The sequence below is a fragment of the Protopterus annectens genome, chromosome 14.part0, assembly GCF_019279795.1.
Source record: "Protopterus annectens isolate FY-2018-M chromosome 14.part0, PAN1.0, whole genome shotgun sequence".
In the NCBI taxonomy this organism is placed as follows: domain Eukaryota; kingdom Metazoa; phylum Chordata; order Ceratodontiformes; family Protopteridae; genus Protopterus; species Protopterus annectens.
This window is the reverse complement of record NC_056748.1, coordinates 769,178,568-769,245,088: the sequence shown is the minus strand read 5'-3', so window position 1 is coordinate 769,245,088 and position 66,521 is coordinate 769,178,568. Positions and strand designations below refer to the sequence as shown.

General features: G+C 38.2%; 1 long non-coding RNA gene across 1 annotated transcript; it reads right to left on the bottom strand.

Annotated features, from left to right (window-relative positions):
* Positions 1-6,209: 6,209 nt before the first annotated feature.
* On the bottom strand, positions 6,210-21,892 carry LOC122788811. The gene is made up of 2 exons (XR_006362741.1): positions 21,368-21,892; positions 6,210-6,265 (listed from the first exon to the last, which is right to left on the bottom strand). It is a non-coding gene; the product is annotated as an uncharacterized LOC122788811 (long non-coding RNA).
* Between the last annotated feature and the right edge of the window lie 44,629 nt (positions 21,893-66,521).

Here is a 66,521-nt window from a genome sequence, read left to right as displayed (position 1 = left end):
TATGCTTGTGATCACATGACTGTGAAGATATATCCCAAGCTTAAATGGCTAATCTGCAAAGGGGGTACGATCTGGTTACCCCTTGCTTGTTGATGTATCACATGACTGTGGTATTGTCTGTAACCACTTGAAGAGGTCCTGGTGTAAGATCACTTTTCACTTAAATGTAGTTTGTTAGACATAAATACAGTGTTGTCTTTGCATAGGCCTGAAAATGCAGCCATATTAAAGCAGATTTATACATTCAGTTTCAATAGAAAGGAATACAGTAACTTTTAGTCAAGAATACTGATAAAAATAAAATGTGCTAACAATGTGCAGTTCATTAAGTACAAACAGGCTTGGGAACCAAGTTTAAACAGGCATGTAAAACTTGTCGGAAATATACAGGGTTTTGGTATTATTTAGGAGAGACACTTCAGACACAGAAGTTTGTTAGTTCAGCCTGATATGCAGAAAGTGATTGCAGTGCAGTGCACAGAAGTTTGGAACAGACAGTAGAGAGTGACTGCAGAAATCAGCTCAAATATTCAGCATTCCAGATTATTAATTATATTATTCAGGAAGAAAGGAATAATTCTGAGTATAATGAGTCCAGAAGCTATGGACATTATAATTCAGTCCATTTCATTTTATTAGCACTGTTATTGGAGACAGGAGCATTTGACATTCTGAGTACAGATTTTTATTGACAGTATGATGAGTACAGGAGCTACAGACATTATAATTAGTCTATTTAATTTTATCAGCACTGTTATTGTAGACGGTAAGATTTGATTCTGATGTTGACGTCTACCTCAACTGTACATAATAAAACATTTGTAACCAAACTACAGCGTATGCAGACTTTTATTCTGAAAAGGTACAAGAAGATTTGGCACATAAAGGAGAGACTATCACTTGTTCAGCACAGTTCTGGGTAATTAACAGATAAAGACATTCATTCCAGCCTCATTCCAGTTTCTTCTGGTTATTTCCAGTTTATTCCAGTATTCTATAGTCCCTTCAGTTCTTACACCCAGGGCCCAAAGATAGTTTAGAGAGTTGAGTGCCAGGGCAAACATCTCCTTTATATTTATAAGCTTGCATCTGACCTTGGCATTCCACACCCCTTGCACTTTTTTTTCGCTCATGAAACTGCTCTCCAAGCCAAGTTCAAAGCATCTGTGATGACTGACTGCTTTGGAGCAGGGAGGGAGGAGGCGAGACCTGGATTTAATGATATCAGTTGTCTCCACAAAACGATTTCCGACAAACCTCATCACAGGGAATTTGAAAAGATAAACAATGTTGATTCTGAGACCATAAAGATTTCAGCTGGGAACAAAGAGATTTCAGATATTAGTGTATCTTTCTCATGTGGAGTATTAGCCAGGGGATATCATGAGAATCATAGATACTATGAAACCCAAATCCTGAGGTATTCCCTCACAGTGGCCAAAGTCTGAGTGGAAAACATTAGAAACAGATCTAAATAAGGATCTATTTTTCCTATGGAAGAAAAGTACTTTGAACTGAGGTGTCTGACATCCCAGGAACACAATCCTGTGTGAAAGTGTCAAGAAAGACTTTTGAATGTTCTCCTGGAATCCCAGCTTGTGTAAGACATCTCTCACCAAAGAAAGAGATTCCTGACACTTTGTAAAAGACTCTGCAAAGATAAGCAAGTCATCTAAATATGGATAAAAGTGGATGCCCTGTAGCCTGCAATGAGCTATAACTGGACTTAGACACTTTATCAGTACTGCTGGTGCAGTGGATAGTCCAAAGGTTAAGACAAAGAAGTGATAATGTGATCTAGACACATAAAACCTTAAGAAGTATCTGAAGTCTGGATCAATAGAGATGTGTTGATAAACATCTTTTAAGTCTACTTTTACCAGGAAACTTGAAAGAGGAAGAAGAGGTGACAGGTTGTGAAGTGACATCATTTTGAATTTGTGAATTATCACAGATGGAGGAATGAAAGATCCAGAACTGGTCTCCAAGCATTTTCATTCTTTGGCACTAGGAACCCTACCTGGGAATGAGGAACTGGTTATAACACTCCTTGGGAAAGCATGTGATGAAGAACAGGTGGAAGCAAAAGAGTTTGATCTAGAGGATGAGAAATGACCCCCTGGGAAGAAGGAATTTCCTCCCACTGCCATCTGTAACACTGATGAGTGATTTTCAGAACCCATTTGTCTGAAATAATCTGTCAAAGAGAAAAATGGAGATTCAGACTTTCAGGAAGGAAAAAGGGGCTAGGGTGTGAGGGGATCACAAGGTCTCTTGAACAGTCATTCAAGCTTGTTGGACAGTCCTTGGTTTTGGGAGCTTTGAGACGTCTTTTTGGAATACCCTTGTCATTTCTTCTTAAACGTCTGTTTACCTGACTGAATTTTGTTGAGACTGTTTATTCTGTTTTTTTTTTTCCCAAAACTGGACGAAGTGATAAAAAATAAATTTCTTGGACAATTTGTAAAAAGATTCCCTGGATCAGCTTGCCTCTTTCTTCACACATTTGTTTACTTCTGCAGCAGAGATGTCAAACACTACTAGACCAAATACTAAATCTCTATCCAGGGGAAAATTTAAAATGTAATTTTTAACATCATGTGGGAGGTTCTAAGAATGCAGCCATGCAGACCTCCTCAAAACAGTATCAGTGACCATAGCCCTAGAGGAAGAATCAGAAAACTGAGGAAAAAAAAACTGTCTCCATCCCTGCATCTTCCTGTTCAGTTTCAAAATCTTGAATCTGTTCTGGAAAAGAGGATTCCCTCATTCTTTTATTAGAAACAACTTTAGAAAAAGCCTGAATAAAACCCCGAGTCAGACCCAGTAAACGACTCCTATCCAAAGAAATTTGAGGAGGAGTAGATATATGCTTGATTTTTCTGTTTCTTGTTGTCAGGAAAAATGGGGCCAACCCATGTTACTAACTGCAGCAGGTGCTTTCCCAGGGATGGGCACAGCATTCTGACACAATAGACAAACCTTCCCTGCTCCCTCTCCCAGGACCAATAAGAGTGGTTCTCCCTTGCCCACTGACAGGACCCCAACAGCCACAGAGATTGTGGCTAACCCCCCAGTCCATAGTTTCTGTAGGTGCTACACTAGAGAGATCCAGGGTAAAAGATTAGAGGGCTGAGAAACAACAAATTCCCAGAGGAGAGTCACCCACTTGCAGTTGAGGCAAATTGCTAGTCTGCTGTGGTAGCAAAGACTGGTTGCTTCATTTTTTTCTTTTTGTGGCTGGAAGAAGGACCAACCATGGGACCGGTAGTCTGTCCCATGGACAAGCTAAAAATCATGCTCTTTCCTGGAGAAGAGAAGCAGTGATTGCTGGTAAACACTAGCAGTCCAAAAAAGTTATTTTGTTGACAAAAAAAAAAAAAAACACAGTAAAAAGAACTTCCAGATCCACAAGAGAAAAATCAACACAATTTCTCCACAGAAAAAATGTTTTTAATTAATTTACACTACTTTTAAAATGACTGGAAAAGAGTACTCCTTTTAAAAGTAAGTTAAAGTCTAGAGATAGTCTGTTAAAAGAAATCACTCCTAGCTTTAAAATAGCATTCTGAAGGGGAAAGTAATGAAACATCAACAAATTTAAGAAAATAGAAGTTTTTTCCCCAAAGGAAACTTATGTACCCAGCAAAGGAAAGCAAAAGTTGTTGATCCTTGAAAGACTCAAAGGAGTGTATTCATCGGCGGCAGTAATGCAGTAAAGATTTTCATGCACAAACTTGTATTTTTAGTCAGCTCAGCTCGAGCTGTTTGACAGTTTGGGCACATGGAAGCTGGCCAGCTGTTATATCATTGGCAGAATGTAAGCCATATAGTTAAGGATACTGCAGCAGTGATCAGTATGATAAACATATAGATGTACATGGAAGCCAGGAAAGAGGCATTAAAATCATTTAGAAATCAGGGATCATTAAAAAGGAAGTCTGCCCAAGGATTAGGGGATGAGCACAATGTTTGTAATATACTGAGGAATGCAGAAGGGCAAGCTATGAAACTGGGTTAGTAGATGTTCTGTGGGCAGGAGTGAGAAAGCATCAGAGAGCTTTCACCCCAATCTTGAAGACAGATGGACTGGTGCGATCTCTGGAGATTAGGAGGAGATGAAGAAACTTGGCATGGTAGGAAATAAGGCAAAGGAACTAGATGGCTTTCCACCCTACTTAATTGAAGAGTTGGCAGAAGTCTTAGAAAGGCTACTCTCAGTGCTGTAAAATTTCTTTTAAATTCTACAGTGGTTCCAGTCAACATCAACTAGGGTAAGGCAGTCATTGTGTTATTGTACAAAGGGGTGAATTTCAAGGCAGGGCCTGATTGGTCATTAAGCCTCAAGCCTAGTAAAATGAACAAAATAATATCAGTGGCTAGACTTGTGGACTTCATGTATACCAAATGACTGACTGCGAGTAGTTAGGTGGCTTTTCATAGTAGAAGTATTGCTAAGTATTGCTATAGTTTGATACATTGTATGAGTTTCTAATAAAAGAAGTGAGTATGGAGCTCAGAAGATATGTTGCATCTGAACAGAGTGCATGTAGTTCAGAAGGTACATTGCATCTGAACAGAGTACTTACTGCATGCTTGACTTACAGAGAAACTTTGGCTATTTAGTTGTTGATAGGTGTATTATTACTAATGACACTGTTTCAGCCATAATGCGGTGGTGGTGCTGCGGTAGCGTTGTCTCCTCACAGTTAGACATTGCCTGTTCGATTCTCAGAGCGTCTTCTGTGTGGCGACATGCGTGAATGGGCGTTCCTTCGCTGAAGGTTGTGCGTTAGGCCTAGCAAGCCAGCAAATAAAACTCTACTGCTAATCATTAGCGGACTGGAGTTCCGCTGTGGCGACCCCTAACTGGGAAAAGCCGAAAGACAAAAACTGTTTCAGCCATAATATGGGCCATAAACCACCACTGCATGTACAAGAAATTAAACAACTGTAGAACGGATGGAGCATAATACACACACATAAGGATATTAGAACATATTCATACAGTGACAGCATGACTAGAACTAATACAGATTTCAGGATACATTTGAAGTGTAACAGTGATTCATTCATTCATTCACTTATTCACTCAGTTAACAATTCACTTTCTAGTACCTGCTGTACTCTACTCATGGTTGTTGAACAGCCAGAGCCTAGTATGGCATACAGCAGACATAAGACAGAAAACCATTCATGGATGGGGTACTACGCCACTGTGGGAGAAATGCGCACACCTTCAGTCACACAGCTTACACAGCTCTAGGCAGATTCATAAATTCACCTTTTAGCATGTCTTTGGAATGTTGGAGGAAAGTGGACAGCCTAAGGAAGAAAATATGTGGATCCAGGAGAAAACATGCAGACTCAATTGAGAAGGCAATCCAGCTGGAAATCTGGAGAACTGGGAAAACAAGTCTGCTACCCTTAATTAAGAACTGTTCATCTTAAAAAGAAGACATACACTATAGTTCTTGCACATTAAGCATCTTGAAAAGGCTGCGATTAAAACACACAGGTAGTTGATTTATACGGCAATGGGAGTTTAATGTAAGAATTCAGAAGATATTCTACTATACTAAGCGCTGGTGAAGCCTTACCTAGAACACTGTGTGTGCTTAGAGTGGACATCAGCTGGATTGACATTATGAAGAGGAGGTCCATAAACATGGTGAGAAGCATGACATTTGGAGTGTGAGGAATGCTGAAGCCACTCGGAATGTATTCCCCTTGGGAAAACAGTTATAAAGAGACATGGTATGGATAAACTGCCTAGTCACAGAGCAAATAGTAGGAGCAAAACTGAAGATAAAAGATGAGGGAGGAGAAAAGGGCAAGTTGAAGAGGTGGACGTTCAAAACAGATTAAGTCAGATTTATGCTCATAGCATTTCTAAAGAGAACTGTGGAAAACCCCAACTAGCTTACTGAAGGAGGAGGAGAAGGTGGAGTGCAAGTCAGCTTATGGATTCTGAGGACACTGGATTAGGTGTAGTTAACTTTGATGAAAGAGGATCAAGACAAGTTACTATACAGAAACTACCTGCAGCACTCAGGAGCCCTTCATGGACTTTTGGCCTTCATTTGTAAGCTTATCCATATGCCTGTGTGTCTTTGCAGCAGTTAGGAATTTATACAGCAAATTAGTAGTAGACTTCAGTAATTAGCAGTCTGACACTTAATTCAGCCAAACTTTACAATACCTTTGTCTGCAACTTCTTTGACTTTTTCCACTCCTTGTTGCACAACTTTCTCAACTTCTGTACCTGAAATGAAATAAATACAATTAAAAGTTGCAGTTTATTCAGATTATACATGGATAAACAGATAACTGTTATGGCCAATAATGGTATCAGTTATAAAGTGATTAGTTGCCTTTATTGTCAAGTTATTCTCAGTGTAAGCACTAAACATTATTTTTCTCAAAATATATCTCAGACTGGAAATTTGCAACCAGCATGTTCATACCTCCCAACCTCTTAGTGCAACAATCTGGAGAAAGTCTAAAATAATGGTAGAACATAGGCCCAAAACTAGGGACATATTTTGAATATTTGTCATAAACTTTAGAAGGTTGCCAAAATGTATTTTCTGAAGGATATGAAGTCTGAAACTCAACTGCATATCATTGTTTAGAAACTTCATTCCTCAGTAGTTATGAAGAACAGACCAAATATATAAGGGGAAAAATCTAGACATCCTGTGAAAATCTGGACAGTTGAGAGTAACTGCCTAATGTTTTATCTGCTTGTGGCTAACTACAGCCTTGTGAAGTATCTTTAAATCTGTTAAAATAAACTTTTATAATTTTGTGGAAAGGATATCAGAGGACTAATTCATTTGTTAAAATCTCAGTCAGAGTAGTAATATGAAAATCATTATAATTTGCTGATGTGTAAAATAAATTATCTGACTGCAAATGAACTAGTTTCCACAGTGCAGTCTTAAAACCATACTAAACTACCATCTTATTTGCTAGCATCTTCATAAATCATTGAATAGTGACTGAAGAAGGTAAGACTAAACAACATTTCTGGCACCAACAAGATTTAGGTATACATAAAAGAACTTTAATATGATTATGCATGTACTGTAACTGTCAGTATTGTACAAGCATAGCTAATAAATGGAGAGTGTAGCTATTTACTTAGAAAAAAACAACAAAGAGATGAAGTCCAATTTTTATTTTGTTTTGGGCCCCAGTGATATTGTGACTATGAGCTGTCCCTGTGACTGCCTCCTCTTCCTTAACCTACAGGTCTAGTTTGCCAATGAATCAGGCTTATTCGTAGGAAGGGGAAACTCAGGAACAAAACATTAAATTCCATGGGTCAGATAGAGAGTTTGGGTTCTATTGGTGTGAAATTATGCTTGGCAACCTCTACAGTTTTTGGATGCTAGTTCTACAACTATCTCACTGACTATTGTGGCAATATGAAGTCAAAGCCAGACAATCTGATACATAAACTTAACCTCACACAGTCAGCTTAGTACAGTAATAGACAACACTACAACACCCCTACTAACTGTGTGTGTGTGTGTGTGTGTGTGTGTGTGTGTGTGTGTGTGTGTGTGTGTGTGTGTATGTGTGTGTGTGTGTGTGTGTGTGTGTGTGTGTGTGTGTGTGTGTATGTAGCTATATATATATAAATAGATAGGCGGATAGGTAGGTAGATTGGTAGATGGACAGATAGACAGACAGATAAAATACATCCTAGCCTCCTTCTTACAAAATATCTTGACCTATACATTTCTCAATGAACACTATTGCCGACCACTTAAAGCAATTACTATACTTTAAAAGCACAAGGTAAGAACTCAGGAATACAGAAGACTAACTTCAAATAAGACCACCCTATACACTAGCTATAACTGGTAGAACATTTGTAATGATAGCACCATAATACTACAGAATAACCGAACTGCACAGTATTTATGGGTGAAGTTGATCTATATAACAATCATTTTTGATAATGTAATTGTGTCATCTTTGCCTGGGTCATGCCTGAGAAGTGTTCTCAGAACAGTATATTTACCCAGTTAACAAATGTATAAATAAATAAATGTCAGTATTAGTGAGCTTAATATCTTGTACTTATTTTACCAACCAAGTATATCCATAAAGGCTTCTGATGGTAAGGAAGGATCAACACTTTTAAGCTAGGAAAATTATTACTCAACTCTACTTTGATATCCATTGTTTTAAATATCATTTTGACTAAGCTTGTGTCACCAGTAACCACCATTTTCAGGCAGTTGGATATTTAGCTACATTATTAAACACTATAGTATGTATAGATGCAGCTTATGGACCATACATTTTGTTTATAGTCTGGTCGGGGTGATATTTAGTGCTGAAACAACAATCTGTGACCTGACTGACATTAGCAGTAAACTTATTTGTAATGATATGTCAGATTAATCTGACAGCTGCAGTAGCCCCGACTCTGTGGCCAAGAGAGGATAAATTCCTAACAGTTAGCCAGCTGATCCAAGTTTGAATAGCAGCTCGAAAGCTAGAAAAGCTGGAGTAAGAGATGCATGACTTTTTATTTGCATGCCCATCTATAGGGGATGGATTTGGTTGGTGGACTAAAGCTCTGTGTTGTAGGTGAAGAGCCATAACCTGAAGCAGGTCACCAGTTTAGGAGGGACATTGATGTGGCCACCAAACCAGTTGTTCCGAATAAATGTATGGCAGTGTGTACACCACCATGGAGGGGCATAGGTGACTCCTGTGGTGATGCAGGTGCTCATGATATCACCAGCAGGTGGGTTTATGGAACTATAAAGACTTCATGGCAGCCCAGATGACAGCCGTTTCTCAACTAGCTCATACCCAGTGTGGAGCAAATAGGTTCTGGTGCTTCTTACCCCAGATGAGAATAAGTGAATGACCAGTGGAGCTCCCAACCCAGTGGGGAATAAACGAGGCAGTGGCTTGATGGTGAACAGGCATGATGGTACAAATAAGATATAAAGACAAAAATATGACAGTTGAAGTAATACAAGGATGCCTGAATTTGACCAGCATTTTCTGACAGTTGCTACAATTACTTTATATGAGCTATGCTGGCCACAAGAGATTTGTTTCATCAAGGTTATAACATTCCAGGTGTAATAGAAATTGTTTTATGTTTCGATTGCATAAATCGACATGCACCTGCAGTGCACTCCTGTATGTGTGCAAAAGAGTCTACTAGGGTAACGTATAATTTTAGCTTGACAGTTGTCATTTTTCAGTCATTTTGTTTTTATTAGGACAGTAGATGATTCAGGCAAGCTGCCAGGATAAATTTCTGAGACTGTCAACTAGGTGATTAAGTGCAGTATACATACTTTATATGCAACAAGCTGCAGTCCACAAAGACTTCCATGAAGCCTACTTTTGTCAAACTTCTTGTCAGAAATCACAAAGGACTGAAGATCTTCCTGTCAGCTGGGGCAGTTGTTAGGAAGGGGGGATTTAATTACTGCATCTGTAATTTACTTGTCTTACATCAGCCTTAGTTTATATACTGGTCTCACATATAGGCAAGATAGTCACTTTTTAGGCATTGAAATAACTACAGCTCTAAAGTAGAACAGACAGTCACTGATGTATAGTGCATAATATCTTTTTGTCTGAAATTTCAACATACAAGAAAATAAAAAAATTAAGTAAATTATATTAAATAGCCATTTCTGGTTTATGACTACACCTGATGGTATAACAATGAGTGGTTTATCAATAGATGTATATTTTAGGCTACTGAGGGTACTTGAAATTTGAGCAGCATCCATAGAGGTGAGCAGAGGTTAACTAAAGAATTAACAGAAATGCTTTCCCTTGACAAAGAGCACACAATTGTAAAAATAACCTTTCCTGAGTAGCAAGCTGTGCTGTGGCAGTATGAATAGGAAGGGATAAAGATAAGAGAGGGCTCAGAAACTGTTTTAGTGGGAATAGTTTGCCATTACTTTGGAAAATCATTGATGTACTCCTTTGCTGTGCTGTGCTTGGTCTTTTTAAACTAAATACTTGTCTAGCTCCTGCATCATGCCCCCCCCCCAATGAATTCTTCTAAGTAGTTATTAGAACCACGTGGGTATGTTTCAAGATTTAAATTCAGAAGATTCCCAAACCTTTCAATACTTTCCCCAGAATGTTATCAGAGCCTGGAGCTATCCTAAGGTTCACTTTTCTCAGTTGGTTCCTTGCATCCACAGCACTGAAGTTAAGTACTGTCTCCTTTTGGTCACTGAGAAGCTTTATAGCCTTCAGTTTGTTTTTCTCTTCAAACCTGGCATAAAATGTGTTTAGACTGTCCATAAATTCAGTGCTGTCATCGCACTGAGCTGACTTGGTCTTGTAGTCGGTTAGCTGTTGAATACCAGGCCACGGGCTTCTTGAGTTTTTCGCATCCTCGAAGCATCCCTTGTATCCTCTTTCCATATTTTGTCTTTGCCTCCTTGATACCCTTTTTTAGATTAGGCCTTGCCACAATTAGACCCTTCTTATCCTTTCCCCTGAAAGCAGTGTTTCTTATCCTCAGCAATTTGTACACCTTGTTGTTTAGCCATGGTTTTTGGTTGGCTCTTACTTTAATATTTTTGAAGTTTGTTACATGTTTCACACATTTGGATATGTAAGCCATAGTTGTCTTAGTATATTCATCTATGTTCACCAGATTGTTCACTGTGGCTGTCTCCCTGAAGACATCCCAGTTTGTGGTTTCAAAGCAGAGACTTTCCATGGCTCCTTCATGTCAAATCTTAATTTGTTTCACAGTGGGCTTATCTCTGATCAAGAGAGGTTTGTAAGCTAGTATTAGTTTTATGGAGATGTGATCAGAGCCACCCAAGTTTGGTTGCTGTACAGCGCTGTATGCCCCTTTTATGTTAGTGTAAGCCTTGTCCAGAGTATTTGCTCCCCTTGTGGGAAAATCCACAATTTAGCAGTAACTGGGTAGCAAGTAGCATGTGTGGGGAGCAAGAGGCCTGTCCAGTGGTGATACATTTACTATGCGCTGCTACATGTGAAAGATGAGAGGCAGTATGTGACCTTCTGGGTTGTATGATCTGTATGGTACTCCTGTGATTCCTGATACACTGATAGTTCATCTTCTAGACATAGGAAGTGCGGCATACAACATTGTTGTCATATACTGATCTGTGAGTACAGGGTCTTTGTATAGTTTCCTGATGAGAGCATGTGTTGCATTATCTTTAAGTTACAGCCATATGGGATTGCAGTGATTATATAGAGTTCTGTGCTAATTCCCAGGTGAATGTAGGTGACCTTCTGTGTTGTATTATCTTTAAGTTACAGCCATCTGGGAATGCACTGATTATATGGTTTCTGTGCTAATTCCCAAGTGTGTATGTGACTGTCAGGCTTGTATGATCATTACGCCTCGACAAATTAAGTACATAATTTTATTTAGTTTTGCCATACCAACATTTCTTGGTGATTTGACTGCAGCAAAGCAATATATATATATATATATATATATATATATATATATATATATATATATATGGGTCTATGACATTTCGCCAAAAATTTCTGACATCGAGTCCAAATCGCCGAAAATCTATTTCACTGAAAATATTACTGATAGTGTATGTGCCCTTTTCCCCCAAATTAAATGACTTTGACATCTATGAGAGAAACAACAATTTGATATTTAACATTCATGCGTTCAGTTCTACATGCTTTTCATGCATTATGCATTGTTTTGACTGTGATTTCCATTTCTGATCCTTTACATTCAGTGCCAACATTCATAGCTATACCAGCATAGTTATCCATTCACTTATTGAATGTCTGTTTGTGGCTAAATAAAATACATAGTTACTTTGAACACATTATATATAATTATACCCCTTATTTACATAATGACTTTCTAGGTGCACTCACATAGTAGCACATCTGTTTGCTCCAGCACATAAGGTTTGAAAGTATTTTGTGTATTCATTTTTACTTACTGCCCTATTTGGAGCTTTTACATGTTTGCATATTTGTCTGTTCCTATATATAAGGCTTGAAAATATTTTTTGTATATACTTGTATATTTTAAATTTGCTATAGTGTGTTGTTTTAAAGTGCTTTTAGTATTTTTAGTTGCATTATAACATCAATGTAGGCACATTGATTTTATCTCTGTGTATAACTTTAAATTTTCTATGACAAGGAGTTTATTTAATCAGCTGACTGCTAGATCGATCACATGATTCTCAGAAGTTATATAAGCTGTTTTCAAACTCATTTGGTTTTAGTCTGATGAAATGGATGGTAGATCCGCGAAAGCGCTTACTAATTTAATAAACTCATTTGCTTTTCTACTGGTTTTGACCTCCTTTGGCTTCACATTTCATGAATCCTGTGTTTGTGAACTTTGGACCAACTTCATGACCACGCTGACTTTGTTTGTTGTTGGATTAGCTGTTGAATGATACTTTATGCTGCTGCTGTTTCCTTTGGATTACTTACAGGACCACGCCTATCATGCTTGTTGATGGACTAGATTTTTAACAACTTTGTCGCTGTGCCTCCTTCACCAGAAGTTTTTGAAATTTGGTAGTTCCACGCGGAAGGGCATTAGTTTTCTTATATATATATATATATATATATATATATATATATATATATATATATGTATATATATATATATATATATGTATGTATATATGTATATATATATATGGGTCTATGACATTACCGCCAAAAATTTCTGACATCGAGTCCAAATCGCCGAAAATCTTTTTCACTGAAAATATTACTGATAGTGTATGTGCCCTTTTCCTCCACTGTAGTGTGATCTCGGAGTGAGAATATTAATGTAGAAGGGGTGTGAGGGGCACAGCCCCCCCCCCACAACGGGGGGTGTGGGGGCATAGCCCCCCATCTACTCAGGTTATAAATTACTTACTTACTCTTTTAATAGGAACTGCTCAATATAAAACAATACTAGACAATATTAAACTGTACTGGGTGGGAGACTATGCCCCTCACACACCCCTACTTTATTATTCTCACTCCAAGATCGCACAACAGTGGGGAAAAGGGCAGAAACACTGTCAGTACTATTTTCGGTGAAATGGATTTTCAGCGATTTGGACCCTATGTCAGAAATTTTTGGCGAAATGACACTGATCCATATATATATATATATATATATATATATATATATATATATATATATATATATATATATATATATATACATATATATATATATATATATATATATATATATATATATATATATATATATATATATATATATATATATATATATATATACATATATGAATTCACTTCTTAATTTCAAAATACCAAAATCCGGAGGTTCAGAATATCGAATTTAGAACCTTGAGATCTTGAAATCTCGAAATTAAGGACCCCCCCCACCAAAAAAAGCAGTCAACACATCACAAAACATGTTTTTGCAGGGGAACAAGCTGCCCTGCACCCCCCACACCCTGCTACTTAAATATACCAACTCCGAGATCACACTACAGTGAGAAAAAGGGAAATCTCTCGTTCTGCACTGTATGCCGATCTCCGTCCAGGATTTCAAAGTTTTAAAACTTCAATCATATGATCTTCGATCATATGAATTTTGAAGTTTTAAGCTTCAAACTTCTGTAGGGGACCTATATATATATATATATATATATATATATATATATATATATATGTGTATATGTGTGTATATATATATATATATATATATATATATATATATATATATATATATATATATATATGTGTGTTTGTGTGTGTGTGTGTGTGTGTGTGTGTATATAGCTATCTATCTATAGATAGATAACTATAGATATATTTAGAAAGATTTGTCATTAACTCTCCTTATAACCTACACCATTGCCTTGCACTTGACTCTTTCCAATGGCTAGAACTTCCACAATAACTCCTACTATCACAATTTCAAATCATACACTCCACATTATACAAACCATCATCCTGCGCTGCTTTGTCCTCCCTAGTATCCACTTATACTTCCACTCATACCCTCCATACCTCAAACCAACAACTCCTAGAGATTTACCATCCTAAAAAAACTGTCGGTAAACTATTATATAAATCCTCAGTTGCCCAAGCTTGGAATAAACTTCCAACACTCATACGCTCCATTACCCACCATATACACTTTAAAAAAGAACTGAAAATCCACCTTCTAAACACCAAGACTTGCACCTGTCATGACCTTACCTAACTCCACTACACTTCCACACCTTCCTCTATCCTACATTCCTATCCATTAACCCTCCTCTCCTTAAGAATCATACACCTCCTCCTACACCTTCCCACCTCACACATGCAGTTCACCTCTCACACCTTACAGATGTAGATTTCCTAAAATACTACATCGCACATACTTCTCCACCACTTCATTAATTGTATAGATGGCTTTGAAAGCTGTATTGCTGTACATACCCTAACTATAAAAAAAAAATATTACTATTATGCATAAATCTCCGATCTGATGTACCTTAATTATTTCTGTATCATAAACTTTGAATTTTATGTATTGTTTAATTGTCTGTAACTGGAGCTTTTCTCCTCAGGTCTCCACTGAAAATGGGTTTCTTGCCCAGCTGGATTAACAAATGTCAATTAAATAAATAAAATAAATATATGTGTGTGTATATATATTTCCTCATAATTGCTTTCCAGTAGCAGAAAGATGAAAAACTATGCCAATACAGAAGATTATGAGTGGGTTCCCGATCATAGCCTGCTTGTTATGTGTTTGAGACATGGATTCCAAGAAATTCACTTTCAGAGTGACGCTTGAAAGGTGAATCTTGACATCCATGTTGAGAACACATAATTAATGGTTATGATCAGAGACCTGGTCATAACTCTTTGTAGTGCAAGGAACTTTATCTACTTCATGCACTATTAGTTACAAAAGTGATAAGCTTTTTGCCATCTTCCAAAGCTGTAAAGCACTTGGCTGATGTTTTCAGAAAGACAGTGTCACTCAGCCTGTGTTTACAGTCACTTTCCATGCCTCTCAACTGTCCAGATTTTTGCCTCAAAATGTCCAGATTTTTGCCTCATATGTTTAGTCTGTTCCTCATAAAAATCATTTTTTTTTTCTGACAAATCATTGAGGACTAAAGGAGCTAAATAATGACACGTTTGAGTCTCAGACTTCATATCCTTCAGAAATTGCAGGTGAAGTTTACGAGAGCAAGTCAGGGACCTGTTACTACCACAGCCAACAGGAGGAAACAAATCTTTTCACTTCTTTGCTGGGCAGTACTGACAGATTTGACTTTCCAGCTCGAGACCTGACCTTAAGTTAAGCAGGGGGTGGTTAGCCTTTGTTTATAGATTGAGTCTCATGCTATAGTAGTGCTTAACTGATTTGTCTTTTTTTAGATATCAGAATACCGTGTCTATGCACTACAGACTTATTCATTACACATACATTGAGGTTAGTGCACAGAATATTATATTCCTTCTTAGTGACTGTGTTCATGACCCAGTTTTTAATTGAGTCCAAGGAATGAAATATAAAAAGACTTCTGAATATGTTTATTATGTTTTCTGACCTTTTACTGTGCTGTATGAATAACTATTTTGTTTTTTAAGAATGTTTGCTTTAGGCCTACGGCTGTGCAATGTTATTTTGTGCTGTCACGAAATCAAGCTGTCTTCGTGATAATAGCATAAGCCACAATGCCCTGATGCAGAATGAGATGGTAACCACCAAGGTTCCTGGGCTACAGCTGTGCACGACATCACATAGCAAGAACGAGTTGATTAACTGAACAAAGGAGTACATTCTACCAGCAGTTTTTAGTAAATGAAAAAACAAAGAGAGCAGTTTACATGACGCATTTCATTTATATAATCTGCAACTGAAAATGCTGCTGTGTTTACCTTCTTTGCTGCATGCAATAGCCAGTGTTGTGTAATCTACCATTCATTCTCTTCCTCTTATTTAATATATATTTTCAAAACTATCCTTTTCCTTTGGATGGAGACAGTTAACGCCTTTCTTCTTATCTTTGGCATCATATTTCCTGACATTTTTGAATGCTTTTTGTTTAAGATTAACTGTTTATGAGTGAAGAGACACACCTGTACTGAAGAATGTGTTCAATGCTTACACAAAGCTACCAAGGTATATTAACAACAGATACGTGACAGTAGGTGTCAGTCATGACTTTGCCTGTGCTCTTCATCACTACAGCAAATAACTTCTAAAACCTTAGGTGGGAATAAAGCACTGGCATAAATGAGACTATGGTAATATACAGTACTGAAAACTATGGCTGCATAAAAGCATCTGAGCGTGAAGCAGACATACCATACAGTACAGCAAAGAATGGTTGTATAAAATTCCTGGTAGCTGTACTTAAGAAAACTGTCAACATACTCAAGGTTGCTGAATAGGGAGTTAAGATAAGGGATTATGAAGGGGAAGGGCTGTGGATTATAAGGGCATGCCCATCTAAGTAAGCTGCTGGTATATTGAATTTTGCAGTGGAAGTCTATGAAGAAAAGGAACAATAGAAGGAGTGCTCTACCAAGAGTGAGCTGCTATTCAGAACCAGGGTAAATTATTTATAAGGTTAGTATATGAAAGAGTTAATATAGGAACGGCTAATTTATTTGTGAGAGAAACAAGTATGGTTTTCATTCTGTGCAGTTTTACAGTTTACAAACTTTTTTTAGATATATTTTTTAGTTACTGTAGCCTTATGGTCATCAAGCCCCAGGCTCTGAGCAGGGAGGGGAATGATATACTAACCGATGTTCATAGTTTTCATCTGACAAGGTGAGAATTTTGCATGCTGTTGACACTCTCCACTGCTGATCAGCAAGCATTGGACAATGTCTGGTATATAGAGCCAGTCTGTGTACTTGAGCACAGTTTCTGGGTACCCCCCAGGAAGTCCTGTGGTGAGGCTTGGGCCATAGAGGCATCATGATGGGCAGGGTTGACTCCTATCTTTTCACAGCCAGCTCCTGAAATGCTTAAGATGCTAACCAAACCTGGTTTGTCTGAGGAGCCATTAGGGCCACAGAGTTGACTGCAGTTTGGATAAGTTTAATAAAAAGATTTAAAATGATAAGTTCACCATAGCTGGGGAAAGTAATGTGTGACTGTGCTGGTTCTTGGGTATTATATTGGGAATTAGCTATGTAGTGGTTATACAATACACACTGAAGCAACTAGTAAGTGAGATGTGGAGATCAAGTCACAGAATTAGTGGACAGTACAGCAGTATTGATGTAGACTGATGACATGTTGTAGAATACTGAAGAAGAGTGGAACATGCGTGTGTGTGTGTGTGTGTGTGTGTGTGTGTGTGTGTAAGTGAGTATCTGTGCATATTTATGTAAACAAACACAAATGAAAGTGTAAAAATGATGGCAGAGATTTTGGTGATCAGCATGGTGGAACTGTTATCTATGAGGGATATGGAGTAGGCTGGGCTTTGGAATAACACAGTGAATATAAGGAAATGTAACAAGTATTATAAAATGAATAAAAAATTCCTGACAAATGGGGGAAGAACTGATAAAACAGGTTTAAAAAGAAAAAAGTCAGAGATAGAGGGGGATAAAAAGATGCCATAGTAATGAACTCCATGATGGATAACTTGAAAATAATGGCATCTTTATCTTTGCCTTATCTTTACTGACCTGATTGAGGAAGGTCATTGCACTAATGTCTACTGAAATTTGTTTACCAAGAAATATTAATACTGCCTGGAGCTCCTTGTTTAAGTGCATAACTTGTGCCTCACCTGAAATGGGTAATGCATAATCTGCACACTCCATCTTCAAATAAAAATGGAAGGTAGCATTATCAGGTGAATGAGCTGGGTTCATGACTTTATGATGAAAATGTCAAGTAACAGAAGGCCACTTGTATACTCATAGTCCATATGAAAACCAGGGACCTCAGGAGATGAAATGCAGAATAGTTTTCATGCACCAAACATTTTTATCCAGTCAATAATTAAACCACTCTCTCTCTCTGTTTTTATCTCTGCAGAAATCATTTCCAGAAAGCAGGACTGATTATATTCAGAACAATTTTTATTTCTTATGCTTTAGTTTCTTTTCTTTCTTTTTTTTTTTTTTTACTACTGTCACAAAGAAACTGCCTTAAATAGTCATGAATGCTGTTTAGCCACTGTGTAAATCATGATAGTTGTGCATCTTTTGGTGGGGGTTGGGGGTTGGTATAATGGTTAAGGTATTTACCTCACAGATACAAGGTTAAAGTGCAGGGCTTGAATCGTGTCCTCTACAGATGATTGAACTTCCAAAAGTATGACTTTCATATGGCCAAGACCATATGATCGACTTAAAAAGCAGAAACACAAAACAAAACATTACCTACATGTTGCTTAGCCGGGGGGCAAGCCCCCTGCACCCCCCGGGGGCCTGCAGTCTCCACACCCCCTGCTATTTAAATATACCAACTCTGAGATCACATTACAGTGTGGAAAATGGAAATCTTCCTGTTCTGCGCTATGGGGAGCTGTCCGTTCAGAACATTTGAACTTGCAAAACTCTATCATATAGTCTCAGCCATATGAAAGTCATCCTTTTGGAAGTTTGATCATCTGTAGGGGACCCATTTATATTATGTAGTTATAATATTTATTTTATATTGATTTTTGCTTCAGAGATCTACACACTTTGTATTTCTGAGCCATTGTGATGAAATTTGTCTATTTTCCAGAATAACTTATATATCTTCCATAATGAAAATGCGAGGTTTACAAATCTTTGAATATGTTTAAATGCTGATATTATATGTTGCATCGGGTCCACTACAGATGATTAAACTTCTAAAAGGATTACTTTCCTGTGGCTGAGACCATATGATCGACTTTTGGAAGTTTGAACATTCTGAACGGACAGCTCCCAATAGCGCAGAATGAGAAGATTTCCATTTTCCGCACTGTAGTGTGATCTCGGAGATGGTATATTTAAATGGCAGGGGGTGTGGGGGGTGTAGGGGGGCTTGCCCCCCTGCTAGCAATGTGTAGTGATGTTTTGTTTTCTGTTTCTGTTTTTTAACAGGTGTTCGAACTTCCAAAAGTCAATCATATGGTCTCGGCCATATAAAAGTACTCCTTTTGGAAGTTCAATCATCTGTAGGGGACCCAGTATAAACTATTATAAGTAAAATGCAGTAAATAAGGCCAACACCCAGAGGCCACTAACAAGAACAAATATTTCAGTGTTATACCTTATATTTAGAAGTAAAATTAGCTTGTGGTCCATTTATTCCTATTTACTCCAATGGTGTGTGTGTCACTAGATAGTCTAGATGGAAAGAAGGCCCTGAACAGATATATAGAGGACCTAGCCAGAAAGAGAATTCCAAAATGCAGAACTGAGTGTGAGAAAGAATTAATAAATTTCTGTTTTTCACTGCATTACGGGAGATAAGTACATATTTACTGCTTTCTGAAAGCAAAAAGGTTTAACATACTAGTTCAAAAATGTGGATGAAATATAGGATTTTAATTATGTAGTCCATCAAAAAAGTTATTTTTGTTTTAAGAGACAATGTACGTGTTTTCATTTATAATTTCAAGGGATTTGCACATGATTTTTTTATATTAATTTCTGTGTTTTCCCAAGGTATTTTAGACTGGATCTATTTTATTATTTTTAAAACTTATTTGTTAACCAGATAACTGTGCTGGTCCATTCTGACCTTTTTTCAGCCACCGCATAGACTACTGGACAGTTTAGAATAACCAATTAACAAACATTCTTTTAAGACAAAACAGGAGAATACAGAGAAAGTCCACATAGACAGAGAAAACATACAAATTCTACACAGATAGTGACAACATGTCAGAAAAGAGACTCTGACTCTAGAGCTGTGAAATAAAAAATTGTAAACATTAAGCCACCACACCCACTATGCAACTGGGGACTTTTTTTTGTTTCAGCTCTATTGGAAAAGGAGCAGATACTTCTTGTAAGCCATATATTTCAAAGAAGAAACATGTTTTCAGTTTTAGTTGGTTGGCAATGTTTATTAATGATTCTTTCTGGTGGCTTTTTCATTTAATCGTATTATTAGTATTTTTGTATCTTAATAAGCAAAACTGCTTCGGTGGTACTGAGATATGGAAAAAATAGCCGATGAATCAATAAGTACAAAACAAATTTATTGAGCCACAGAGCAAAAAAATCAAGTGCTTTCGTCTCCTCAGTTAGGAAACTTTATCAAGATACAGCATGCCCAAAAAGCAACACCTTTATATCATAGAATTAATTAGTCAAAGAAATGTAAACCAATCACATTCATTACTGCTTAGGGTTCGAAATGCATATAGTACATTATTTAAAGGTATATTAACCAAACAGTCACATTTAAAATATAATGCTTGCATTAAGCTCATACTGCTATATTATGTTAACTTAACATTAACAATCATGCATTTATACCGGATAACTATACATATTTAAAACATTAAAAATATATAAATATTCATTATATTACATTTAATCCAAGGTTAAAATGCATAAGGTTAATGTGTATAATACATGATATATATGTGTACAAATGAGGGTCAGAATGCACATAAAATAAATATACGATATGGAATATGACATATTAAATATGAAATGCGTACTATGTGAAACATAACCCTGTTCACAAAACATGCTATAAAATTGATATATAAAATTACATTTTAACCATACATATAAATGCTTTAAAAGAAAGCAATTAAGACCTTTTACATCTGCCTATGCAATAAATAAGAATGATGTATAAATAGTATGCACTAATAAAAAATAAATAGTAAATAAAATACTTATTCTCACATTGTAAGGTTCACTAAGTATAAACATTTATAGCATGCTTTGTGAACAGGTTATGTTTTACATAGTACGCATTTCATATTTCATATTTAATACGCTTTGTCAGGCAAATCAGGCATTTTAAAGATTTTTTATTTTATATTTTTGTTTTATGTTTGTTGGCCAAATAAACTCTGTTAAGACTACACATACTTTCATGCCTGCCTTCCTTCCCAGTTTTCATTTAATCTAATAAAGTGTCTCAGTGATGAGTTATATAGTATGCAGGCAGGTGAAGGTTGAAGGGATGAAACTCAGATGTACGTTTTACAGTGTTTATCTGTAGCTTTTTGTTGTAGGAATGATTTTTGGTTGACATTGTAGCTCTTTATGGCACAAATTTGTCAATATGTCTAATCAAGGGAAAAAATACATGCCAATGTCTTGTAAGAGACCTACAACATGCTAATAGACAAATGCATACAGACAATCATATACACACAAACAGACACACACAGTATATTGTTAAAGAATTTAATATTTAAACAGTACATACCTGCTTTCTTTACATCACCTTGTGCCTGCTCTGTTGTTTTCTTTGCAAAATCCATAGCTTTAGCTAATGTTAGTGAAGCCTATATAGAGTGAAAGGGTTGTTTTGAGCTCTAACAGATGTAGTGTTTGAGTGGCATATCAACTTAATATATATACAGGGTGATGTTATACAGGCTACCCTGAGGTTATTGTGGTTGCTAGATTTTGATTGGTAGAAAAGTCAACAATTTCGGCTAATTCTGGTTTTCTCTGTCTGTGACGGAGGTGGAGCAATGATGTAAAATACTGCTCATTCCCCCAAGGGAGGGTGGAAGATACATTTTCCATGACTATTAATAAATTAAGAAGAATGGTTTAAAAACTGTAGTCAATAAATAATGAGTAGTAAGAGAGAATCCTTAGATATGACTTTTCCAGATGCAGTTGTGCTGTGAGGATTGTACACTAGGAATTCACAGTTTTTACATTATGGTGATACAAGTGAGATGTGAAGTTGACATAGTATTTCTGGGTAGGGCATTTTGTCCTGTCTCCAAAACTGCAGTTGTATGACACATAAACACATACGGAAAGAGTTATCTTTTATGTCCCCTGCTGAATACTTTTGTATAATTATTTGTCTGACTCATGAAAATAAATTTCTAAAATGTGCTTTAGTAAGATAAGTGTTGCTTCCTTAAGTTACTGTGCAGTGTTGATATGATTAATGACCTAAACTGACTTTAACAGATACTGTATGCACTTTCACATCTCTTCTGTGTTCTGTAGTCAATTTATAGCTGTTATACACTACACTTCTGTAGTTTAAAGAGCATGGCAGAATGCAGTAATTATTTTCATGAACACAGTACAATTTTTAGCCCTGTGCAAATCAGTCCACTTACCCTTCAGGGGTTTCTGAAACACAATTTCTGAAAAATGAACTTAGTAAAAAAATTTTTAGAAGTATAACATTCATAAAAGTGAACAGGCAGGTCAAAGGAAAACCTTGTCTTTAGGTTAGTAAGTGATTTATGATGATGATTAGCTCTGATTTACTCAAGAATGATAGTAGCCTTACGGGATATTAAATTGACATTGTTTACAGTTTTTGTGTTATATAGTAAATAATCTCATATCTATGAAGCAGCACTTTTTAAATCCAGGTGCAAAAGAAAAATGTTCCTGGGGATTCAATAAACTCTGTGTAGGCTTAGTGCGATGCCTACACTGAGTTTACGTGTATGCACAGTGAGCAGCAAAGCTACTTGCATATGTATACCGCGCACCGCATTTAAATGTAATCAAGTGTGGTTTTGTGGCCAGCAACAGTGTTTCCAGCCAAGAAAATGTGTATAGCAACATGGACAGCAGCAGTCATGTAAACCAGTTTACCTGTGGGCAAATTAGGTCTGTGGGATTGCGAGGGTTATTAATAAAGCAATGTATATAGTTCCAGCACATTACATGAAAGTATGTACAGTACAGAGTATTGTGGAAACCTATGTCAGGCATATTGAATAAAAGTTGTGTAAATGATCAGTAAATGTACATAGACTGTATTATAGATACATAGTCAGGGGAACTGTGTATGTTGAAAAGGGATGCACAGTTAAATTGTAGGATTGAACACAAGGGAAAAGGACAGGTGAAACATGGTAATGTACAGCAGATGAGGACATGTCAATGAAGACAGTTGTAGCATGAACAGTAATCACATATTGACATGAAACTGTATGGACTGCAAAGTTATTGCATATTATGTGTCTGTCACACAAAATAACATATCAGTAGAGTAGATACGTTGTGATATAAGCATCCTGACATGAACAATGGACAGGACATATATGAGGGATGGTATATACAATAGGAATTATGTGCATATTGTGAAGCTGTGCAAAATAATCTGAATATGAATGTAATGTCAGCACAGGTCTCAACCAAGTGAGACACATAGTAACAAACCCATGGACAACTGGAGACAGCACCACGCACAATCAGGGACAATATCAGAATATTACCACCAGAATCCCATGTCTTCCACATAGCATATGTGATTGTGAGTGATCACAGATGGTTCTGCAAGAACACACTTGTACAACTATTATGATTCATCAGCATATCAAGCATACCTCCCTCAAAAATGTAACATCTGCCAGAGGTGTTCAGAGGGACACTATAAACAATCCTGGCTAGTTGACGGGTGTGCATACCACTTGGTCTACTCATAGGAGAGTATTGTCCATATTGTACTTATTTTGTGTATTTGTGTTCATAATGGAACTATCCCCCTATGAGTTTCCTTAAAATACCATTTCCCCATGGCTGTGGCATTAATCCTTTCTGTATGTTGATACTGTCTGTATTTTACCAATACCACACTTGGATTCAATGATTGTCCACAATTTGAAGTCCTCCACAAAGCTGGTTGGAAAAAAGATGTGTAAGCCTTTTTTGATGCCTGACACTTAAATAAGTGACTGGAAAGGTCCTACCAGAGAGCACTGAGGTATGTACCTGGTCACTGGACTATAGATAGAGGTGACTTCACACACTGCAACATATTTCTCTGTCACATATGTGTTCCAGTTGCCTACCCACTTAGTGACGTAGGTGTTTATGGCCACTTGTGATAGTTTGTCTGTAATACCTGACTTGATTTGTGTCAAATGCTTTGGCCAGGTCAAGTTACACAGGATGATAGTGTTGTCATCATGCATGCCCTTGGTGACCTCCTTGAAGACAGTGAACAGCTATAACAGACATAATGTAGCCTGAAAAAATCAAATATGGATTTAGTAAACAGTCAGGATAATACCTGTGTCCTTTTAGAGAAGGTCCACGATGACTCCTTGACCTACCTCACAGATAAGGAGAGTCAGGATGCGTCTATAACTCCATGCATCAAGTGTTGGTCCCCCTGAATCAGAAGAATGCAAGTTGCTGTACACCCTTCTATGGGAACATAGGCTGTCTGGAGGCTCTGTTGATGTACGGATCCAACTGTATCTGGTAGGTCAGGTTTTAAGTCATGCTATAGGTAACCTGTGATGTTGTCAGGGGCCATTGCTTCTGTGCTATTATCCGTAGACAGCATACAAATATGCTGCCCTGCTGAGAATAAAAACTGAGCAATGTTTGCATGTATATTTTTTCTGATGACCAGTGGTAACAGGGTAGTGATATGTGAGACAAATTGTCAGCTAGCAGATTGTCTGTGTCCTCTGTGTGGGTATATCTATTGACATACACACACAGATCTGTGCTTAGTTGTGTATTCCACTTAATGTTTCATATGTATTGGAATAAATGATTTGTGACAAGACCTCCATGCAGCCTTGGCCATTCATCACATTTCACACAGTGTTGCTATGCACAGAAACATACAACTGTGCCAATGTCATGTGCTTAAATCACTTGCACAACATATGCCTATATGTGTTTTATGGTCAAGCTGTGTTTGAGTGGCCTGATGTCATATCAGGACACATTGGAGATCAGTTGTTTGTGGCTCATGTAGAGTAGGTTCTGACACAAATGCTAATAGTCAAACAATGGTGCTGCTGACAACCTCAGTAATCCTTGGGTGTAGCAACACAATTGCCTATACATTGAATTCCACAAGGTTGCAATTGCATCAAAACATGTGATACATTGGTTGTATATATCACAGCATAACAACCATGTGTATGAGGCAAGACTTATGTGACTACATAGTCTATGTGAATTGATATTGATGTCAGTCATAGAACATTTAATGATGAATACATGCCCACCTGTGCCATACTGCCAGTGTCACTGTGGTGGCGGAATGTGAACTGTGTAGAAGGTTGATCTGCTACACTACAAAAACACATGTCCTAATATGCCACCAATATACATAACAGTGTATCATACCACGTCAACAGTTCTCAGGAGGTATATTATTGCAGCTGTTATAGAAGAAGCATGTACTGCAATGGTATCAATGGCCATAAATACATTTGCTCATATCACAGATTGTAAGATCCTTTTGTAGCCATACTGTACATTCACACCTCAATATAGCACATGTCAACCATTCATAGGGTAATAGGACATTATTAGCCTAATGGGCAACATCACATGAAATCCTAGCCATTATTATACCCGGTAAAAATCCGTATATCTATATTATGAAAGATAGTAAACCTATTGTGCATATATGTATGCTTGTTTGATTGCAATGCATCCTGACACTGTCCATATGGCACAAGTGCACCATTGCATGACAGAATTAGCAATCATACATGCAGTGGTGTTGAGATGGCTTGCAGAAGCTTATGGAAGGGCTCTTCTTCATGATATGTGTATGCATATTTGACTTGAGGGAATCCACCACTCTTCTTCAGGAATGGGCCAATAGAAAAAGGAGAATGATAGATGTATGGGGCTACATGAAAGGTTTTCCAAGTGGTAGTGTAATGAAGAATGATTCCAAAGATCATACGGTGGCCATAATATGCCACCAACCACACACACACACAGCAGTAGACTGGGCCTGATTTGAACATTGCACCTGTGTAGGTATAGAACATGAATGCCATGCAATGTCATACTAGCAACACCACATATGTCTGACAGTAATACTTGCACATTGCACTTTATGATATCATCATTTTATACTGAGGGGTGTAGGACATGAATGTGGAGTCACATCCCTGTGTAAAATTGTCTCAAAAGTGATAGATGTTTGCACAGGCATGCACCGCACATCATCTGCTATCAGATTAGAGCCTCTATTTGTGTAGGTAAAGTAGATTGCAAACACAGTATTTAATGTTACTGCCACAGCAGAGGTTTGTCTTGAATACTGTCAGAGTGCATGTTATACAGGATGACATCATCATTGTATGCTGCAGTGAGATGTTCAGATTAGGGTTTGACATAGCTGTGAACTCACTTATTGTTCTAAAATGTCACCATAGTGAGTTTTGACTGCAAACACAGTTGACTGTAGTGAGAATAGAACCCCATCTTAACTATTTACAAAGCACAGTATATAACTCAAGTGCCACAGCACAAGTCTGACATTTATGGTCACCAACAAAACGTCATAGCTGATGACATCCACAGTGTCTGGTGAGAAGAAGATGATAATAGTGTCTGACATGCTTGTGCAAAATGGTCAACTGAACAAGCACACACACACACACACACACACACACACATACACACGTCGACTGCATTGAGAACAAAACCACTACCTAAGTATACCGACTAGAGAACTCAGTATTTAATGCAAGTACTACAGCACAAGTCTGGCTTTCACAGTGTCCAACAATACTTTATAGCTGATGACAGCAGTGTCTGGTGAGAAGAAGAAGATAACAGCAGTGTCTGACATGCTGGTGTAAAATGCTCATTCGACTGTCAATAAGTGTCCACACACACCCACACAAACAGACATACCAGGCGACTGCAGTGAGAAAAGAATCCTTACCTACCTGCTGTACTTAATGCAAGTGCCAGGGAACAAGTCTGACTTTTACAATGTTGCAGGACAATTCATAGTGGATGACATCACCACTGGATGTTTGAGAGTAGATGTTGGGAGGCCTGCATTAAATGGATGTGTAGGCATGTACAACTTTCAAAATATTGGTACTCCACAGGATCGTACTGATAACTGAAAGATACACAGTTATGCTCTTCTGACTAGATAGACACACACACACACCAGGTGACTGCAGTGAGATTAGAACCCATACCTAAGTAAGAACACTGACTAGAGAACTCAGTACTTAACACAAACACCACGGCACAAGTCTGACATTTGCAATGCTGCAGGAAAATTTATAGTGGATGACATCAGCACTGGATGTTTGAAAGAAGATGTTGGCAGGCATGAATGAAATAGATGTGTAGGCATGTACAACTGTCAAAATATTGGTACTCCATAGGATTGTACGGATGACTGCAGGATACATAGTTATGCTCTTCTGACTAGACACACACACACACACACACACACACACACACACACACACACACACACACACACACACACACACACACACACACACACACACCAGTTGACTGCAATGTGATTAGAAACCCTACCTAAGTACACCAACTACAGAACACAGTATGTAATGCAAGTGCCACAGCACAAGTCTGACTTTTACAGTGCTGCAGGACAATTTGTTGTGGATGACATCAGCTTTGCATGTTCGAGAGATGTCGGGGGCCTATCTGAAATGGATGTCTAGACATGTACAACTGTCAAGATATTAAAAATCTGCATGTTACCAGATTGATGAGTGTGCAAAGAGTAGCATTTGCTGTTGTATTTCCAATGTGCAGGTATACCTCAAAAAGGCAGCTTTGTAAACTATATGCAAACAGCTGTCCACATTTGTACAAGTTTTGGAAAATCTGAATGGGTATTGTCAGTATAAAGATGTACATGGTGTATAAAAGAGCATTTTTATTTATTTCTGTATTGTAGTTGATTTACTTGGGAACAAGTAATGAGAGACCAAGTTTCAAGTGCATGGGTGGAGGTAACCCTTGGCTACAGTGTAAATATGTGCTCTTTCCTTAAAAAGTGCCTCCCCTTTGTTTGTGGTTTTACATGTACTTTCATGGGATAAAGACTAAATGTGCAGTAAACATCAATAATTCATGCTATTCTGCATTTTCCATAGCACATCACCAAACAGCAGGTTTGTGCAATGGATGGCAAAGTGTTTGCGCATGCGAGATACACATTTATACTGCTTTCCCCATTTGTGAATAGTTAAGTGACAAGCAAACGTGATCCTCTGCTTCATTGATAAAATTCTGAGAGTTCTATTGGTTTGCTTACTTCCACACAATCACATTAAGTGAAGAGATGCAGCAGTCAGCAGAGTGTGGAGAGTACGAGTGTAAGAAATACACCTGCTGCCTAGCTGACTCATGGCAGCTGTTGTAAATGAACTGACAGCTTTCTTTCTGAGCCCAGATGATGCAGGGATTGAATCCAGGTGTATCTAATAGTTTTAAATATGTACTTATAATGCAATGAAATAATTCTTTATTCTACATTCACTGTGTGTTACCTTAATGCAGCATGCTTAAACAGCATTATGTGGAGGTAACAGGACCATTAAAGAGCCATTCACCATCACTCGCCATTGGTGTGAGATGCCAAACTCTGTGTAAACACAGAAGACAAAAAATGTAGGGCTTCATTGTATTTTTTTTCACTTGTGTGTGATTCTAGTTTTTGAACAGATTAATGGTGTTAAAATGTGATAGAGAGGAAAGTGGTGAAATGGAGGGGGCAAGCAGGGGGAAGAACAAAGGGAAGGCAATGTAGAATTGTGCAGGAGAGAGGTAGGAAAGAACTATAGCCATCCACTTCTTCAACAGTATAAAATGAAAATATGTACAGAATATTATTTGAATTTGGACTGTGCCTCAACAAATAGGGGTGACAACAATGCAATCATGTTGTATAGCCAATTGGATCAAATAATGTGTGTCAAGAAGATGTGTGTGAAGTGGAGAGCTATGTTGTTGTTGTTGTTATGTCTTTCGGCTTTTCCTGGTTAGGGGTCACCACAGCGTAACTCTGGTCTGCTAATGATTAGCAGCAGATTTTTACATGCCGAGTTGCCGGCCCTGATGCACAACCTTCAACAAAGGTTCACCCATTCACGCATGTCTCCACACAGAAGACGCTCTAGCTGAGAATCAAGCAGGACAAGGTCTTACTGTGAGGTGACAATGCTACCGCAGCACCACCACAGCAGTGAAGTGAAGAGCTATGTATGATATGATATTGTTTTTTTTTTTGTGGGACATGTGCCCATTTTTTATTTCAGAAAGAGAGGAATATTGGGTAAGGGATGTAGGTATTTCTGGATCAGGTTAGTAGGGTAGGTGAGGAAGCAGATGCAAATAAACAGGACAAGCAGGACAAGACATAGGGATGGTGAAGGTCACATGTTGGGTGACACCATGATTGGGGTTAGGGAGGGGACAACAGATGCCCATCAAACATGAGGACAGTGAGAATCTAGTCCTCACCTGTATGACTGTCATCACTGTCCACTTACTCTGCTGACTGTTGGAGTGCTTGATTTCTTCTCCTACAAACCATAAAATGGAGCATCCTCTTCATCCAGAGTAGGCATGCACCATTGGTGCTGTGCACAACCCTACACACCAAGCCTGGCAACTCCTGGTGGGTGATAAAATCCCCACCTCTGCCAGTACTCCTGGAGGGTACCACATCACCAGCAGCTGGAGTAGTGATACCTGATGTGGAGGGCTCAGGTAGTGAAGGGTCACAGATGTGCTATGCATCAGTGCAGAAGCTGGTGGAACAGGGGCAGGCTGAGGCACAGGGGTTGGCCTACCTCCCTATGCTGTAAAGCATTTTGTGATTTGTCAGAGATAGATGACAAGGAAACGTTTTGACAACATGTAGAAAATAAAAAAAGAGAGATAAGGGTTGGGGTATGAGAAAAAATAGACATAATTAGTACCATCATATGTGCCATACAATGGATTATCACAATAATAAATTATTTATCTCTGCTTTTACATTTAAGTATACTTCTTAACAATTACAAACTCTAAGTAATGATTGCTCAAAGTAATCCTTGTATTGTGCATATATTGCACATGTGCTTGGTCAAATTATACAAATTAAGTTAACAGCAGAGCATTTATGCTACTTCTCTTGAAATTAAATTATGTAATATTTTTAAATGATTTTACTATATATTTGTTACTTCTGGTATCTGAACCCAGAACATCTGACTACAGTATCAGACTTGACTCCTACAGTTGGCTTATGCTACAGACTGAAGCATGCATGCTTGCTTTTACAGTTAGGATATGCATGCTTAATTTGCTACTACTGTATAGAACAGCAATACTTTAGCTAAAATAATAGTTATGTTGTGCTGCATACATACCCCTTGTTTCCCTCAGTCTGTCTAGACACTCAGCATGGACCTCAGTGTTCGCCATGATCTGTGGGTTTGCTGTGGGAAAAAAAGAAGAGAACAAGAGAAGAGCATTAAGCATACCAGTCTTGCATATATACAGCTGCCTATCTAGTTTTAATTCTCTGTATCTGTATACTTACACAACTGTGGGATATCAGCAGTCCTAAACTCATTCAGCCACTGGTTGAGTGTATCCTGCTTGCACCTTTTGAGATCATTGTAGTGATGCCTACACTGTTTTCCAGTGCGTTGAATGCCAATCATACTGGAAACAGCCTTTGCCAGACTACTCCATGCCTCAGACTTGTACTGGGAGCTGGTATAGTCCCCCTGTAAGAGCCTTCAGCTGTGGCACTTTACAAGGATTTCAATAAAGAATCTGGACTGCTCAATACCCCACCTCTGTGCCTTAAATTGGGGATCTTCTCTTCTACCACCAGATATGTTCAACCAGAGAAAACAGCAATAATTAAGAATGGTTTCCTGCCAATACATGTTAATCCATTTACTACTAGTGCACAAACCCAAACAACCATGGCAACCCAGTTTGCATGACATTAAGCAGAGAGCAACAGTACCAAACAGAGAGAAGAGCAGTTTATGAACTAAGAAGGGTAATGTGACAATAGGCATTAGTTTTTGGTTTGGATGCCTCTGTACCTGTAACTTGATTTAACTTTGCAGACATGTATTAGGGGTATAAATTATATAATGGGACACATTTTTGCTGTGGCTTTACACACTGATAAAATTAATTTGTACAATGCGGGACTCAAACTTATGCATTAGAAACAAAATATATTCTTTCACATATGTGATTTCTCATTCTTGCCACAAAAGTATTTGTTGAACGTGTGTGTGTGTGTGTATATATATATATATATATATATATATATATATATATATATATATATATATATATATATATATATATATATATAGATATATATATATAGGTCCTCCTCAGATGGTCGAACTTTTAAAAGCTCGATTTTCATATGTCCGAGACCATATGATCGACCTTTTAAAAGTTCAAATGATCTGAATGGGGATCCCCATAGAGCACGGAAAGGGAACATTTCCCTTTACCACAATGTAGTACGATCTCGGGGTTGGTATATTTAAATAGCAGGGGGTGTGGAGGCGCAGGGAGGCTTGCCCCCCTGGTAGTACTGTTTACTTTTTTTTGTTTATTTATATAATTTTTTCACATTTTTGAACATTCAAATGTTCGATCATATGGTCTCGAGCATATGAAAGTCAAACATTTGGATGTTCAATTATGTGAAGTAGACCCATATACACACACACACACACACACACACACACACACACACACACACACACACACACACACCAGACTGAGGGGTTAACCAGGTATGTGTGTGACCTGACTAGGTCCTGCTTTATACATTCATGTGTATATGAGTATAATTGAGTTCTGAAGGTCATCAAATGCCAGAGAAGACAATTATAATTGCAGAAAGGTAATATTCGGTACACCCTCTGTCACACGTATAATTCATACGAGCTCCACTGCTATACCTTCTTATTGTTATTTATAATTATGGTTGAATTTTTTGTATTTATTTTTTAAAATTGAGTGAGTAAGCACTAATAACATTGGGAATGTGCTAGATTAGAACACAGGCTTACCTGTATTGCAGCACTACACTTACACCTGCTGCCATTATTAAGTATGCATGTCAACCGCTTTGCAAGACAGCTTTACGTGTTTACATGGTGACAAACCATAGAGGATATAATGTATCCATTTTGAAATTGTCTACTGTCTGCTTCCTTTTTGCAAGTGTTCTAGACCTGCAAGTTTTGGGGAAGGTTGTTAACCTTAGCTCAACCCCGCTTAGTGGATTTGGATGATCGATACCAAAAGATACAGCAATATATCCTTTCTGCAGGTCTTCTGTCTGCTTTGTGTGTGACCCATTAGGCCACGTTTGTGGAAAGGTAAGCATTGCGTAAATGTGACAAGCAAAGATCACCTTGTTTTATCCTTGTGAGCAGTGTTTATTATATTTCATCCTTTAAAGGCAAATGTAGGACTTGAACTGTGACCTACAGATAGTATATACTGTGGATCACAATGTTTAGCAGATGTGCTACATAAACATGATTCACAAGTGTAGTTTATGTATTGGTTATCATAGAGGTACATTACATTACATTTATTGTATTTATCCATCTCCGGTGTTTGCGCTAAGATGAGTGCAGTGCAAATAGTGGTATTAAAATTAAAAAAAATCAAATAAACAATATTACAAAATAAATTTTAGTACACATTAAGGATATTTGCAGAAATCTGGATTTCACCTGTCACACCAATAAAGCTACAAAGCAAAATAAGGGTGTCTTATCCCTCTTTGCCACAGAAACAACTTTGTAGCAGGAATGAAAATCATTGTGCATACAAGCAAGTTACAAATCATCTACAGTATCAACAAGACATATAACACTTGTACACATTGATAAAATTAAATTGTACATGTATTAAGTTCAGATGTAGTGCAATTGTTGATCACACAACAACTATTTATGACTATTGTTTGCAGTTCTGATGATATGGGCAAGTGCCAGCATTGCTAGCTGGAGTTTTGTGAAGAATGATATGTCCTTTGAATATCAAACTGATTTATACAAGATGGTTATGTTACAAATGTATTAGAACTGCATGTCATTTGTATATCTAACTGATTTGTACAGGTGCTTGTGCTGAAAATGTATTTGCAAGGTTTGCTTGGGTTATAATGTATCAACAGTGCAACTGAAATGAAAATAAATGTACATGTATTATTGCAACTGAATTGAATGTATATGTTTTAATTGAGGACACTGGGACAGCAAAGGTTAATGTTAAGATAAGAAAAATAAGGGAAATGTAAATAAGCTGTTAAACCATTAAAATGGCACCCCACAGTGCTGAATGGGACCAGAGATGCTGGGTCTTGGAAAGAGCCTTAGTTCTTTAGCTCAGTGAAAAGAGGGGAGGCCCCAGGCACTGCCATAAACATCTGGATGTGTATTGTGGCCATCTGTGCTAAATTCCTGTCTCGGCTTCAAAGGGGAATACTGTAAGAACCAAGTGTCAGGTGACCAGATGAGGTCATTCTGCCAGCCCTCTTGGAAATTATATTTTATATATTAAAAAAAAGAAATCTTGGAGTATTGAGTATTCTCTTTTGGGAAGTCCAAATAGAAAGACCATCACCCACAGCATCTTGCCTTGCGATAGTAAGTAAGTTAACTAGAGAACAGTAAAATTCCCTTAGATTCAGTCAGGAATATATTGAAGCTTAGTTCAGAGAGTATTTTTCTTTATTTGTACGAGTCGGTCCATCAATGCTAATTTCAATATTTTCTGTGATTTGAACCCTGTGGTTTACTGTGAATATATATTCAGTATTTTCATGCTCTTTTGTTATTTACTATTAAATATATTTAAAACTTTTATTGTGGCTGGTCCTTGTAAAAAGTATCTAACCTTTGAGAGTACTTATATTTATCTGGTGATACTGTTTGGGCCACTCCAGAAGGCCTAGCCATCTTGGTGAACTATTACCATTGGTATTAGTATTAATATTACCCTGTGTAATTGGACACCCTTTGTTAAGGGCCTTAGAGTAGCTGATTGTGGAATGTCTGGTGGTGGTGATAACTACCTTATACTCTAGGCAGAAGGGGACACAGCAGGTAAATCTGTACCAGCCTTTCCCGTGTGTGTGTGTGTGTGTGTGTGTGTGAAAAATCAAATCTCTCAGTGTGTGTGTGTGTGTGTGTGTGTGTGTGTGTGTGTGTGTGTGTGTGTGTGTGTGTGTGTGTGTGTGTGTGTGTGTGTGTGTGAGTGTGTGTGTGTGTGTGTGTTAGCTACTTGAGACTGGGACTCGAAACACTGGGTTTACAGACAGGGTGTTGAAGGAGAACTTGGCTTGGACATTCGGCTGTGGACCTAACCCTACAGCTGTACCAGTGGGGACTCTTACTGGGGACCTGGAGGGAGACAGATATAGATACATCCAGATCCTGGGCTGAGTGTGTTCCCTGTGTGCTCTTAAGGGAAATTGTACTTGATGCAGAGAGGTCTGCATCTGGAAATCCTGAGTGTATCCATCTGTATTCCAATTGCAAGTCCCTCTCCAGTGTCAGTGATGAGAATTCAAGCTCCTTGATTACTGGCCCAGCGTGGGGACGACACATATTGGTGGCCATCACATATTGTTAGCAGTGGTGGACATCACATATTGATTGGCAGTAATGGGATAATCACATGCTCACACACTGGTGAGCAGTTTTGTGGATACTGAAATCCTGTAGCCTGTAGCAGTGGTCACTAAAGTAGGTGTTTGTCCTCTCAAACAGCCACATGCTAGGCATTCAGAGTTTCATATCACAGTTGTTTTATTTATTTATTTTTTTTAATCTTAGTTAGTCAGGGAGAGAAGGCAAGGATGTCAGCAGAGGATTATGGGAGGCAGACAAGGAATCAGTTGATTGAGATGTGCCAAGCCAAAGGACTGGTGCATGCCACCCTGACTAAAGTGGAAATGATTGCAGCCTTAATCACAGCTGCATCACAGACCAGCAACCAGGAAGACAACCAGACTAGCATTGGACATATACACCGATCAGAAACAGGACAGTTCAACTTTTCCTCAGAGGACTTGAAAATCCATCTGGAGTTAAAGAAACTTGAACTGCAGTGCAAATATTTCGAATTAGAATCATCAGAGAGACTGCTGCATTTGGAGGTTGCAGTAGAATCAGCAGAGAGATTGTGGCATTTGGAAGCCAAAGAAAATGAGAGACAGAGGCAACATGAAAAGGAAATGCTGACTCTTTGCCAGGGTCATGGAGGTAATGGGGAAGGGAGTAACCATACCCCAGAAGCAATAAAGGTCAGTAAACATCTTCCTCAGTACCAAAAAGGTGATAATTTTGATAGTTTTATTCATATATTTGAAGGAGTATACAAACAGTATAATGTTAACTGAGGGCTCTGGGTACAGTTCCTCACCCCCTTACGCCATGGTAAAGCTGTAACTGTTGTTTCTAAATAGTCTAATACTGATGGTTTATATTATGAGAAAGTTTAGCACTGTTTATTACAATGTTTTAAGTTAACACCTGAGGCTTACAGAAAAAAAGTTTTCTGAGCATATATACAAGGCAGATGAAAGTGTACGTAATTATTTTGCTGAACTAAGCACTTATTTCTCATAGGTGTTTGAGTGGGTGTCAGGTCACCAATTTTCAAGGGCTGGCAGACCTTTTGCTGAGGGAAAAAGCCCTTAGCACGTTACCTAAGGACATGAGAATCTGGTTGGAAGACAGGAAATGGAACTCTGCAGATTATTTGGGGGAAAAAAGGAGATCTATACTTAGCAATCAGGGCATCACTGCACAGAAAAGTGATGCCCAGTGCTGCACATGGATATAAGGAAAGCCATGGTGAGCAGCCTAAACTGCCCCAACAGTGTCCGCCAGTAACTGGGGAAGCCACTAGTTGAAGTACACAGCCAGGTCAAGGGTTAAATGTTTAAATGTAACCAGTGGGGCCATGTAGCATATAGATATCCACAGAGACAAGGTGGGGAAAAAAGGGTGGGGGAACCAAATGGGGATAATAGAATGGCAGTAGTAAGTTGTCTGGAGACAACGGGGTACTAAACCACCAGCAAAGTTTTTATCTTATCTTGGTAGTTGGAAAGCAGGCCACTGCCAAGAGAAACACAGACTCTGATATAACCATTGTGAAGCCTGCAGTGGTTAAAGAGGAGCAGTACTTGCTTGGACAGTCCACTCCAGTCAGAGCTTTCGTAGGGATCCCATTCCAAATGCCTTTGGAATGGGTCACCTTGAATGGGAGGGTGGAAAAGGAAGCAAGTAAGTAGGTGTGTTTGAGGATATCCCTACGGATGTCTTGATAGGGAATGATTTTGATAATACAGTGCCTTGTGTGCATGCAGTGACATGCAGTCAGGCTTGGAGACAGGCATGTGGCTCTGGTAGCCTGAGGGAACTCAGACAGACTGCACACCTGAAGCCAGAACTGGTGATGTGGCTACTTCAGGGAGGGAGACACCCTGTAGCAGTGAGACTGAAGGTGAGCCACAGCTGCTGGTGGGTATTGATGTTTCCTTGGACAGAGTGACTGTAAGTGCAGAGGTGAGTATTAGTACCCAGGCTGACAGTGAAGCACCACTGACAGAGGATACCAGACTTCCTGAGGAAGGGAAGCTGGGAAGAGTTACAAAGAGAGACAGCTGAGACAGGCTCAGCTCTCAGACCCTACACTAAGAGGCTTGAGGGAGGCAGCTAGAGAGGTGCCTGATTCTCAAGGAAAAGGGGAATCTGTATACTGGAGCAAAGGGTTACTGTATAGAGAGTGGACTCCTGAGGGAGGGCTAGAAGATGAGGTAATTCAGAATTTGGCAGTGCCTAGAGCCTACCATCTGGCACTTCTAGCCATAGCCCATGACATTACTTTTGCAGGTCATATGGGCATAAAGTGTACCAAGAGATGTGTTATGCAGAACTTTTATTGGCCTGGAAATGCCAGGGATGGATGTAGCAGGGTACTACAGGACCTGTGAGCACTGCCAAAAAGTAGGGAAGGCACTTGGATTTATCTGCAGAGAAGACTACTGATCTTGATAAGATACAGTTATATACTTATATACAGGTAACTAGAAAAAAAAAAATATATATATATAAATATATATATATATATATATATATATATACACACACACACACACACACACACACACTAGCAAATGTAACCTTTATCTATATTAACTTCTTAGAAGTTTACTGATGGCATGAGCATTTTGCTTTCTCAGATACACAGCCTGATTAACTTTCATCGCAAGTGTTACTGTTACAACAGTTTCTCTTTACACTCTTCTATGTTATTTCAGTGAAAAGTAAATTTCCTATATTGTCAATGACACAGGAGTATTAGTCTTCTAGGATGGCTGACAGACACCTCTATGGAAGTGCTGTGCATAGGTAGAGGTTACCGGGAGTGCATAAAACTGACTGTTCTGTTGTAAATGTGTACACGTCTTTGGATCAGTTTAATTGAAAGTACTTATAACAGTTGGCTGATGTGTTATTCCTTGTTGGGTACAAAATGTCATTTGCCTATTGTTTTTGGGGTGGGGGATCCATGTTCCATTTCTGTGTTGCCACAATCAAAAATGTTTTAGAGAGATTTGCTTTGATATTGCTAGTCCTTGTTTTGGATCAAACCTTGATTTATGTGTGACTGTGATATGTTACAACCACATAACCCTTTTTATATTTGAATAACTGAAGATTTTTTGTTTCTCCAGTGGTATTATTGAAAAACTAATAATATGCGTTATATCTAAGCAGCACTTTTATGTGATGTTTCTGTGCAGTATCCTTCTTTTGTATTTTATGTCACCTAGGACTATGGCATCCAAGTATCCCAATCCCAGCAACCCCCCCTTCAGTGACTCAGAGAACAATGAGATTGTATAAGCCTTTCATCAATATGGTGCCTTTCTGCTTGAGAGAGGATGTGGGCATAAGTCTGGAAGAATGCAAATTTGGAACCAGATAGTGAATGATGTCAATGCCATTGGGGGAGTGCAGCAGGATATATGCTCAGGTCCATCATTGGGCCACTGACATGATTTCATCGGCCCAGAGGAGAGCAGCTGCAGTGGCTTGTGGACAGCTGGCTACAGGGTGGAGCTGCTATAGAGCCACCACTGACATCAAATGAAGAGCTCCTGTCCACGGTCAGGGATCCAGAGAGCTCAAGGGAAAGTGCACAACAGAATGTGACTGATGTTGGTGCTGCTGTGTCGGGGAGGATAAGTATGTCCCAGGAGGAGTTTCCAGTGTCAATTTTTAAAGATTTGTTGTATAACAAAATATTAAAAGCAATAGTTAAGTTTGTTTAATAATTTTTTGGGGGGGAGAGAACCTATTTATAGATTGATACAGTTAACAACACATTCTGGTTCATTACACATGGGCTTAGGGTGGACATGTCATTCAAGTTTCAGTTAAATGCATTGTTAATGGACATATAAAGGCCGAAAAATTTCCCCCTGTGTTATTCGTGTTGTGATGATGATGTCCTTACATTTTGCTTAACGTTTTCCTGGACCATCCTCCCCAGCAAGTGTGGAATCATCTGCACATGGTAAACCAAACATTTTTGTATCAGTACTGATTAGCATTTGACAGAAATATGCATTTCTCTGTATGTGTGAGGTGGGTATCAATATTGTGTGTGTATTGCTGTACTGTCTGTAATAGTGGCACCAGTGTTAGTTTGTTAGCATATATTAAATTATAGTAGTGTAGTTATTAATTTCTTTCCTGTGTTTGTTGCTTATTATCACAGGTGATCCTGACAGTGTTAGTGTATGACTCTTACCACCAGATATCAGAGTATCTGCAGACTTTGATGATGATGGTGGACAAACACAGGCACAATTGGGGGTGGAGAGGTTGAATCTGAGACTGAGGTTGACATTCAGCCATCCCCTGTAATTCCATCTGACACTGTCAGTAGGCTTACTTAAACCCATTCCAGTGAGACCTCAGATATTGGACAGGTGGAGGGTGAGACACTTGATCAGGGTAGTGTGATTACTGCGGCTTCAGTGCCTGTTGACTCTGGCAGTAGTCAAAGTGTGGGCATGTTGCCATGTAGGAGGGTTGTTAGAGGTTCAGAGAAGGCCTGCTGTCCATCCTCGACTTGAACGCAGTATGTCTTTCCATGCCACTCAATGTATGTTTAGGGCTGTCATGCAATCACAAGCACATTCAAGTAGGGCCTCAGAGGAAATGCTTAGGTTGTAGATATAGCACAGGCTGACATGCATGACTGCCTCCACCTTGTTGCCAATTCAATGGATCAGATGAATGACACTTTGGAATGGGCAGTGTCTGTGATAGAACGTCTACTGGGAGGGAGCGGCATCCACATGGACGTAGGTCAGCCATATCATCTGATGTTAGCTGAAGCAGCCATGCCCAATCATGCTCCCATAGTGGCACTACTTCCACTGCTCCATCAGTGGTTGAGATGTCCACATCTGGACATGGCAGGCCATGAGGTTGTGGTCCTCAGTGTACTTGTGAGGAGAGCTCATCCAGTAGACATCAGTCATGTTCTAGTAGCAGTGCATCTGACCGTGGACATGAATGTGCCAGTGCAGCTCCTGGCAGAGCCAGTTCTCGTGATTGGGGATGACGACTTTGAACTGTCACCTCTACCATGCACAGTTCACACCTGTCTGACCTAACACAGAGCTTGGCTGTGTTCTTGTAGATATTCACACACCAATTTCATCTGGAGTGCCCATACAGACGAACAAACATAACCATTACATGTGTCAGTCATGATTCTTACAACTCATTCTCAGTAGCCATTTGATAATTTATCTAAACGTCTGCCTGTTTCTCTTTCTTATTCACATGCACTCACTACTTTTTGTGTCACTTTATCCCCCCCCAACAACCTCCTTTGCAAATGATAACTGTGCCATACCCTTGTTTTCTGGCTTGTGGATTAAGGGATACACAAGTCTTTTGTCTGATGCTCAAGGTGCATAGCTGACATAGCGCTTAGTATATCTGTGTTTGTGATGCTGTTTTGCAAATAGTACTGCTTTCTTACAGGTCTTTGTAATGTGTACATACCGTCCAACCTTTTAGACCAACAAAGCTGGACCGAGACTTAGACAAAGGCCTGACAATGGGGAGAGTTTTTAAAAATTGTGGTCTTACAACCTAGACAGTTGATAGAATAACAGGCTTTGCATTACTGTTTTTGTTTTTTTCTGAGGGATATGAAGTCTGAAACTGAAATGTGTGTCATTATTTTTTAACTTCACTCTTTAATAATTTGCCAGTACAAACATATGAGGTCAAACTGTGTACATTTGGTGAAAATCTATACATTTTAGACATATGAATGTGTGAATCTTTGATACATGAAGCCTATTTGTTGATAGAGGACACACATTCACATATGTCGCTGCTGTCACATCTTGATGTAATAGCTGTAAAAATCACCCACCTTATACTTACTTAAATTTGCAAGTAACAGTATGCAAGGATATGCCATTCATTTGTATTCTTAGATATTTATTTTTCTTTTCCAGGTTCAACACTTACCTTGGAAATCTGGCATTTGCAAGAGTTTTAATTCGGGGCTGACTCTGCCTCATGCTAGCAGTACACAGCCGTTAAGTGGGTAAGTAAAAGTTGTGAGTGTTGCCTGCCATCAATGTTATTGTATGTATGTGCATAAGATGAAGGTTTTAGCCCCTTAGGAGGTGAGCGTGTGTGCTATCCATTACCTCTTGGCCAGTGCGAGGGAATATTGTGCATGCCTACATCTGCCTACACCCACAGTGGCTGCTGGTTCCCCCTCTGACTCCTCATCTACCTGTGGCTGTAGTGACCTTGCCAGTGGTGGTAGGAAGTGTGGCCCTTCCCCTTGGTGTTCCTGCTGAAGCTGTTTTCTCAGAATAATGTTGTGGAGCATGGCACAGACAGTGAATATTTCAGCACATGTACAGAGATTGTACTGCAGGGCTCCCCCAGATATATCTAGGCACTGGAACCATGACTTCAGCAGCCCAAACACATGTTCTATTATATTTCTTGTTTGAGCGTGTGCCTCATTATACCATTCTTCAGCTGGCGTGTGTGCATTTCTGATGGGTGTCATTAGACACCATTCCAATTCATAACCTGCATCCCCCAGTAAATGACCCTGTGGGATATCCTCCCTAGTAAGCATCTCATACAATTGACGGTTATGCCAGATATGTGAGTTATGTTAACTGCCTGGATTGCCAGCATGTGCATTCAAGATAATTCCCTTAGCATTACACATGACCTGACAGTTAATGGAGTGGTAGCCCTTTTTATTTATGTACACTCTTTCTTGTTCCCCAGGTGATGCTTTGATTTCTACATATGTTGAGTCTATGGCACCCATTACTTCAGGGTAGTGTGTTACAAGGTAGAACTCCTGCATAGTTCTGGCTGTGTCCTCAGGTGTACAAGTAAAATATATGTACTCACTGGTGTGTTGTAGCATAGCATTCAGGAATTGATGGAGAATCCTGGATGCTGATGCCTGTGACACCCACAACATGTCCCCTGTTGGTCTCTGGAAGGTTCCTGTAGCTAAAATTCTAAGTGCTACACATACCTTAGTCTTCACTGGGATTAGTTCCCCCTGGTTTCCCTTGCTGTCAGTTAAGGACGACAGAGATTGCAGAGTTCCTGTAGTTTGTCTTTGGCCACCCTCTAGTGCTCTACAATTTCCACCTAATGCAGATTGTGAAAACCTAAATGGGTCTAAACACCCTTCCCCTTCTTGGCCATGGTCTGTTAGCAGCAGCAGCAGCAGCATGCACTTTGGACTGCTGCACATACATATGAATAAGAGCAACAGCAGCCCTTAACATTCTTTCTGTGTAGGCTAGTTTCCATGGCTGCATTCCAGTAGGGTTGGGAATTCATAGGAAAAAACAGCACTGAGTCTACACAGTTGCTTTATAGCTTTTTGAATAGCTCCTTCATCTTGGATTGGTTGATAAGCATACAATTCATCTGCTTATGCTGTAAGTAGCATGCCAAAATGTTTACCATATTTGCGCAGCCCTACATGGTGTGTAGAGCCACTTACTGAATACAAAATGGTGTTCTATCATACTCACATAATGGTACAAAGCACACACAATTTTACCAGACTGTGTAGGCTTTATTGAATCTTGCCCCTTGTTTTTTTTCCTGCACAGTCACACTAAATATTTTTACCTTTATAAAATGTCATTTAAAAATCCTGATGCTAATGAATAAGGCCGTTTTTAAAGTAACCTAGTCTATTAAAGTTTATTTTGCTAATTCGGCCTGTTTTATTCCATCCATAGTTTGCTACCTCAGTGCACATTTGGTTTGTCCTCTGTCTTCAAAGTAGCTTATCAAGCATTTATGGCTTTCATTGCACTACTCAAAGCTTTGCTTGTGAACTTGTCATACAGATTAGACAGCAGTTTTCAATCTGCATTATTAATATTATATTTATTTGCCATTTGTTAACCAGTAAATGAGATATCTCATCTACTGACCCTTTTCAGTAATCACCTGGATACTTTACAACAGTATAAAGCAACAATGTAATCGGACAAATGTAATAGAACACTGAAATCTGAAATAATAGAGAAGAGAGTAAAATGTGTACGTAACAAATGCAAGTAGTATACACAAATTTACATATAAAGATTACAAAGTATCCTAAGTGGAAGAGTGATTAATATGGTATACAGTGAATTAATGCACTTGTGGTCCCAGTAGGTCACATCTCTAAGCAGAAGAGCAGTTTAGGTAGAACCTGCTTGCACCTTTACATTCAGATGTGACTACTATGCCACAGAACAGGTATTTGGTGGTAAACATCTGCTTAAGCCAAAGTTCCATTATTTAGTTAACTTTCCATTTTATTTATTTATTATGTAGGAAGGTGGGCTGATATAAAAGGGAATGTTTTCATCCATGATTTGTTCCATAGAAAGAGAAGAAAATAAAAAAGTGAAGAATACCATGAATAGTAAGAAACACAATAAAACCAGGATAGGGTCCAGCACTAGGTGACCTATGCAGCTGCCTAGGGCCTGGTGCTGAATGGGGGCCCAGATGTACAACGTTCATTTTAACATTAACTAAAAAAATACTGACTGATTTTTTTCCCTGCTTTTCAGTGTCAGCATCTGGCTCTTACTTCCTGCTCTGTATGTGACAGCTACAATTCTCACTGGCTAAAAGCAACCTTGTAATGAAAGATTCTGGAGCTGGCAAGCAGGGACCTCCAGTAAGACTTGAATTAGCATGCCAAAAAGAACACAGAAGTTTTTCTTTTGCAGGTGAACAGAAATTTGGATTATTTTTGTTTTCCAGCAGCAGTAAGTTTCTTTAAGCAGGAGGTGAGCTTTTTCTGAATGGCAAATGACAGCTGTAGGTTTCCATGTACAGGTTTTCTGAATGGCAGGGGCATTACGAATGCATTTTCTGTGTGTGTGTGTGTGTGTGTGTGTGTGTGTGTGTGTGTGTGTGTGTGTATGTAAAATGCCCCACTTAAGTGACTTGCACAGAGCCAAACCTATAACCTAGGTACAGGAAGGAAGAGCCTCAATCCATTTGGAAGATCCTTTTTTTTCATTAGTAAATCACTCTGGATTAAGTCAGTTAATGCAAAATCTGTTGTTCTGTTAACTTTGTAAGTGATTTAGAGTAGTATTCTCATCTGTTTCCAGTTTTGTATAACATCTTTGATTTTACTTTATATTTCTGCCCTGTCCTTGAGCTCATCGCTTAACAATACAGCACTTTGGAGCAACTGTAAAAATAAGGAAATTGATTGAAGAAACAGGAGCATCATCATATGAACCATGTTCTTTGGATGTAACCCTTGGTTTACTTAATGTTGACATTGTGTTTATCATTTAGCTGTGAATTAATTGGAGAGCATGAAGTCTGTGAGTTTAATGTTAATATTTTAACTATGAATACATTTTGATTTTCCTTGTTTTTTGCGGGCACACAGGTCAGAAATGCACTGTTTGGGCTACAGCAGTTTGTCTAGCACTTAATGCAGATGAGTAAGGCTATGAGCTGTTAAAGAGCTATAGTACATGGTTTGATTATCTTGGCCTTCATTTGTGTTCTGTGTCATTCTGCCAAGTTACTTCACTAGACAGTATTCCCTAGCTGCTCCTGAAAAGGGACACTTGCATCCAGCGAGCTGCCACAGAGGTTTCTCATTAAAAGAGTACAGGGTGTAAATAATATGTTCTATGCAGACCACTTCAAAGCCTTGTCCCTGTACTGGGTCTCCTACAGACTACTGAGGGGTGCTCTGTGCCTAAACTACAAAGTCTTCTCTTCGATCCAGCCTTGATGGATCTGCTAAACATTGACAACACAAACAGCATTAGAATTGCCTGATCTAAGGATCAAACCCTCATCTGTGAAATTAACAAAACATGCTGGAGGTATAGGTATGTGTCTTAGAGATTACCCCTTCTCTAGATGAGATTCCCCATTCATGTGAAACAGAGCTCTTCCATAAGCCTATTTAAATGCACTTTGGACCAATGGATGGGAAATCACAAATTCAGCCCTGGCTTGTTGACTGTGACCCTTATGGTCAGGGAGAGTTTGCAGATTCCCTAAGTCACAGACATATACCAAAGCCATTCTAGCCTCTGGGCATTGTTAATTGAGAATTTGGGTCATGAATGGTTAGGCTGAAAAAGGTTCTAGGGCTGTTTGCCTGGTAACCTCCTATGATCCTATGATAGGAAATGTATTATATATTTGTCTTTTGTATTCTTGCATCCTTCACATAGACACTAATTAGTACTTCACAATATGCTACTTGAGTATGAATACCAGCATATCTCTTGTGGTTGAATGGGTTGTCAGATGTATTTTCACTAAATGTGAATTTCAGTGGATGAGCTCATGCTTAGTCTGTTTTCAATATGAGACTGTTCTGTTTAGAAAATGACTGTCAGTGTTTTTTCTGTAAAAGGTTTCATGCAATTAAGTCAATATAGCCTTTTTTTTGTAAAATCTGAAATAATAGTTTTAAATGAAATCTAAATATCTGATAACTGTAAAGTAAAGAAGAAAATAATATGTACACTGATGGGTTTGAACAGTCTTTATGGTAAATGGGTAGTGGCAGACAAGTAATGGGATATTTGATAACGGGGTCCTGTTTCATTATTCTGACAGTGTATGCTGCAGTAATACAGCATTATTAGTCATTCAAGTACATCAGACCTGCACTGAGTGATGTCAGATGGGATTCCTATTCTTGATGGCAGAAAAGACACAGCGAGATCAAAAATAAAATGTAGGTATCCTGCAAGCATGTAAGGCCATCACGAAAACTGCATGCTAAATGCAGTAATATGTCTGATTTTTGTATGACTTATGGGTTGTTGAACAAAAGCTGCTGCAGCATTTATTTTGTCTGTAATTGTTTTACGTTATTAATTGCACTAAATAATGAATGAATTCAATAATAGGTCTGGATTATGTAATGTAGTCTAAAAATGTTGCATTTTAGTAGTCTAAACGTGCTGCATTTTGCTAATATATTTTTTGCAGTACCTTCTTTACAGCCCCCAGCAACTGTAAATAGGTTGGCATTTGTCATGGCATATAGGCTACCTTATTTGGAGTGATAATCAGAACTGTCTGATCATCAGTATCCCTTATGTAGTTGTATATTATTGTGGTACAGTCTTCTCTATAAGATCAGATTATGAAGGATTTCTGCATTTAATTAACAACTGATAGTTTTGCAGTTAGTGCAGAGGACTAAATCTCCCTGTTGGTAATGAGCTGCTTCCTGTGGCAAGGATGCAAGGTTTGAATCTTTCCATCTTCATTTACCTACTGTGTGGCATTGAGCAAGTCACTTAACCAGACAGAGCTTTGGATCAGTTATGAATATGGACTTGACTTCTTTATAGTCTGCTGGATTGTATGCCTAATAACTGTCAACCTGTTGTCATTGTTGTTCCCTATTGCATCTAGTTCAGGAAATTTTAGAGCAATATCACCAGCACACCATTTTTTTATTCAACATAGACAATTTATTCTTAAAGGGCAGCAACAACTGCATTTGCAGATGAAGCAATCAAATGCAAGTTGTTTATCAGCAGCAAACATTGCATTAGTGGTAGTTGTCTTTAATTTTTCTCTGCTAGTGGAACTTCATCAGAACTAAACACACTCATTAGAAAATCATTAAAATACACTTGAATTTCAAATCATGTGATGGCATCAACCACTAAACATTTACAATTTTCCATTCAAAAATATTAGTTCTGAACATGCTGATGTATTAGCTAGATGCCTCACCTTCACCCCAGAAGGGCCAACATTGTGGATGTTCTGTTAGATTTAAAACTGTTTACTTGTAAGTTGAATCTGGCTATTTGTTCACTGCACAGATCCAGTTGTTTTAACCCCCTATTGAATCACATTGTGCAAATGTACGAAAAATATGTGAACTTGATATTAGAAATGTTTTAAAACAACCTAGCAGTGTTAAGTTTTTCAATATGTCTAAGTTTGAATTTGAATTATTTAGGGAGCTTGCTGATGACAAAACATCAAGATAATGAAACTTGACAAGGGGGAGGGATTGTTGTAATGAATAGTATAGACTACGTCAATTGTATGAATGTACCACTGTTGGAAGAGACCTATGTTGAAGTTTCATGCAGCAAAGTCAATATAGCCTTTTCAAAGATTGACGTGCTATTAGAAGATATGTTATTGCAAGGTCAGATATCAAAAGGGGAATTTAAATTCATGCACAATGAAAAACCTGTAATAGAGGGTATCTTTGGGATTCCAAAGTTACATAAGGTCCTTGAGGATACACCTCTTAAACTGATTGTAGATGTTACAAGGTCTAAAACCTTTTACATAGTAAAAGTCTTAGACAATATTTTGCAGAATGGTTTGAACAATTTGAATTACATTTGTAGAGATTCTTGGCACTTTTTAAGTATGTTAAACAATGTTCATTTTTCTTCTAATGCAATTTTTGTCACCATTAATGTACATAATTTATATTCCATGGTTCCACATGACATAGGATAGCAATGGTTTGAAGAATTTTTGTTTAGAAAGGCAGAATTACATTCAGGTAAATTAATACTATTGCTACACTCATGGAGGTGGACTTAAAAAAATATTTCATCATTTTTGAGGGAAAATGTTTCAATTGACTGGGGTGGCTATAGCAGCAGATTGAGCCCCATTTTTGTCAACTACATTATGGCCCAGTTTGAAATGCAATATGTTTTTAACACTGAATTTAGTAAGCCCTGGAGGCTATATACACAATTTTTGGATGACATATTAATTTTATGGGTAGACTCCCCTAGTAAATTACAGGAGTTTATTTTGTATATCAGTGATACAGTGGATTTTTTTTTAATTCTCACATAACTCTGATAATAAAACTTGTCTGTTAGGACATAGAGTTAAGTAAAGATGTAGAGACTCAACGGTTTTGTTCCAACATTCATAGGAAACTTATGTTTTCTAACTCATATTTAAAAGCTGGCACCCAAAACATCAGAAGAAGGCAGTAGTCAAAGGATAATTAGAATGATTAGCCAGAATGAGTTCAGAATAAGAGGTGTTTTATGAAGAATGTGACAAACTAGTCAAAATTTTTGCAGAAGAGGCTATCCATAAGGTTTTGTTTTGGAAATTAAAAATGAAGTGGTTTCCAAGAGAAATAATGGTACCTATTTACCAATATTAGGTGCTATTATATCCATTAATAATAACTTCCTGAACCTATAAGTATAATCTTTCTAAACTTCTCCTCTACCCAAAACTACATACACTTCTCAACAACCATTAAGACATAATTATAAGGATGGGGTCTTGTTATCCTAGCCATTCTAAGGTTATGTTTTAACCCTTTTACATGTATATCCCAACAACTTCCCTTCTTAACTAACCACCTTTTCCATTGTTTGTCATCCTTAAAAATCAATCTGTGTAAACATTTCATTCTATACACTTTAATGCTGTTAAATGATTTGTGTACATATTTCATTCTATAAACTTACAATGCTGCTAAAGTTCAATGTAACCATGACAATTTATTATCACTTATTTTTAAATTTTTAAATTTCAATGTAACCATGACTATATATTGTCACTTATGTTTTTTGTACATGTGGAGCATTTCTCCCTGGGTCTCCGCTGAAAATGGACCTGTATCCAGTAGGGCTCTCCCGGTTAACAAATGGAAAGTAAATAAAATAATAAATAAATAGTGAAGTGACACAAGGTGATTATTTGGGGTCATGCAACAGTTAGTAATATATTATTTGTTATCACTTATATTCTTGATTCCAAAAATCATTAAAAACTGTTTGATTAAAATTTGGGGGATTTTTATGGTAGCCAAGTCCATAATGAACAGAGTAGGGGGAGAAATCTTATATTGTTTGTAGGAAGAATAAAGTCTTCAAAACCTATTTAGAACAAAATAAAATTGTGGTTGTTTGTAATAGGAAATGTACAAAAGGGACAGTCAAGTATAGATGCTTCTCTCAATGCTCAAGTATAATTACTTGTGTCAGTTTTAGTATAAGAGGTGAAACATTTTGGATTATAGGACATTTTTCATGTTACTATAAGCAAGTGATTTACCTGGCAAAGTGCCATCAATATTCACCGTTCTATATCAGGAAGACATCTAGGAAGTTAAAAGAATGCATTTATGAGCACTTCTTAGATATAAGGAAGGGTAAAGAGAAAAATGCTTTATTTAAGCATGTGAATGAATTTAATATACATCAGTTTGGGTTCTTTATCATTGAACAGGTAAAGAGTAAGCCTCATGGATGGGTTACTAATGAGCATTTATAGAAATGTGAATTACAATGACAGCTTAGGTTATATGCCATGAATTACTCGGGCTTAAACAGGACCTGTTTTATTAATTCACTTTTGAAATTGAAATACTACAATGCTTGTTGAACTTTATTTTTATTTTCACTTGTATTTTAATGATTTTAATCATTTTAATTGCTTAATTGATTCTTCATGTTTAGTGATTGGTGCCATCATGTGATTTGAAATTCAAGTGCATTTTAATGATTTGTGTGTTTAGTTCTGATGAAGCTCTACAAGTAGAGGGAATGACAGCACACAGCATTTAATAATAAAATTTGAATCTCAGACGTTGTCTCTGGTGCACTACAACAGTTTTTTATTTGTTTTTTGGTGTTATATCTGTGTTGGTTAGTAGTCATTATGTAAACAGTCACAGCAGCAAGGAAACATTCCATCAGATCTTATCCTAGTAGTAGGACTAGCAGTAGAAGTGCAGACTGTAGAGTCTGGGGACAAAAAGACAGTAGGGGTACCACATGCAAGGCAGATGCACGCATAGTATGTCATGGCACTGGTGAAGAGGCAGCATGTGGTCCACAGCTATGGGCCATGACAAAGACAAAAGAGAATAAAATGATGCATGCATTATCTCATTGAAGCTATGCAAGTCAATGAATTGACTGGCCATGCTGTGCAGCAGACATAATCATACCACTGAGTGGCGCAGAGCTACAGTTATCCCACTCCACAAGGGGGGATCCACCTTGGATCCCAGAAACTACCGTCCCATCAGTCTGACAAGCCTTATCTGCAAGGCCATGGAGTGTATTATCATGGAACTTATAAACAAAGACATTGACAACCTTCAAACACTGGACCCCACCCAGTTTGGGTTCGTGAAGGGACGATCTTGTCTCTTGAACCTGATTGACTTTTTTGAATCAGTCTCCAGAGCCATGGACAAGGGTAAAGTGGTTCACACAGCCTATCTAGACCTTGCCAAGGCCTTTGAAACCATCCCCCACTCTGGAATCATAGATAAACTTACTAAGCTGGGCATTAATCCCTACATCACCCAATGGGTTGCTAACTGGCTTACTGATAGAACCCACATTGTAAAAGTAGCCGACTCCAAATCCAGCTCCAGATAAGTGACAAGTGGAGTACCTCAGGGTTCAGTCCTGGGACTGCTCTTGTTTGGCATCTACTTCTCTGAAGTACAGGCCAACACTAAGGGACTCTGGCTAACAAAGTTTACAGATGACTGCAAACTGGGAGCCATTATTGAATCCCCAAATGATGTAGATACTCTACAAAAGGGCCTTACAGAAACAGATGCTTGGTGCCAGAGCCATGGGCTCAAGCTCAATGCCAAGAAATGTATAGTTATCCCCTTTGGGAAAAAACATGTATCCGTGAATTACCATTTAGGTGGCAGTACACTAAACACCGAAAGTGTGATAAGAGACTTAGGGACACAGGTGGACAGTAGTCTCACCTTCGATAACCACATCGCCACAATAGTCAGGAAATCCTTCTATGTGGCACACCTCATCACTAAGGGCTTTTCATCCAGAAAAAAGGAGGTCATTGTCCCACTGTACTCATCCCTCATTAGACTCATTATAGAATACAATGCCCCATTTGGTATGTACCTCTCAAGACATCTGCAACAACTGGAAAGGCCACAGAAATACCTCACTAAAAGAATCACAGGCCTAAAGCAGATGCCCTACGTTGACCACCTTAAAAAACTCCAGCTATACTCTGTCACATATCGTCTACTCAGAGGCGATCGCTGCTTAACATACAAGGCCATGCCAAACCCAGAGCTGTTGGACATGCTACATTTAAAGAAATCCCAATCCCTCAGAGCCACACGCTCCAGGGATCTAAACCTTGTCATCACAATAAACAAAACATGCTAAAGGGATAGGTTCCTGATGCAGAGACTCCCCAGACTTTGGAACAGATTGCCCATACATGTCAAGCAGAGTGCCTCTTTGGCCCTCTTCAAAAGAAACCTTGATGATTGGATGGGAGAAAGGAAATTCACCCCAGAGATCACGTCAGTCACCCTGCTAGACAGGGGTCCAGGGAAGTAAATAGTGTGGGAAGAAATAGCCAGGGAATTGTTATGGCTAGGCTTGTATAGGCCCTGTATAGGCCCGAGGGCTGATAGCCTAGTACCAGCCTATGAACCTATGAACCTATACATGCTAGAGAGTCCACATGACACATTCATCTTCCCTTGCACAGCTTGTTGGGGGTAGACCGTAATTTCTTTCAGCAACTCTGACATATCGTGTAGGACTAACAGAAGTAAATCCAATAGCCACTTACTCTGCAAACAGGTTGTGGAGAGTTAAGAATCACATCCACATTTGTGGGGTTGCAATGCTATGTCATGATCATTAGCAATGTCCACTGTGGTGGTGTATCTTCTCTGGCCAGCAATGGTGCAGAACTAGGGAATCATGTGCTTGTACCATGCTGTGGTATCCATGTTAGGAGCCAACAGCACTTCATTAGCCATAACTATGGGCAGGCATGCACTCCATGTGTCCACAGGTGATAGCAAATGTGTAGAACTTTGAGAATGTTCATGAGCAGCCTAGTAAGGAGTCTCAGGTATTGACCCTGAGGAATGTCATCTTCCATGACTGTGTAAACACTGATGACCAGGTATGACAGGATATGTGGTCATAGTTGTCAGTGATCCATCTCAGAAGTGGTTTGCATAGTGTGTGTGTAGTTGTAGCATGTGCCTGCTCACCTCTTATCCATGCCATCCCACTGCTACCCACTGCACAGCTTGCAGGGGCAGTATAGATGGGGCTGTTGCCATGTGTCATATTGAACCACCAGTGGAGGCCACATGTGCCAGCATAGACTTGAAAAGCAACAGCAGCTCCCCATCCCTATGCTTCATATCACTGTAGAGTTGTTGCACGTCATCATGCAAACACAGAGCACACTCACAGTCTCTATATAGAAATTAGTCATATCTGTCTATGTCTGGCTCACTGATATTCAGAGGAGTAACTAAACCATTTAGAGCCTTGGGTGAGACCCTCTTCTGGTGCCCCCTCCCCAACCTAATGAACAACTTGAAGTCATCACTAAATAATCTCAGGCATTTTGGTTTCAGACGTCAGACTTCTTCTTCCTTCAGAAAAAACATAGTAACCCAAAATATATTATTCCAACAATTTTCTGTGTTTATACTAGCAACTGATCTTTGTCTGTGATGTGATCCATCCCCAACTTGGAAGTCATTAAATGATGTACAACGAGTTTCAGACTTCATATCATGGTTTCAGAGAATGCATATTAGAGCAGAACACATTATTTTACCAACTTTATATAGTCATAACAAAAGACAGTATTTAAGCATTCCTGATCTAATCTCCCCACAACCAACAACTTGAAGTTGTCACTGCATAATGACATATATTTGTATTTCAGACAGCAGACTACTTCATTCTTCAGAAAAAAATATAGATATATGTATAGATATAGATATATAGCTATATATAAATCACCATCCAATATTTTAAACATTGACCCTGATGTGATTCCCACCCACCCCCACCCAACTTAGAAGTCACTAAATGACATACATTTGAGTTTCAGACTTCATATCCTGGCTTCAGATAATCCATAGTTGTGCAAAATAAAGCAACATTTACCTTATTTAATGAAAATAACCATCAGATATCAATGATGAAGGCTGACACTTCAAAAGTTATTATCATTATATATTATAATATCAAGGTTTTCTGTAAGGGCTACTTTTATGTAAGAGCAATGCACATTTTCAAAATTCCTGAATATGGGTTTCTGACATTGTTTGAAATGGTGCAAGTCAAAGCTGTGGTTTACAGTATCACCATGGTAATGCTGACAATTGCCAAGCAACATAAAAGTAAATAACTGACATAAAAATATAAAGTAAATAATTGAAAGACATCCTCTAAAGTCTTGGTTCAACTCTACCTCTTTTGCCAGGTAAGTCCTTATGCCACATTGCCAAACTATGTGCAACAAAGATGTACAAATATTTAAAAAGTTAAGCTAATCATATCATCACTAAACCTAAAACATAACTTTTCCCTAAATAATTATGTTGTCCCAATGTTGCACTCATACCAGTTAAGGGGCATACTCCCCTCCTACAAAATCAGTGTCTCATCTTTGTATTTATATTTAACCCCACCATGTTATCTCAATAGTCTAAGGGCACCATCATTTATCCACTTAACCGGATACTCTGAAGCATGACATAATGAAGTCATTGTTAGCCTTGATCCACAAAAAGGAAAGAGACGTGGTGGGTTACGGTCACTGAGACAGTACAGATGTTTTTGTTTTAATGTCCAGCATACCCACAACAAAAGGAAAATGAACATGAGGACTCCTGTAAACTAAGTTCCCACACTGGCAGCTTATATAATGGTCTTACTAACTCTGTTCTTCCCCCTGTGGAAATTCAGCCAATCACTGTGGTAAATGTCAGGTTTGATTCTAATGGAGAGCAGTGCAACAGACAATAGGCCGATAGACTTCCTGTTGCAAATACATTAGGTCCGTCCAGGTCCCAAGCCAGGAGTCAGGAGAGCCTGTGTCTCCTCTTCATTAAAAAATAAAAAAAAGACCACAAAAGGAAAGTTCAAAAGAATTATAGGTACAAATAAGCAACAGCAAATGAAGTTCAGTGACAACAAATGTGCTTGGCTGTTGTTGGCATAAATTAAAAAAATAATCTTTTTTTTCCATTAATTGTGAGCAGGAAAGGAAATCATCGACATACTGAAACATTTCTTTTCATAATTACAGTTACCGTAGACAGTGCAATGCAAGTACTCCGTCTGCCAAATATATTGTCTCTACTGTCCAGATTTTCACAGAATGTCCAGATTTTTTCTTTATATTTTTTTCTTTTCTTCATAAGATGTGTGGTTTTCATTTTATGGTAGATTATTGAGCAGTGAAATCACTAAATAATGACGAATCATTTGAGTTTCTGACTTTATACCCTTCAAAATGCATGCTAACACAAAATCTGTTATTCTGCCCACATTCTATGTTTATATAAGAATAATATTTAAAAGCCATCCATATTCTTGGGCCTCTGCCAACCATTATTTTTGACTTTGTCCAGATTTTTTGTGCTACTATGAGGTCAAGAGGTCTGATTTGTGACTGTCTTGGACCCATTCAAAATGGAATAGATTGCAACCCTAACTTATCCTGAACAGAAAAAAACAGAACAAAACACATACTATTCTCTCACTGTGGACATCAGAAATAAAGAATCCCAGTAACTGTCTTCTCTACACCGACACCCTATCAGAAGCCTTTGGCACAGTGCCTGAGCGAATGTCCAAAGGGGGCGGGAGGCAGCCAGGACATATGGCATTGCCATTTTGAAATGAAAATTGTTTGAAAAAAAATAGACAAATGTTTTTTGCATTTATTTTATGTGATTCTGCGCCCTGTCAAAGATTCCCTCCCTTCATCCCACCCTTTGTACACTACTCTGGATATGCACATTTGTTGATTTATGCTGAGTGTTGTACCCAGATGAAGGATTAATCTGGATTTATAGTGATACCTTAATTCCCCACCTCTCTTCTTTAGTGGGTATCTGCATATCATACCAGTGTGCAATGGGGAGTCATGGGAAATGCAGGCAGGGCTTACAAGAGGGTGACCCTGCACTGGATATTACTGGGTTTCTGCCTCTGCTAATTCAGGGCCTGTGATTTTGGTGATGTGAGTGAGTTGTCACATTATTGTTTTTCAGACAGTGCCACTGTGTCATCAGACTGTATCATGAGTGCATTGTCATCAGACACTGGAGACCTGCTGACATCATGCATGTGCTATCCCATGGTGCTGGTCCCTCTGCCACTAGAACTTGTGAAGTGATGAACATGTGATAACTTTAAGGAGTGTTCAAATATATACCTATGCCCCCATTACATACATAATGTTAGACAATCCTATATGTGTATAGCACATGGAGGGGATATGCACCTTGAAGAGTGGGCTGTTGTAGATGCAGCCTAGAGGTACCTTAAAGGACAGATATCCAATAGGTCCTTAGTGAATCAGTTCGATCACACCCAAAGTGCCCTGTACCATACAGATATTTACTGAGTGTATTAACCCATTGCTTCACCTACTGAAACTCAGATGTCTATTGCTAGCCATAGCTTCAACATCCAGGTACACCTGTGGATATGAATGTCCACATTCCCTTCCTGAACAAAGTCCAGGAACTCCTCCATCTCAGTGAACTTTTCTTTGTTGGTTGTCTGCCCAATGTGGTGAGCATCCTTGGCAATGAACTGTGCTTTTTCTTTGAATGGAGTATCATATCACTTTCACTTTACTGCACCAGTTGCAGAGACCCATTATGGCCATCTACAGCATTCATGACCTGCACCACTCCCTGCCATACCTGATCCAGATATATTTTGTCCATAACACCTTTGTCCAGGATGCACATGTGCATGGAGAAGGCCTGGAGTAATAACACATTCTCCGAGTTGGTGAAATTTAACAGCCAACACCTCACTCGGGAGCCTTTAGCATCTGTGGTTTATATATGTCAGTGGCAGTTTTTGAAGTCATTCACTTATGACCACTGGCCCCCTTTACTCAGCCTGCAGCAAATTAACTGGCCCCAGTACTACTGTGTAAACCTCCCATGTACACTGCTGCTGTGAGTATGAACTCTCTACATCACTTCCTACATCTGCATATTATCCCCATATAGAGGAATGTACACCCTGTTACCCCATCCTCATTATAATGCATTGCCAGGCCTATACATTTGTTTAACCATCTCCATATCCCTTGTTCCATGCCCTTCCCTAGGTATTCTCTGTACTCACCATTTGCACCACCACAGTAGGACATGACAGTGCCATGGCACTTGCTGTGTTTCCTCTCATACTTATCACAGGTGTTGATTACACTACTGGAGAATATTACCAAGGGGGTTCTGCCTTTAATATTTTTATAACCACTTCCATAGCATTACTACTGATTTTTTTTATCATTAGGTATTCTCACATAAAATGGCTTCCATACTTTATATCACATTAGTAAGTATCTCATACTGTAGCGGTTATGTTAATGATTCAGTTTAGTGTCACTGTCTCCGAATCACATCTGGAACTCACTGCTTGATCTAGCCTAGCTTATGATAGCCATGTTCAGTGTGGCTCTACAGAAGCATGTGACCAGCATGGCCATGCACACAAGCAGTGTGGACCTATAGCACCATGGAACTGTACTATGATAGTTTGGTAGTATCACATTGCTACATTGCAGTGTGTGACACATGATATCTGACCATGGGTCCAAGTGTATAGTACTTCTATTTTACTCCTCTACTGGGCCTGTGTAATGGGCATGGCTTCCTCAAGTACCGTGAACTACAGGGATCCTGCTTTATGTGCTAGAGAGAGCAAAATGTTCTTGTTCTTTCTTCAGAGGATTTTTTCTGAGTGGTTATGATGGCCTATCTATGCAAGATGGATGCCTGGCACAAGCATTACTGGTACTGAGGCAGCGTGACCCTGATATGCTTCAGCAGTGGACGGGAGAGGTTAGACAGAGACAGACAGACATGTATTGAAGACATTTTTCCCCATCTGCATATTGTATTAGCTGTTGTGCCTGTGTACTGAGGTGTACATACTTTCTTTTAAAGCTATTAAGAAGTGATAAAAGAACATGGGTTAGGTTGTGAAACTGCAGCTATCACTTTGGCATAAAGCAACCAATGCTTCTGGTACTGGGCCACTAGTGACTACCAGGCCTACTTCTTAGCAGGGGGATGGAGGTCACTCTGTTGAAGACGATCAGAAAGGGTTTCTGATGGTATGTATGGCCACTTGTCAAGAAGGAGGCAGAAGATCATCTTCTGACAATGTTCCAGAGTGGTCTCCCATCATCTACAGTCTATAACAAAACAACAAATGCATAAGTAATAGCTAACAAAACAGTCCACATCTGGAAGCTTTAATAAAACATCACCATTTAGTGCCTCAGTTCACACATTTTAAAGTACAACCTATTACATCAGACACACGCACTTTAAATAGAAAGAACGACCAGGTTTAACCAATCACAAACATTGTCTCATCCCTTCCAATTATCGTTTGAAAAGGCACAATTTAAAGAAGAATCAGTAATAAATGTTATTTTTATATGCGAGTTTTCCAGTAACATTCACTATTCAAACCTTCAGTTCTAATGTGTTGAAATTTAAAAGTAAGTTTCCTTATCCAATAATTATTGTTTAATAGAATAAATCTTCCTTTTGGAATATACCACCTGTTGTAGTATAGTATCTGATTAATGTGCTTAGCTATGTGGTTAGCATCTCTTGTTTCTTACACCACTAAGATGTTCCTACACTGTTACTTTGTACTTCTTACTGGTTTGCCCAATATCTGCTAGGCTATGACAAGTGCATTTCAAAGCATAAATGATTCTTTCTGTGTAGCATGTATAGTGGTAGTCTATAGTTGCTCTTTTGTCAGCAATATAGTAAAAATGGGAAACAATATACAGCAGACAGAACACCTTCCACACTGGAAAGTGCCTTTCTTAGAACTCGTGTGGAAAATATTTCCTTCCTTTTCTTGTAATTTCTAACCAAATAGCCTTTAAGTTCTTCCCCTTCCTGTAGGAGATGCATGTACTTATAAGCAAAATATTCCGTAACTCCCCATTATGTCTAAAAAAATCCCTCTTTTTCTAGAATTACTAATCCAACTGTTAATTATATTCCGTAGCCAGATATCATACGTCATGCTTCTCTTTGTCATAAAAATTACTGTCGTCTTCCAAAGAATAAATATAACCTGCTTTATGTAAGTTCCATTTTGTGTATTCCAGACACTTTCTTTTACTCCTATCATCTCCTGTCATTATTTACTGTGGCTGATGTCCTTTGAGGTATACTGTCAGCTAGATATCTGGTGCAGGACCATAACGTGCTTCTTGCCATGAGCCTAGATCACTGGGCTGCCATAAGTACAATCTACTCATCATTCTGGTCATGGACTGGACTGATGATTGAGAATTTCCCCTCTGGGATGACCTGATATCTCTCCAGTCCTTGTCCTGTCTCTTTCCAGGTGAACTATTGTGTTATTCCCCATACACTGGACAACTCCCCCTCACCAGATCCTCCATCTGTCTGATTGTATTCTTTCACTGTCACCACCACCTTTTATGTGTATACTGCCCCTGTCTGTCTGTCTGTGTCTATGTTTTACTTTTAATTATTTTTTTTATTAACTTTAGTGATTCAGGCATTTGGGGTTGCACTGTAAAACAAAGTAGTTCAATTTATTGGATTGTCATATTTATGTTCATTATTTGCATTACATTTTCAGAAGTTGTCTGAAATGAGAGGTAGGATATTTGACTCTTTTATGAATTCACCATATGAGTTATTCATATAGTTGAAACAATTGCAAAACTTGAACATATTCGTTGATCATTTACTGTCTTATAATCATTAACAAAATTCCAATAAAAGATTGTTATAGCATTGTTAGACTACATTGGCTTAAAAAGTAGTTAAAGACACAGATCTGAAAATGAAAAAAAAAATAGATACATTTTATGGTTTAGTGTAGCTCACACACTAATTTGATTTTATTTTTAAGCTAAACCATCTTCCAACAATGCAGTGTACATCCCTTGGATATGACATTATATTACTGTTCCTTTTCCAGCAAGCTCTTCTCTTCATTCCTTTAGTATGGTGGTACTGTGAATTAATGCTTTCCCTCAGAATTTCTGGTGTGTGTCAATATATTCTCCACAGTGATTTCCTTAGATATGAGTTCTTTATCGCCTAATGAACAGACTTTTTATGACTACTTTAATGTTGCACCTTCAGAGATTCCATTTCTTAACCAAAGGAGTTTCTTTCCCATCTTATTCACTTCATCAGTCAGACGATTTCAGTTTCCTGTCTTTCAACCTTGGGCTGCTCACTCATCTGTGAGACACCTTACATGGTGTTTGGTCCATCAACACTCTGAACAAGCCTGCACTCCCAGATACACAGGCTATTTTTGTGGACCTTTGCTGAGCAGAAATAATCAAACTACAGACACTGTACACTGATGGCTTTTCTTGGATCAAATTAAATGTAATGGGTGTCATGCTGTTGGGGCCAGTGAAAGCAGGATTTTAAAAGGTTAGTATAAACATTCAGTCAGTCCTAAAATGGTGTGTATTCAGTTGGCTGAACAGGACAGACAAGTTACTCAAGCAGACTAGCAATCATTTGGATTCATGATGACTCTACAAATAACGTTATTTTGAATGGCAGTACTGCAAAGCAATTTGAACTATGCTGAAAACATTTACAGAAAATCAAATACATTTTTAGGGAGGAAACCATTCATTTCTTATGCATACTAACAGATTAATTACAGTTGCTAGATGTCATATTCCACAACATGGCAACACATAGATTGCTTATTGGCAGGAAAACATACCCAGGAATAAGGAAAAGTTGTAGTTAAGTTCTGCAACTAGCAGGGATAAAGCAACGTAATGGCAAATTAGTTATGTATCATTGCTTCTTCAAACTGCTTGATGCTACCCCATAACTGAGTATAGCTCTAGAGAATAGGTCAAAAATTTTGGAAAAATTTCCTGCAAATATATAACAACTGCTCATTGACTTAAGTTTTAAAAAAGTAACATGCCAAAACAAAATTCAGCACTGTCTAAACAGTCTCTATACATTGAAAATACCTTTCTTTAACTGTCTATAAAATACTTGCGTAGGCCTATGCTCACCTGGGAACACTAGGTTTGACACCTGTGCCTCCTTTTGAGGAATCAGTCTAATAGAAACTTGGCAGCTCATATTTCATCCGCACATCAACCCTTTTTTTCACTACTTTTATTCTACTTCCTTGTAATGCATTCTGTTTTCTTTGTTTAAAATAGACACACCTCATAATTCCCCATCAACAGGAGAAAACCCTGAGTCTGCAGTCTCTTCTGATATTGTTTTAGATGAATGCCTATCAGTTTTCCAAGGACCGTAATTGTGAACCTTATACTGGAAAGTAAAGTGCATATATGGAGAAATATATACCTTAAATTTTAGCCAGTGGCATCATTGAGAATTTCCTGACTCTTAAGGCACAGTAGTCTCATAGTATGTGTAAGTAGCAGAGATGTGAGGGTACAGGGAGCTTGCCTCCTGCAGATAAATAAATTAAAGGTTCAGCTGTCATTTGTAAGTTTTGGAATTTACTGGTTTTGTCTGATTCAGTTAATTGTTCAAGGTAGGCCTCACACTTTCAGTAGGAGATGTTTTAGATACTAATTCTGATTTTCAGTATCCTACTGTATGCTTTCATTGCTGTCTTATATGGTGATACTCCTCATCTTGCCATGTTGCTTTTATGTTAAATGTGTTTGGTATGTGTCTGCTTGCATGCACCATTGCTTAAACATTCCTTGTTCAAGGATATGTAACCAAAATAAATAAACAAAAATGATTAAGATGAAAGACAGAAAGTCCCAATAGCAGAAACATGGCTTTAGGGTTAAAGAACAATATAAACAAGCAGGAGCGAGCCTTTCATAAAAAACACAAATTTAATATACTAAAAAGCCAGGTAAACACTTTCGCAAATCACCATTTGCTTCATCAGACCAAATTTTACACTGCACCCTAATAACGTGCTCAGGGGTCAAACTATGAGGTCTTCAAGGTTAGCAGATAGAGAGGAAGATTTTGAAAATGACTTGATTCATCTAAGTGTTGATTTAAAGGAAGGGGTTATAATCAAAAAAAACAAATGTGGAAACCAAACCAAGAAAACAAAAGTACGGATAACTCAGGAACTCCAATTTAAATATCCTGGGGTTTATTAGGCTCCAATAAAATCCACAGCAGCAAAAAATACGAACAGCACAGTCCGAACTCCACAAGCATAAACACCCTTCAAAGTCACTGCGTTTTCGTTTTCAAAGTACACACTTCATCAGATGAATAATGAACTCACTTGACCATCTTTATATACTGTCACTGTGGGGTTAAAAACGGCGGATTGCCTCCCTTGAACTTTGCTGCTCAGACTTAATCCTGCCTGGATGTTATCAGCTCCAGAGTTTCACATGTGACACACACTCCGCATCCAATCCTCAGCAATCTCAACAAATCAGTTGAAGCCAAAACGTTTTTAACCCCACAGTGACAGTATATAAAGATGGTCAAGTGAGTTCATTATTCATCTGATGAAGTGTGTACTTTGAAAACGAAAACGCAGTGACTTTGAAGGGCGTTTATGCTTGTGGATTTCGGACTGTGCTGTTCGTATTTTTTTGCTGCTGTGGATTTTATTGGAGCCTAATAAACCCCAGGATATTTAAATTGGAGTTCCTGAGTTATCCGTACTTTTGTTTTCTGGGTTATAATCAAGGTGACATAATGACAGCCTGTCACTTGCTAAACAGTTAAGGACTATCATTGCCAAACCATGCTTTTCAATCGAATGATGGAGGTTGTGATAGAAAGGAAACAGCCTCAGCATACTATTTTAACTCTAACATATTCAAGTGTTGATAGGGACCCGAGAAGAATTATTGATAAGCACTGGCATGTATTACAGGTTAATGAAGATATAGCTGAAATAGTAGGGAGTAAACCTAGATTTGGATATAGGAATACTCAATCCTTAAAGCAGAGGTTATGTTACCTCAAGGGGAAGGGACATTTACATGATAAACAACAAGGCATTGGAACTAAAAAATGTAACAATTGTTCTTTTGTGAGTTCATAGACACATCTACCACTTTTATTCATCCTGTTACTGGTAATAGCTATAAGTTGAAGTTGCAAACAGATTGTAATTCAACAAAATCTAGTGTACCTTGGTTACTGCACATTATGTAGCTTGTTTTATGTAGGTAAAACTAATAGGTGCCTATGAGAGTGTATTAGGGACCATCTTTATTATGCACATAAGGGTCATAGCTATAGTGCAATGGCTAAACACATTATAGAAAAGGGTTCAGATCATGAATTTAGATTTATGTTATTAGATGTGTTATATGAAGGAATAAGGATGGGAAACATTACAAATACAACAGAACAGGTAGAACTTCAATGGATTTTAAAATCAAGAGGACATCAGGGAAGGGGGTTAAATAAACATGTATCTATTGGACCTGCCCTTAAGAATAGGAAAATTAGGAAATAGCGAAAATGATGTATATTTATTATGTGCATATATTTTTTATATTTTCAAATTCTTATTTTATATTTTTATGTCTTATGTGCTTTATATAGTTTGCTTCAGGAAATGAGAAAGTCTTGTATTAATAGAATGCTTATTAAATATGTGTATTAGTAACAACATTTTTATTGGTTGATTTAAATTGTGTTGGGGGTTATGATTGCATTTAAGTCTAATCAGCTTGTTGTAAAATTGTGGTTTGATGAAGCAAATGGTGATTTGTGAAAATGCTTACCCAGCTTTTTAGTATATTAAAGTTGTGTTTTTTTATGAAAGTCTCACTCCTGCTTGTTTATTTTGTTCTTTAACCCTGAAGACATGCTTCTGCTATTGCGGCTTTCTGTCTTTCATTTTTGTAGTTTGGCGTCCCAAACAGTTAATTACCAAAGGGAATTTGCTTTGAGAAAAATGAGTAAAGAAATGAATCAGTGAAAAAATCAGCAACTCGCAAGAAACAGTCCAACAAATATGAATAAATTGATAAGTCAATGAAAACAAAGTACCAAGAATTCAAAACAAATAAATAATTCACTTGGACTTCTGTGGTATAAGTTGTTATATATGGAGTGTATAGCTTTAAATGCTTATCAGCTACGTAGTAGAAACTGCACATACCCCATAGTACACTTTTTCTAACGTTCATCTAGATTAAAGCCCTCATAGCATATAGTTATCAGCCACAGCATCTCTTTTGTTTACCCACCATGAAGACAAATCCACCATTTATCTTTTGGCTGCTCAAGTAAGATCCCGATCACCTTAGGAAGGCAACTAAAATTTGCTTTAAAAAAAAAGAATTAATGTGGCAATTACACATGGACTCTTGTGTTTATCCAAGGATCAATTACAGTGTCAATATAAAATATTTATTAAAATTGAAATTTGTGAGGTAGACATTTTTAGCCCAGTTTTTGTTATAGAAAAGTGTATTTTGTTAAACATAAAAACATATTTTTTAAGTAAAGACAATGTTGCACTGTGAAAATTTAAATGTTTATTTTTAATTGGTGAGTTTATGTCACATGGTTTTATATTTTACATATTTAAATGACCTGGAGTTTTACATAACACAGAAGAGGGCTCATTATTTTTGGAATAAAAGTGCCCATTTAGTCAAAATGAACTCCATTGATCCGTTTTTGTTGAAGTCACATTAGTTTGGGTCTCTTTTCTGCAAGGATTAAGTTTTGTCATTGAACCTCCCAAATATAACATAATGTCAGAATGGAGAAATTTATATACACAAGAGGGAAATTGTTTGCTTTCAAGAGTTTATGTGTTCAGAAGTATATACTTACAATTTTCAGTCAAAGAAGGTATGCAACTGCAAGAATAAGGAATTTTCACACTTCGAATAAATTTAGCATACAACTCAAAGCCTAAAGTCCAGAAATTTAGTCTTTTTTCTATTCTAAATGTGTTGCATTTATTACTGCTTGTTAGTAGCTTGATTACATTTTAACTGTTATTCTGAGCTTATTAGTTCTAAATGAAGCACTTGGGCACCAATCTAGTTATCTTACATTAAGAAGGTTTGTGGTTTACACTCTTGTGGCAGGAGAGGTAGCTTACACCCTTCTGAGTTGGGAATTGCTGGTTAAGGCTTATTGTGTCTGTTATTCTAAAAATGTCTTTATTCCGGTTTAAGCACTTGGGCTCCAAACAAGTTATTTTATATTAAGAAGGTGTGTCATCTACACTCTTGTGGGAGTAGAGGGTAGCCTCTACAATTTTGAGCTGGAAATTGCAGTTGTAAGCCTTATTGTGCCTTTATTTGATTGGCTAGTGGGCTAGCTTGTTTAAAATGTGAATCTCTGTGCCTGAGGCATTTGGCGATGTTTGGCGATCATGCTACTTGAGAAGAAGAGTGTTGCTGGTTTCTGCTAAACTCTACAAAAGATAAGATTTATATTATCATATCCACTGTTTCAGCACATATTTTTGCTGCATTGGGTGTTTCTGTGTTGAATATCTGCACGTTTTGACTTTTTTTACAGTCTTTAGTTAGAACTGCCTTGGTTCCACTTCTGTGAGAGAAGAGGGGACCTGAGTCATTTTCTGTCCCTGGATTCTGTAAAGGAAAGAAAACTGATTGGCTACAGGGCCTTGAGTGTGTGTGTATGTGAGTGTGTGTGTGTGTGTGTGTATGTTTAATAGAATCTCCTCTGCTATTTATCTGTTGCAGTTGCAAAATGCCTGGCTGATAACCTACTAGCAAGCTAAAACTTACTTTACCATATCCACTGTTTTTGCATTTTTTTGGCACATGTACATTACTTGAGTGTTTCTGTGTTGAATATCTGTACTTATTGACCTTTTTTACAGTCTTTAGTTAGAACTTCTGCTCTCAGCATGGTAGGACCTAGCAGTGATCTGTATAGATGCCAATATCTTTCAGAGTGATTCCACCTTGTAATCTGTGAAAACACCAATCTGTCACAGTGTACGTTTCCCTTAAAATACTCTGTTTAGACAGATTTTTGTAAATTACTAGAGCATCTAGTTTGCACATAGCTGAGTAGCTGAGCATTGCTTATAGAGCTCCTTGTGTTATTTACCTATTTGATATTTAAATTTCCCTCACTCCTCCCTAGTAGATCAGTAGCCATGGATATGCACTTCCTGACTCTCTCTGTGGCCATTTTTGTTGAGATGGGTGTTTTAAAGCATTGTAGCAATTGCCTCATGTACACTGACAACCCACTTATTCTTAATAAAACAGGTAAATTATGCACGATGTGTAACTACACTTTAATGATGTAGGCAAATCTCTCTCATCAACCAAAACTAATCCTATAGAAGTTGTATGTGACACTTGCACCATGCCTACTGCATGGGGTAAAGACCCTTCTCATAAAACTACTTATGCTGAGGCACTTACAGGTAACCTTCTAAAACACTAAGACCTCCTTACAGTACAATCAAAGAAAGGGTCCTCAACCATCATGTAAACAGTCTATTAAAACACCACCCACAGCTAAACATAGTAACACTGTATCCAATGTCTCTTTGGCTAAACCCTTAAGGCAAACCAGCACACAACCAAATTTCCTTGTGATTGGTGATTCTATAGTGAGGTAAACTGATGTTCTCCTCACCAGACTAAGGACAGACAGTCATGGTTAGCTGCCTTTCAGGGGCTAGGATCCGTAAAGTCACACAGGTACTCGGGTCATTGAACCAAGGGTACCCTTGACCATATAAAGCAAGACATGATCAAGCTCACTGATTATGTGTTTCATGCAGGTATGAACCTAGCACTGATATATTTTAACAATTGGCTTAACTTCTGGTGTCAGTCCAAGGGGGTATAATATTTGATGGCCTAGGAGGACATAGCTGATAGGCCATGCTGTTTTGCCATGGATGGTCTGCACTTACCCCTCTAGGCTTTTGGATATTGGTAAAGACCATTCCACCTCCAAAGTACCTTTTTTAAGCAATGCCAAACTGATAAACTTCCAGACTTAACTGAACCTACAGAGGAATATCTGAAGATTGTACTGGCCTATGCTAGAAGTCTTAGCAAGAAACTCCACTCCCTGCAAGCCTTCCTCTCACTGGAAAGTGTTGACATTTGAGTATTAATGGTGACAAATTTTAAAGTCATGGAGAGTACCCTGGCAGCACAAGGTTGTAATGCCTTTCACACCTTCAGACCAGCTGCTGCACAGGACAGTACTAAAGATGGAGGAGTCTCAGTCTACATTAAAAACAACCTCACATTCAAGCTACTTAAATGTATGACCCACTAGAACTCATACATGTGCAATTCACCATAAAAAGGGTCTCATACCCTATCTTTGCAACCTATAGGTCCTCTCTATGCCCCAGGAAACCAAATACTATCTATGTCAATGTACTAGGGTCCCCCTCCATTCAACCCAATATGATCTTTATGAGGGATCTTAAATACCCCTCTGTAGATTGGAAATCCTACACCACTTCTAATGCACAAGCTCAGTGATTCCTAAACATTGTTAATACCAACATCCTGGAACAGATAGTCCATTCTCCTAGAAGGGACACAAACATCCTTGACCTTGTACTCATGAATATGGGGGAGAAATGTTCTCACCCAAAGAAATGTCCTCATTCATCAGATCTGACCATAAGGCAATATTGCTTAAAATAAAAATGTAATCTAGGGACCCAGCAAAAATAAATACCAAAAACCTTTAGGAACTATTCCAAGGCTAACCTCTCTGTTTACTAAATGACCCCTTGGTGAAATTCTAAGCACCCTCAAACCTAGTAAACACCATAGCATATGCTGAGCTATTTACAAGATCCCTGTCCAGCCATATTGATAGCTGAATAGAGTGAGCTGTGATCACTTGTATTGAGAATAAGACAAACTCAAAAGACAAGATACCCTAGTGGAATCACAATATCAATCATTTATACAACAAAAGTAAAACATCTTGGCCGAGCG